Below are 71,164 nucleotides of genomic sequence, written 5' to 3'. Positions count from 1 at the left end.
CAATATGACATGAGTGCTAAATTTTCCACAACTTCAACATTTGGCTATGTGACCCCTTGAGATGTCATGAGTCACACGTCAAGAAGCTCTGTTCTGTAGTACAGATGCATGACTATTTTACAGTGGTGTATTACATATTTTATGAGGAACTAGATGGACTGTTTGAAGGTTTCTGACACAAAGATGACGTGAGCATAGGAAGCAGTACCCAATGTATACAAATAGTGAAATCCCACGCAGAACACAGTACGCACAGTGTAGATAATTATGGCATCAATTAAAATATGTTTTGTATCAGACATCTAAATATATAGGATTTGGCTCTGTTGTAGAACATCTGACTAGTGTATTCAAGGACTTAGGATCTATGTTTAGTACCAGAAAGTAATAATGAATTAAGTCAGATTTGTTTCAATAGAAGGGAATAGTAGAAAGACTTACAGCCTCTTCACTCACATTCTCTGCCTGTTTCTCAAACCCTGCAAGTACTTCTATAGACATGACAAAGTTCCATGAATGGAACACACAGGCTCCATGAAGAAGTAGAAGGATTGAAAGAGCAGAGGCAATGGTGCCCATGATAAAACATGACATTGGAACATATATATTACACATAAAACATATACATTGGTATAAAGGTTTTAAATGTAACATTTATGTTATAAGGTATGTGAATGCAGGAGGGCAGACCCTTTCAATCCTGGTTCTTGGTCTTGTTGATGAAGGAATTTGTAGAGAGATAGTGAGTCAGCAAGCAGAAGGTCTGTGTAAGGAAGAAAGAGCATTTATGTACAAAGGAATATGAGTAGCCTAGGCAATGAGAACCAGAATGGGGAAGACAGAGCTGTTTCTTTTATTTATTACTTATATGCTTATGGATGGGTTAGACACACTAAAATTGTTGGTGTATGTGCAGCAAATTACTAGTTAAACAATTGTATTGCCAGTAGTGAGATAGCCATATACACATAGAAAAGGTATTTGAGGTCTTAAGCACTCTCATTTTAATGCAATTGGCCATACGATAGCTAATCTTGGTTGCCAGCTTGATGGGCCTTGGAAGAGAGAACTTCCATTGAGGAGTCGACTCCATCAGATTGACCTTCACACATATCTAGGAGACATTCTTTCAATCTCCAACTGAGAGCCCAGACCATTGTGAGCAGAACCAAGCCTAGGTAGGCTTGCCTGGGCTCTCTGAATATTTGTCTTGGCATCTCTCAATGATGGACTGTAAATTGAAATCTGAAAAAAACACATTTCTCCCCAAGTTGCTTTGGTCACGGTGTTTATCACTGCCCTGACAGTGATTTTTAAAGAGACAGACAAGAATCCCGAGGGCAGGATCCTCCTTTTTGATTAATAAGAACGGGGCAGTTGATCTTTACTAAGAGAAAATCAAGGAGGGGAGAGTTTAAAGAGACCATTGTTCCTGACCCATGACTCCTCTGCCTAGTGACACTTTCCTCTGTGTTGTGGGTAGGGTATGTCTATGAATGAATGGTGATTATCTCAGCTTGCCTGGGTTAATTTCAGATGTCTAAATTCCTTCTTTACATTTTTTTTCTTGGTTCACTTTTACTTTGATGCTGAGGTTCAACCCCAGGGCCACTCATGCTTGAGCTGGAAAAGCAGTCTACTAGTGAGCTGTGCCTGTGCCCTTGCTTTAAGGTATTATGTTGCAGACGTTATTGGGCAACTCCTGTTTTGTTTTGCTGTTGTTGTTTGAGACTGAGTCTTACTATGACCCTTACATGACTAGAATTTGGTATATAGACAAGGCTGCATTGAAATCATAGAGATTATGGGTGGGGATATATATGTATATATAATATATAATATATATATGTAATAGAGGGAGATATAGAGAGATTTGAGACCTGTGTGTGTGTGTGTATGTGATGTGTGTGGTGTAAGTGTGGTGTGTGGTGTGTGTGTGTGGTGTGTAGTATGTGTGGTGTATGGTGTGTGTGTGTGTGGTGTGGTGTGTGTTGTGTGTTGTGTGTGAGTGGTGTGTATGGTGTGTGTGGTGTGTGTGTGGTGTGTGTGTGAGGTGTGTGTAGTGTGTAGTATGTGTGTGTGTTGTGTGGGGTGTGTGTGTGGTGTGGGGTGTGTGGTCTGTATGTGTGTGTTGTGTGTTGTGTGTGTGGTGTGTGTGTGTGGTGTATGGTGTGTATGTGTGGTATGTAGTGTGTGTGTAGTGTGTGTGTGGTTTGTGTGTGTGGTGTGTAGTGTGTGTGGTGTATGGTGTGTGTGTGTGGTGTGGTGTGTGTTGTGTGGTGTGTGTGTGTGGTGTACGGTGTGTGAGTGGTGTGTGTGTGGTGTGTGAGTGGTGTGTGTGTGGTGTGTGGTGTGTGGTGTGGTGTGTGTGGTATGTGTATATGGTGTGTTTGTGGTGTATGGTGTATGTGTGTGTGGTGTGGTGTGTGTGTGTGGTGTATGGTGTGTCTGTGGTGTGTTGTGTGTGTGTTGTGTTGTGTGTGTGTTGTGTGTGTTGTGTGTGTGTTGTGTGGTGTGTGTGGTGTACGGTGTGTGTGTGTGTGGTGTGGTGTGTGTGTGGTGTGTGGTGTGTGTGTGGTGTGGTGAGTGTGGTATGTGTGGTGTGTAGTGTGTGTGTGCTGTGTGTGGTGTGTGGTGTGTGTGTGGGGTGTGTGGGGGGTGTGTGTGTGGTGTGTGTGTGTGGTGTGGTGTGTGTGGTATGTGTGGTATGTAGTGTGTGTGTAGTGTGTGTAGTGTGTGTGTGGTGTGTGTGGTGTGTGTAGTGTGTGTGTGTGGTATGTGTGTGAGGTGTGTGGTATGTGTGTGTGTGTGGTGTGGTGTGAGCTGTGTACTGTGTCTGTGTGGTGTGTGTGGTGTGTGTGGGTGGGGTGTGTGTGTGGGTGGTGTGTTGTGTGTGTTATGTGGTGTGTAGTCTGTGTGTGTAGTGTGTGTGGTGTGTGTGGTGTGTGTGTGGTGTGTGTGTGTGGTGTGCGTGGTGTGTGGTGTGTGTGTGGTATGTGGTATGAGTGTGGTGTGTGTGTGGTGTGTGTGTGGTGTGTGTGGTGTGTGTGTGGTGTATGGTGTGTGTGTGGTGTGGTGTGTGTGTGGTGTGGTGTGTGTGGTGTGTGTGGTGTGTGTGGTGTGTAGTGTGTGTGTATTGGGTGCATGTGGTGTGTGTATGTAGTGTGTGTTTGTGGTGTGTGTTGTGTGTGTGTTGTGTGTGTGTAGTTGTGTGTGTGGTATTTGTGTGTAGTGTGTGTGTGTGTGATGTGTGTGGTGTGTGTGGTGTGTGTGGTATATGTGTGGTGTGTGAGTGGTGTGTGGTGTGTGGTGTGTGTGGCGTGTGTGTGGGGTGTATAGTATGGTGTGTGGTATATAGTGTGTGTTGTGTATGGTGTGTGTGTGTTGTGTGTGTTGTGTGGGTGTTTGGTGGGGTGTGTTTGTGATGTGTGGTATGTGTGTGTGGTGTGTGTGGTGTGTGTGTGGTGTGTGTTGTGTGTGTTGTGTGTGTGTGTGGTGTGTGGGTGGTGTGTGGTGTATGTGTGTAGTATATGGTGTGTGTGGTGTGTGGTGTGTGTGGTGTGTGTGTGTGTGGTATGTGTGTGTGGTGTGTGTGTGGTGTGTGGGTTTTGTATGGTGTGTATGTGGTGTATGGTGTGTAAGTGGTGTATGTGTGTTTTGTGGTGTGTGTGTGTGGTGTGTGGTGTGTGTATAGTGTGTGGTATGTGTGTAGTGTATGTGTGTTGTGTGTGGTGTGTTTTGTGTGTGTGTGTTGTGTGTGTGTTGTGTGGTGTGTTTGTTTGGTGTATGTGTGGTATGTGTGTTTGGTGGATGGTGTGTGTGGTGTGTGTGTGGTGTGTTTGTGTATGTGGTGGATGGTGTCTGTGTGTTTTGGTGTGTGTGGTGTGTGTGATGTGTAGTGTGTGGTGTGTACTGTGTGTGTGGTATGTAGTGTGTGTGGGTTGTGTATGGTGTGTTTGTGGTGTGGTGTGTGTGTGTTGTTTCTGTGGTGTGGTATGTATGTGGTGTGTGGTATGTGTGTTTGTATTGTGTTTGTGTTGTGTGTGTGTTGTGTGGTGTGTTTGTGTGTTGTATGTGTGGTGTGTGTGTGGTGTATGGTGTGTGTGTGGTGTGGTGTGTGTGGTGTGTGTGGTGTGTAGTGTGTGTGTGTAGTGTGTGTGGTGTGCGTGTGGTGTATGTGTGTGGTGTAGTGTGTGTGATGTGTGTAGTGTGTATTGTGTGTGTGTAGTGTTTGTGTGTGTGTGGTGTGTGGTGTGTTTGTACTGTGTGTGTTTTTTGTGTGTGTTTGTGTGGGGTGGTGTGTGTGTTAGGTGGGTTAGGTGTGTGGTGTGTGTGGTGTGTGTGTGTGGTGTATGGTGTGTGTATGGTGTGTGTGGTGTGTTTGTGTATGTGGTGTATGGTGTGTGTGTGTTTTGGTGTGTGTGGTGTGTGTGGTGTGTAGTGTGTGTGTGGTATGTATGTGTGTGTGTTGTGTATGGTGTGTGTGTGTTGTGGTGTGTGTGTGTTGTGTCTGTGGTGTGGTATGTATGTGGTGTGTGGTATGTGTGTGTGTTGTGTGTGTTGTGTGTGTTTTGTGTGTGTGTGGTGTGTGGTGTGTTTGTATGTTGTATGTGTGGTGTATGGTGTGTGTGTGGTGTGTGTGGTGTATAGTGTGTGTGTAGTGTGTGTGTGGTGTGTGTGTGGTGTGTGTGTGTAGTGTGTATTGTGTGTGTAGTGTTTGTGTGTGTGTGGTGTGTGGTGTGTTTGTGTTGTGTGTGTTTTTGGTGTGTGTTTGTGTGGTGTGGTGTGTGTGTGGTGTGTGTGGTGTGTGTGGTGTGTGTGTGGTGTGTGGTGTGTGTGGTTTGGTGTGTGTGGTGTGTAGTGTGTATGTGTGTGGTGTGTGTGGTGTGTTTGTGTATGTGGTATATGGTGTGTGTGGTGTGTTTGTGGTGGTCTGTGTGGTGTGTGTGTGTGGTGTGGTGTGGGTTTGTGGTGTATGGTGTGATTGTGGTTTGTTGTGTGTGTGTGTGGTGTGTGTGTGGTGTGGTGTGTGCAGTGTGTGGTGCTTAGTGTGTGTGTAGTGTGTGTGGTTTGTGTGTGGTGTGTAGTGTGTGTGTTGTGTGTGTGTGGTGTTGTGTGTGTGGTGTGTGTGTGGTGTGTGTGTGGTTTGTTTATGGTGTATGGTGTGTGTGTGTGGTGTGTGTGTGATTTGTGCTGTGTGAGTGGTATGTGTGTATGTTGTGTGTGTGGTTTGTGGTGTGTGTGTGGTATGTGTGTATGGTGTGTGTGTGTGGTTTGTGGTGTGTGTGTGGTATGTGTGTGTGGTGTGGTGTGTGTGTTGTGTGTGGTGTGTTTGTGGTGTGTGTGTTGTGTGTGTATGTGTGGCATGTATTGTGTGTGTGGTGTATGTTATGTGTGTTGTGTGTGTGTTGAGTGTGTGTTGTGGTGTGTGTGTGTTGTGTGTGTGTTGTGTGCTGTGTGTGTGCTATGTGTGTGCTGTGTGTGTGGTGTCTTTGTGGTGTATGGTGTGTGTGTATGGTGTGTGTGTAGAGTTTATTGTGTGCGTGTGGTGTGTGTGTGGTATGTGTGTGGTTTGTGGTGTGTGTATGGTATGTGTGTGTGGTGTGGTATGTTTGTGTGTGGTGTGTGTGTTGTGTGTGGTGTGTTTGTGGTGTGTGTGTTGTGTGTGTATGTGTGGTGTGTAGTGTATGTGGTGTATGGTGTGCGTGTGTGTTGTGTGTGTTGTGTGTGTGTGGTGTGTGGTGTGTTTGTGTGGTGTAAGTGTGGTATGTGTGTGTGGTGGATGGTGTGTGTGTGGTGTGTGTGTGGTATATGGTGTGTGTGTTGTGTGTGGTGTGTTTGTGTATGTGGTGTATGGTGTGTGTGTGTTTTGGTGTGTGTGGTGTGTGTGGTGTGTAGTGTGTGTGTAGTGTGTGTGTTGTCTGTGTGTGTAGTGCGTGTGTGGTGTGTGTGGTGTGTGTGTGTTTGTGGTGTGTGTGGTGTGTGTGTTTGTGGTGTGTGTGGTGTGTGTGTGGTGTGGTGTATGCTTGTGGTGTATGGTGTGTTTGTGGTCTGTTGTTTGTGTGTGTGGTGTGTGGTGTGTGTGTGTTTGTGGTGTATGGTGTGTTTGTGGTCTGTTGTGTGTGTGTGGTGTGTAGTGTGTGTGTGGTGTGTGTTGTGTGTGTTGTGTTTGTGTTGTGTGTGTTGTGTGTGTATGAGTGTGTGTAGTGTATGTGGTATATGGTGTGCGTTTGTGTTGTGTGTGTTGTGTGTTTGTGGTGTGTGGTGTGTTTGTGTGGTGTAAGTGTGGTATGTGTGTCTGGTGTATGGTGTGTGTGTGGTGTGTGTGTGGTGTGTGTGTGTGGTGTATGGTGTGTGTGTGTGGTGTATGGTGTGTGTGTGTGGTGTATGGTATGTGTGTGTTGTGTGTTTGCCTGTCGTGTGTGGTGTGTGTGTGGTGTGAGGTGTATGTGTGATGTATGTGTGTGTGGTGTGTGTGTGGTATATGGTATGTGTGGTGTGGTGTGTGTGGTGTGTGTGGTGTGTAGTGTGTGTGTGTGTAGTGTGTGTGTTGTCTGTGTGTGTAGTGCATGTGTGGTGTGTGGTGTGTGTGTGTGTAGTGCGAGTGTGGTGTGTGTGGTGTGTGTGTTTGTGGTGTGTGTGGTGTGTGTGGTGTGTTTGTGTATGTGGTGTATGGTGTGTGTGTGTTTTGGTGTGTGTGGTGTGTAGTGTGTGTGTAGTGTGTGTGTTGTCTGTGTGTGTAGTGCGTGTGTGGTGTGTGTGGTGTGTGTGTTTGTGGTGTGTGTGGTGTATGTGTGTTTGTAGTGTGTGTGGTGTGTGCTTGTGGTGTATGGTGTGTTTGTGGTCTGTTGTTTGTGTGTGTGGTGTGTGTGGTGTGTGTGTGTTTGTGGTGTATGGTGTGTTTGTGGTCTGTTGTGTGTGTGGTGTGTAGTGTGTGTGTGGTGTGTTTGGTGTGTGTGGTGTGTGGTATGTAGTGTGTGTGTAGTGTGTGTTGTGTGTGCGTGTTGTGCCTGTGTGGTGTGTGTGTAGTGTGTGTGTATTGTGTGTGGGGTGTGTGTGTAGTGTGGTGTGTGTTTGTGGTGTATGGTGTGTTTGTGGTCTTTTGTGTGTGTGCGGTGTGTGTGTGGTGTGTAGTGTGTGTGTTGTGTGTTGTGTGTGTTGTGTTTGTGTGTGTGTTGTGTGTGTATGAGTGTGTGTAGTGTATGTGGTGTATGGTGTGCGTTTGTGTTGTGTGTGTTGTGTTTTTGTGTTGTGTGGTGTGTTTGTGTGGTGTAAGTGTGGTATGTGTGTGTGGTGGATGGTGTGTATGTGGTGTGTGTGTGGTGTGTGTGTGGTGTATGGTGTGTGTGTGTGGTGTATGGGATGTGTGTGTTGTGTGTTTGCCTGTCGTGTGTGGTGTGTGTGTGGTGTGTGGTGTATGTGTGGTGTATGTGTGTGTGGTGTGTGTGTGTGGTATATGGTATGTGTGGTGTGGTGTGTGTGGTGTGTAGTGTGTGTGTGTATTGTGTGTGTTGTCTGTGTGTGTAGTGCATGTGTGGTGTGTGTGGTGTGTGTGTGTGTAGTGCAAGTGTGGTGTGTGTGGTATGTGTGTTTGTGGTGTGTGTGGTGTGTGTGTGGTGTGGTTTGTGTTTGTGGTGTACGGTGTGTTTGTGGTCTGTTGTTTGTGTGTGCGGTGTGTGTGGTGTATGTATGTTTGTGGTGTATGGTGTGTTTGTGGTCTGTTGTGTGTGTGGTGTGTAGTGTGTGTGTGTGGTGTGTGTGGTGTATGGTGTGTGTTTTGTGGTGTGTGTTGCGTGTGTTGTGTAGTGTGTGTGTTGTGTGTGCGTGTAGTGCCTGTGTGGTGTGTGTGTAGTGTGTGTGTGTATTGAGTGTGGTGTGTGTGTGTGGTGTATGGTGTGTGTGTGGTGTGTGTGGTGTGTGTGTGGTGTGTGTTGTGTGTGTGTGGTGTGTGTGTGTGTTGTGTTTGTGTGGTGTGTGGTGTGTGTGTGGTGTATGGTGTGTTTGGTGTGTTTGTGTGTGGTGTGTGGTGTGTGTGGTGCGTGTGTGTGGTATGTGTGTGATGTATGGTGTGTTTGTGTGTGGTGTGTGTGTGGTGTGTGTGTGGTGTGTGTGGTGTGTTTGTTGTGTGTGTCTTTTGTGTGTATGTGTGGTGTGTAGTGTGTGTGGTGTATGGTGTGTTTGGTGTGTTTGTGTGTGTTGTGTGTTGTGTGTGTGGTGCGTGTGTGTGGTATGTGTGTGATGTATGGTGTGTGTGTGTGTTGTGTGTTGTGTGTGCAGTGTGTGTGTGTTGTGTGTGGTGTGTTTGTGGTGTGTGTCTTTTGTGTGTATGTGTGGTGTGTAGTGTGTGTGGTGTATGGTGTGCGTGTGTGGTGTGTGTGTTGTGTGTGTGTGGTGTGTGGTGTGTGGTGTGTGTGTGGTGTATGTGTGGTATGTGTGTGTGTTGTGTGTTGTGTGATGTGTGTGTGTGTGGTGTGTAGTGTGTATGTGTGGTGTGTGTGTGGTGTGTTTGTGTATGTGGTGTATGGTGTGTGTTGTGTGGTGTGTGTGGTGTGTAGTGTGTTTGTGTAGTGTGAGTGTGTTGTGTGTGGTGTATGGTGTGTGTGTGTGGTGTGTGTGTGTGGTGTGTGGTGTGTGTGTGTGTGTGGTGTGGTATGTGTGGTGTGTGTGGTGCTTAGTGTGTGTGTAGTGTGTGTGTGGTGTGTAGTGTGTGTGTGGTGTGTGTGTGGTGTGGTGTGTGTGTGCTGTGTGTGTGGTGTGTGTGTGTGGTTTGTTTATGGTGTATGGTGTGTGTGTGTGGTGTGTGTGTGTGTGGTTTGTGGTGTGTGAGTGGTATGTGTGTGTGGTGTGTGTGTGTGTGGTTTGTGGGGTGTGAGTAGTATGTGTGTGTGGTGTGGTGTGTGTGGTGTGTGTGGTGTGTTTGTGGTGTGTGTTGTGTGTGTATGTTTGGTGTGTATTGTGTGTGTGTCTGGTGTATGGTATGTGTGTGTTGTGTGTGTGTTGTGGTGTGTGTGTTGTGTGTGTGTTGTGTGCTGTGAGTGTGCTGTGTGTGTGCTTTGTGTGAGGTGTGTTTGTGGTGTATGGTGTGTGTGTATGGTGTGTGTGTAGAGTGTATTGTGTGCGTGTGTTGTGTGTGTGGTATGTGTGTGGTTTGTGGTGTGTGTATGGTATGTGTGTGTGGTGTGTGTGTGTGGTGTGTGTGGTGTGTGTGGTGTGTGTGGTGTGTGTGGTGTGTGTGTGGTGTATGGTGTGTATGTGTGGTGTATGGTAGGTGTGTGTTGTGTGTTTGCCTGTCGTGTGTGGTGTGTATGTGGTGTGTGGTGTATGTGTGGTGTGTGTGTGTGTGGTATATGGTGTGCGTGGTGTGGTGTGTGTGGTGTGTGTGGTGTGTAGTGTGTGTGTAGTGTGTGTGTGGTATGTAGTAGGTTTGTGTGGTGTGTGTGTAGTGTGTATTGTGTGGGTGTAGTGTGTGGTGTGTAGTGTGTGTGTGGTGTGTGTGAGGTGTTTGTGGTGTGTAGTGTGTGTGTGGTGTATGTGTGTTGTGTGTTTGTGTTGGGTGTGTTATGTGTGTGGTGTGTGTATTTGTGGTGTGTAGTGTGTGTAGTGTGTGTTTGAGGTGTGTGTGTTGTGTGTGTGTGGTGTGTAGTGAGTGTGTGTGTTGTGTGTGGTTTGTGTGGTGTGTGTTTGTGTGGTGTATGGTGTGTGTGTGGTGTATAGTATGTGTGTGTTGTGTGTTTGCGTGTGGTGTGTGTTGTGTGTGTGTTGTGTGTGTGGTTTGTGTGTGCGTGGTAAATGGTGTGTGTGTGGTGTGTATGTTTTGTGTGGTGTGTGTAGTGTGTGTGTGTGGTGTGTTTGTGTGGTGTGGTGTGTGTGAGATGTGTGTTGTGTGTAGTGTGTGTGTAGTGGGTGTGCAGTGTGTGTGGTGTGTGTGTGTGGTGTGTAGTGTGTGTGTGTGGTATATGGTGTGAGTGTGTGGTGCATGGTGTGTGTGTGGTGTGGTGTGTGTGTGTGGTGTGTGGTGCATTTGTGGTGTGTGTGTGTTGTCTGGATGTTGTGTGTGTGTAGTGTGTGTGTGGTGTGTTGTGCGGTTTGGGGTGTGTGTGTTTTGGTGTGTGTCTGTGTGGTGTGTGTGTGTGGTGTGTGTGTGGTGTGTGTAGTGTGTGTGTATTGTGTGCGGTGTGTAGTGTGGTGTGTGTTTGTGGTGTATGGTGTGTTTGTGGTCTGTTGTGTGTGTGCTGTGTGTGTTGGGTGGTGTGTGTGTGTGGTGTGTGTGTGGTGTATGGTGTGTGTGGTGTGTTTGTGTGTGGTGTGTGGTGTGTGTGTGGTGTGTGTGTGATGTATGTTGTGTGTGTGGTGTGTGTGTGTGTGTGGTGTGTGTGTTTTGTGCTGTGTGTGTGTGGTGTGTGGTGTGTGTATAGTGTGTGGTGTTTGTGTGTAGTGTGTGTATGTGGTGTGTGTGGTGTGTTTGGTGTGTGTGTGTGGTGTGTGTGTGTGGTGTGTAGTGTGTGTGTGGTATGTAGTGTGTGTTTTGTGTATGGTGTGTGTGTGGTGTGGTGTGTGTTTTGTGTGTGGTGTGGTATGTATGTGGTGTGTGGTATGTGTGTGTGTGTTGTGTGTGTGTGGTGTGTGGTGAGTTTGTGTGTTGTATGTGTGGTGTGTGTGTGGTGTATGGTGTGTGTGTGTGGTGTGTGTGGTGTGTGTGGTGTGTGTGTGTGGTGTATGGTGTCTGTGTGTGGTGTATGGTATGTGTGTGTTGTGTTTTTGTGTGTGGTGTGTGGTGTGTGTGTGGTGTGTGTGTGCGTGGTGAATGGTGTGTGTGTGTGTGGTGTGGTGTGTGTGGTTTGTATGGTGTGTGGTGTGTGTGTAGTGTGTGTGTGGTGTGTGTGTGGTGTGTAGTGTGTGTGTAGTGTGTGTGTAGTGTGTGTTGTGTTTTTGTGTGTGGTGTGTGGTGTGTGTGTGGTGTGTGTGTGCGTGGTGTATGGTGTGTTTGTGGTCTGTTGTGTGTGTGTGTGGTGTGAATGTGTGGTGTGTGGTGTCTGTGTGTGGTGTATGTGGGTGGTATGTGTGTGTTTGGTGTGTGTGTGGTGTGTGGAGTTTGTGCATTGTGTGTGTATGTGTGGTGTGTGGTGTGTGTGTGTGTGGTGTATGGTGTGTGTGTGGTGTATCTGTGTGTGTTTTTTATAGTGTGTGTGTGGTGTGTGGTGTGTGGTGTGTGTGTTGTGTGTGTGGTGTTTGTGTGTGGTGTATGGTGTGTTTGGTGTGGTGTGTGTGGTGTGGTGTGTGTGGTGTGTAGTGTGTGTGTATTGTGTGCGTGTGGTGTGTGTGTAGTGTGTGTTTGTGGTGTGTGTTGTGTGTGTGTTTTGTGTGTGGTGTGTGTGTGTAGTGTGTGTGTGTGGTGTTTGTGTGTGTGGTGTGTGGTATGTGTGTGGTGTGTGTGTGTGGTGTATAGTATGGTGTGTGGTGTATAGTGTGTGTGTTGTGTATGGTGTGTGTGTGTTGTGTGTGTGTGGTGTGTGTGTGGTGTGGGGTGTGTGTGATGTGTGGTATGTGTGTGTGGTGTGTGTATGGTGTGCTTGTGTGTGTGGTGTGTGGTGTGTTTGTGTGGTGTATGTGTGGTATGTGTGTGCGGTGTATGGTGTGTGTGGTGTGTGTGTGGTGTGTGTGGTTTGTGTGTAGTGTGTGTGTGGTGTTGTGGTGTGTTAGGTGTGTGTGTTAGATCTGCAGTGTCTGTGTGGTATGTAGTGCGTGTGTGGTGTGTGTGGTATGTGTGGTGTGTGGTGTGTGTGGTGTGTTGGGGTGTGTGGTGTGTATGTGGTGTATGGTGAGTGTGTGGTGTGTCTGTGTGTGTTTTTTGTGGTGTGTGTGGTGTGTGTTGTGTGTGTTGTGTGTGTGTGGTGTTTGTGTTTGGTGTATGGTGTGTGTGGTGTGGTGTGTGTGGTGTTTGTGTGTGGTGTGTAGTGTGTGTGTATTGTGTGCTTGTGGTGTATGTGTAGTGTGTGTTTGTGGTGTGTGTTGTGTGTGTGTGTTTTGTGTGTGGTGTGTGTGTAGTGTGTGTGTGGTGTTTGTGTGTGTGTGTGGTGTGTGTGTGTGGTGTGTGTGTGTGTAGTGTGTGTGTGTTGTGTGTGGGTGTAGTGCCTATGTGGTGTGTGTGTAGTGTGTGTGTATTGTGTGCGGTGTGTGTGGTGTGTGGTGTGTGTGGTGTGTGGTGTGTTTGTGGTATGTTGTGTGTGTGTGGTGTGTGTGGTGTGTGGTGTGTGTGTGGTGTGTGTGTGGTGTGTGTGGTGTGTGTGGTGTGCGTGGTGTGTGTGTGTGTGGTGAATGGTGAGTGTGTGTGGTGTGTCTGTGTGTGTTTTTTGTGGTGTGTGTATGGTGTGTGGTGTGTGTGGTGTGTGGTGTGTGTGTTGTGTGTGTGTGTGGTGTTTGTGTGTGGTGTATGGTGTGTTTGGTGTGGTGTGTGAGGTGTGGTGTGTGTGGTGTGTAGTGTGTGTGTATTGTGTGCTTGTGGTGTGTGTGTGTAGTGTGTGTTTGTGGTGTGTGTTTTGTGTGTGTGTTTTGTGTGTGGTGTGTGTGTGTAGTGTGTGTGTGGTGTTTGTGTGTGTGGTGTGTGTGTGGTGTGTGTGTGGTTTGTTTTTGGTGTATGGTGTGTGTGTGTTGTGTGTGGTGTGTTTCTGGTGTGTGTGTTGTGTGCGTATGTGTGGTGTGTAGTGCATGTGTTGTATGGTGTGCGTGTGTGGTGTGTGTTGTGTGTGTTGTGTGTGTGTGGTGTGTCGTGTGTTTGTGTTGTGTATGTGTGGTATGTATGTGTGGTGGATAGTGTGTGTGTGGTGTGTGTGTGGTGTGTGTGTGGTGAATGGTGTGTGTGTGGTGTGTGTGGTGTGTTTGAGTATGTGGTGTATGGTGTGTGTGTGTGTTTTGGTGTGTGTGGTGTGTAGTGTGTGTGTAGTATGTGTGTTGTCTGTGTGTGTAGTGCGTGTGTGGTGTGTGTTTTTGTGTGTGTGTTTGTGGTGTGTGTGGTGTGTGTGTGGTGTGGTGTGTGTTTGTGGTGTATGTTGTGTTTGTGGTCTGTTGTGTGTGTGTGGTGTGTGTGGTGTGTGTGTGTGTTTGTGGTGTATGGTGTGTTTGTGGTCTGTTGCGTGTGTGTGTGGTGTGGTGTGTGCGGTGTGTGTGGTGCGTAGTGTGTGTAGTGTGTGTAGTGTGTGTGTGGTGTGTGTGTGTGGTATGTGTGTGTGGTGTGGTGTGTCTGTGGTGTGTGTGTATTTTGTGTTGTGAGTGTGCTGTGTGTGTGGTGTGTTTGTGGTGTATGGTGTGTGTGTATGTGTGGTGTGTGGTTTGTGGTGTGTGTGATGTGGTGTGTGTGTGGTGTGTGTGTGGTTTGTTGTGTGTGTGTGGTATGTGTGTGTGGTGTGGTATGTGTGTGTGTGGTTTGTGTGTGTTGTGTGTGTTGTGTTTGTGGTGTGTGTGTTTTGTGTGTATGTGTGGTGTGTAGTGTGTGTGGTGTATGGTGTGCGTGTGTGTTGTGTGTTGTGTGTGTGTTGTGTGGTGTGTTTGTGTGGTGTGTGTGTGGTATGTGTGTGTGGTGTATGGCGTGTGTGTGGTGTGTGTGTGGTGGGTGTGTGGTTTGTGTGTAGTGAGTGGTGTTGTGGTGTGTTAGGTGTGTGTGTTAGGTCTGTAGTATGTGTGTGGTATGTAGTGCATGTGTGGTTGTGGTGTGTGTGGTTTGGTGTGTGTTGTGTGAAGTGTGTGTGTGTGGTGTGTGTGGTGTGTGATTGTATGTGTGTTTGTGGTGTATGGTGTGTGTTGTGTGTGGTGTGTATGGTGTGTAGTGTGTGTGTAGTGTGTGGTGTTGTGTGTTGTGTGTGTGTGTGGTGTGTAGTGTGTATGTGTGGTGTGTGTGTGGTGTGTTTGTGTATGTGGTTTATGGTGTGTGTGTGGTGTGGTGTGTGTGGTGTGTGTGGTGTGTAGTGTGTTTGTGTAGTGTGAGTGTGTTGTGTGTGGTGTATGGTGTGTGTGTGTGGTGTGTGTGGGGTATGTGGTGTGTATGTGTGGTGTGTGTGGGGTGTGTGGTGTGTATGTGTGGTGTGTGTGTGTGTAGTGTGTGTGTGGTGTGTTGTGTCGTGTGTGTGTATGGTATGTGTGGTGTGTGTGTGTGTGGTGTGTGGTGTGTGTGTGGTGTGTGTGGTGTGTGCTGTATTGTGTGTGTGTATGGTGTGTGTGTGGTGTGGTGTGTGTGGTTTGGTGTGTGTGGTGTGTAGTGTGTGTGTAGTGTGTGTGTGTGTGGTGTGTGGTGTGTGTGGTGTGTTGTGTGTGTGTGGTGTGTGGTGTGTGTGGTGTGTTATGTGTGTGTGGTGTATGGTGTGTGTGTGTGGTGTGTGTGGTGTGTGTGGTGTGTGTGTGGTGTATGGTGTGTGTGTTTGTGGTGTATGTGTGGTGTGTGGTGTGTATGTGTGGTGTGTGGTTTGTGGTGTGTGTGTGTGTGGTGTGTTGTGTGGTGTGTATGTATGGTGTGTGTGGTTTGGTGTGTGTTGTGTGTGTGGTGTGTGCTGTGTCCTGTGTGTGTGTGGTGTGTGTGTGGTGTGGTGTGTGTGGTTTGGTGTGTGTGGTGTGTAGTGTGTGTGTGGAGTGTGTGTGTGTGTGTGGTGTGTGTGTAGTGTGTGTGGTGTGTGTGGTGTCTGTGTGTGTTATGCGGTGTGTGTGGGTGTTGTGTGGTGTGTGTGTGGTATATGGTGTGTGTGTGGTGTGGGTGTGTAGAGTGTATTGTGTGTGTGGTGTGGTGTGTGTGGTGTGTAGTGTGTGTGTGGTGTGTGTGTGGTGTGGTGTGTGTGTGGTTTGGTGTGTTGTGTGTGTTGTGTGTGGTGTATAGTGTGTGTGTAGTGTGTGTGTGGTGTGTGTGTGGTGTATGGTGTGTGTGTGGTGTGTGGTGTGTGTGGTGTGTGTGTGGTGTATGGTGTGTGTGTGGTGTGTGTGTGTGTGTGTGGTGTATGGTGTGTGTGTGGTGTGTGTGTGTGTGTGGTTTGTGGTGTGTTTGTGCGTGGTGTGTGGTGTGTGTGTGGTGTGTGTGTGGTGTGTGTGTGTGTGGTGTGTTTGTGTGTGGTATATGGTGTGTGTGTAGTGTTCTGTGTGTGGTGTGTGTGGTGTGTAGTGTGTGTGTAGTGTGTGTGTGTGGTGTGTGTGTGTGATGTGCAGTGTGTGTGGTTTGTGTGTGGTGTGTCGTGTATGTGGTGTATGTGTGGTGTGTGTGTTTGTGTTGTATGTGTGTTTGGTGTGTAGGTGTGTGTGTGTGGTGTGGTGTGTGGTATGTGTGTGTGGTGTGTGGTGTGTGTGTGGTGTGTGGTGTGTGTGGTGTGTGGTGTGTGTGGTGTGTGTGGTGTGTGTTGTGTGTGTGTGGTGTGTGTTGTGTGTGTGATGTGTGGTGTGTGTGTGATGTGTGGTGTGTGTGTGTGGTGTATGGTGTGTGTGTGGTGTGTGTGGTGTGTGTGTGGTGTGTGTTGTGTGTGTGTGGTGTGTGGTGTGTGTGTGGTGTGTGGTGTGTGTGGTGTGTGTGTTGTGTGTGTGTGTGGTGTATGGTGTGTGTGTGGTGTGTGTGTGGTTTGTGGTGTGTGTTGTGTGGTGTGTGTGTGTGGTGTATGGTGTGTGTGTGGTGTGTGTGGTGTGTGTGTGGTGTGTGTTGTGTGTGTGTGGTGTGTGGTGTGTGTGGTGTGTGTTGTGTGTGTGTGGTGTATGGTTTGTGTGGTGTGTGTGTGGTTTGTGGTGTGTTTGTGCGTGGTGTGTAGTGTGTTTGTGGTGTGTGGTGTGTGGTGTGTGTGTGTAGTGTGTTTGTGTGTGGTATATGGTATGTGTGTAGTGTGGTGTGTGTGGTGTATGTGGTGTGTAGTGAGTGTGTGTAGTGTGTGTGTGGTGTGTGTGTGGTGTGTAGTGTGTGTGTGGTTCGTGTCTAGTTTTTGTGTGGTGTGTGTGTGTTTGTGTGTGGTGTGTAGTGTCTGTGGTGTGTTTGTGTGTGTGTGTGGTGTGTAGTATGTGTGTGAGGTGTATGTGTGGTGTGGGGCGAGGGGTGTGTGTGGTGTGTGGTGTGTGGTGTGTGTGTCTCAAACAAGAGTTTTGGACATATATATTTCCCAGGCTTGAATAGATGATGCCATGTAAGCTAGTCTGGCTTCGAATTGGTGATTTGCCTCTGTTTCCCATATTCTGGCATTATTGTCCTATACCACTGTGGTGGTTTGAATGAGAATGCCCCCATGGGTTCAGATTATTTGAGCATTTGGTCTCCAGTTGATGACCCTACTTGGGGGAGGTTATGGAACTTTGGGGATGTGGAACCCTCTCAGAGGAAGTACGTCAGCAACTTCACAATTTGAAAGTTTATAATCACTCTCCACTTTTCATTTGCTCACTCTGTTTTGTGATTTTGACCAGAATTTGAGCCACTATGTCTGCCACTTCTGCTATACTTCTCCACCATGACAGAGTCTCTTCCCTCTGGTAACAAAAGATCAAATAAGCCTTTCCTTCTATAAGTTGCCTTGACAGAAAAGTAACAAATACAACCATCATGCCCAATCCAAAACAAGTGTGTTTTATGTAACCTGGAAAAAAAGCTATTGGGGTGTGGTGCAGGAAATGAACAACAAGATATACACTAAAACCACCTTTAAAGTCTTGATATTCTGTTAAATGCATAAATAGGAAGGCTAAATGCCTTCAGGAACATTAGCACTTAAATATGAAATCCTAAAATTAACAAACCTTAATCCCACAGGAATAAGGCCGTAATGATGAGATGCCAAGAAGTGTTCTAACTCTGGCAGCAGCCCTTAACTTCAGTTGTTCAAATAGCAGGGCAGATCAGTCTTGGGATGTTAGGTTTTTGAAAAAGCAGTTGTGTTTTGCTTTGTTGTTGAAGTTCTTGTTTATTTTCACATAATAACAGTAAGTTGTGTGTTGACAGACTGATTCTATCCGGTCTGCTAAGGCAGGAATCCACAACCGCTCTCTCCTCTGCTCCTCTTCTGGCTGCCTGCCTAGCTCTCCCTCTCAACCTCCCTGCATGTGGAGAGACTAAGTAAGGACAGACTGGCCAGGCTCCTGTTTCCAAGGGTGAACTCAACTTTGGATTTTCACTCTACAGGAAAAGAAATAAGCTTCCTTGAGAATGCTTTCCTGTTTTGGATCATAGTTTATTGCCCAAAATTTTCCAGTAAAATCTAAAGTGATCAAGTCCAGGAAGAGAAAGAGGGGAAGAAGTAATGTACTCTTTACTGATCATCTCAACTTCAGCCTCAAAAGATCATGTATCATATTTATTCTCTAGGCACTCACCTATTCAGCAAAAGTGTCTTGAGTTGTCTTCTGTATGCAGTCACTGCAACATCCATCTCCATGAGTCCTCTTAACAAACCTATGAATGTGAATCGCATCCTTACTTTATCAGTTAGGAACCTCCAAGGCTCAGAACTAACGTGACCAGGTCATGTTGCTGGCTAAGATTCATAATGGACTTTTCAGTCAGCAGAACTACTACTCTTGCTACCATCCTTGCAGCTGCCTTTCCAGCGGCAGTTGTTGTGCTGAGAGCTGGCAAAATGTTAACAGAGGTATGCACTCTTGTCCATCAGAGGACAACATTGCATTGGTCTAATTTTACCGGCCTGTGTATTTAGTGACATAGAATACTTCAGTTCACTGTAGACAAAGGGTGGTGCCCTTGGCTTCTTGCCTAATCTGGCTAAATGTACTTTTGAAGATGTCTCTTTCCAAAGCCACTGTTTTACTTACTGAGGAGGCACTGAAAGATTTCCCACACTAGTTAGGAGAAGGAAACAAGAGACTTGCTATTGACATTGTTGTTAAAATCTCATTGGAACATTGGCCAGACCAATTAGACAAAAGAAAAAAAGAACGAGGGTTACATGAGAAAGGAAGAGATAAAACGTTTCTACTTAAAATAATAGAATTGAAAAAAAATAGAATTGTATTTGACCTGAAAATACATGGGTCAAATAAAGAACTACTATAAACTCAAACATGAACAGGCAAATTAAATTCCTCTCACATATACAAACAACTAGTAATCAGAAGATATAATGACGAAGAATACTGTCAAGTCACAACCAAGAGATGGCATACCTATGTGTGATGAATAATAATGATTTTATTTTTAATTAATATACCATCCCCATCCTATGTAACTTCCTAAGTCATGCCTTCTTTTTCTTAAAAAAAAAAAAAAGTCAAGACATACAAATAAATGCACAAAGAGAATCTGCTGAGTGCGTTTACTTGTATTTTTTTAGAGTAGACCAATTGGTATCGAACCCTAAGGGTGTCATCCTCAGAGAAGACTAATTCCTTTCTCTTCTTTATTTATGTAAATATGCATCAGATACAACAACATTCTAGGGAAGAAGGGACTAAACCAGGACCTGAACAAGAGGCTGGAAGTTTGGCTCAGTAGATAAAAACCTGGTGATCTGAGTTTAACTCTCTGAACCTACAATGGGAGGAGATCGCTGCCTGCTGGAATTTGTCCTGTGAGTTCAACCTGTGTGCTCATATAACACAACGATCAACACATAATGATTTAACCAGTAGCCGAAAAGCAGAGCCAGTCACCAGGAACAAGATATCAATCACCCTTAAGCAGAATTATAATTCTAACATGACATACAATGTTTGTGGCCTGAAGCTGGACAAGGTTATAGTGTAAGCAAAGAAGAAAATGGAGGAATTGTGGGAAAGAAAGTAATGGAGTATGCCATTACCGCACTAGATATTAAAACATACCCATAGCCTCAAAGGCTAAACTGTGCTATTTGTGCACAGATAGAAGAGAATAAACTTCTTCAAATAGGCCAAAGGGCATATTGTTGTATTTTATAAGTGTGACTTCCCAAATGAATGGAAGTAGAAATGCACATTCTTATTAATAATGCCTAAAAACCTGGGTAGTCGATTGGAAAAAGATTGAGTTGAATTTATACCTAATACCATACATCAGGACCAAACCCAAATATTAAGCTAAAAGGAAACCACGTAAGTAGCAAGACCAAACTTGGAGGTGAAGAAAGCCACTTACTCTGTTACTCGTGATCCAGAGGCTGGGGCCAGAAAAAGGCTCAGCGCATAAAATATCATCCTGAGTGAGCTAACCCAATCACAGAAAGACATACATGGTATGCACTCACTGATAAGTGGCTATTAGCCCAAATGCTTGAATTACCCTAGATCCCTAGAACAAACGAAACTCAAGACGGATGATCAAAATGTGAATGCTTCACTCCTTCTTTAAATGAGGAAAAAGAATACCCTTGGCAGGGAAGGGAGAGGCAAAGATTAAAACAGAGACTGAAGGAACACCCATTCAGAGCCTGCCCCACATGTGGCCCATACATATACAGCCACCCAATTAGACAAGATGGATGAAGCAAAGAAGTGCAGACCGACAGGAGCCGGATGTAGATCGCTCCTGAGAGACACAGCCAGAATACAGCAAATACAGAGGCGAATGCCAGCAGCAAACCACTGAACTGAGAATAGGTCCCCCGTTGAAGGAATCAGAGAAAGAACTGGAAGAGCTTGAAGGGGCTCGAGACCCCATATGAACAACAGTGCCAAGCAACCAGAGCTTCCAGGGACTAAGCCACTACCTAAAGACTATACATGGACTGACCCTGGACTCTGACCCCATAGGTAGCAATGAATATCCTAGTAAGAGCACCAGTGGAAGGGGAAGCCCTGGGTCCTGCTAAGACTGAACCCCCAGTGAACTAGACTATGGGGGGAGGGCGGCAATGGGGGGAGGGTTGGGAGGGGAACACCCATAAGGAAGGGGAGGGGGGAGGGGGATGTTTGCCCGGAAACCGGGAAAGGGAATAACACTTGAAATGTATATAAGAAATACTCAAGTTAATAAAAAAAAAAAAAAAGAAAGCAAAAAAAAAAGTGATTATTACCACACACAGTGACCCAGGTTTGAGCTTCACACTGCTGGTCCTCTGACCTTCACACACTCACTATAGTTCTCTTGCTATACACACACACACACACACACACACACACACACACACACACACACACACACACAAATATGCAGGCATAAAACCCAGAGACTAATTTTAAGAAATTGATAATGTTTTTACATTGCTAATTCTTAAAATGTTTTATTAATTAATTTATTTAAATCCCCCAACACTGTCCTCCCTCATAGAAACACTCCTCTCTCCCCTTCTCCTCTGAGAAAGTCGGGACCTCCTGGGTATCCCCCCACCCTGGTGCATCAACTTTGTGCCAGAGGAGGAACATCCTTTCCCACTGAGGCCAGATAAGGCAGCCCTGTTGGGGAATGGATACCACAGTCACCTTGAGGAGAATCTCCACTCAAGTCACTGGGAGGCTCACGCGGAGACCAAGCTGCACATCAGCTACATATGTGTCAAGGGCCTAGGTCCAGCCTGTGTGTGTTCTTTGGTTGGTTGCTCAGTCTCTGAGAGCTCCCAGACGTCCAGGTTAGTTGACTCTGTTGAGTTCCTGTGGAGTTCCCATCTCCTTCAGCACCTTCAGTCCTTCCCCCTACTCTTCCATAAGAGTCCCTGACCTCCATCCAGTGTTGGACTGACGGTGTCTGTTTCAGTCAGCTGCTGGGTGGAGTCCTCAGAGAGGCATAACATAATAACATAATATGTCCTCCAACATAACAGAGTATTATTAACAATGTCAGGGATTGGTGCTTGCCCATGGGATGGGTCTCAAGTTGGGCGGGTTATTAGTTGGCCTTTCCTTCTGTTTCTGCTCCATCTTTGTCCCTCCATTTTTTTAGACAGAACAAATTCAGCATCAAAAGTTTTGAGGGTTGCTTGGTGTCCTTATACTTCCACTGGGGGTTCTGCTGGCTATAGGAGGTGGCCTGTTCAGGTTTCATGTCCCCAGTGTTACATATTTCAGCCAAGGTCACCTACATTGACTCCTGAGAGCAACCCCCATCTCAGGTCTCTGGAATTTCCAAAAGATTCTCCCTGCCCCACCCCACCCCGGAGAGATGAAAATGTCCATTTATTCTTCTGGCTTTCTGGGTCTCTCTCCAGTCTCTCCTCATATTATTACATCCTGCCAACCCCCATTTCCTCACCTTCCCCTCTAAAACCATTCCCTCCCTTTCTCTGTCTCCTATGATAATTTTGTTCCCCCTTCTAAGTGAGATCCAAGCATTGATTGAGTCTTTCTTCATGTTTATCTTCTTTGGGTCTATGCGATGTATCCTGGATATTCTGTGCTTTCTGGCTAATATCCACTTATCAGTGAGTGCATATCAATCATGTCCTTTTGGGACTGGGTTACCTCACTCAGGATGATATTTTCTAGTTCCATTGATTTGCCCACAAAATTCACAATGTCCTTGTGTTCAATAGGTGAATAGTATTCCATTGTGTAGATGTGCCACATTTTCTGTATCCATTCCTCTGTTGAAGAACCTCTGGGTTCTTTCCAGCTTCTGGTGATTATAAATTACAAATAAAACTGCGATGAACATAGTGGAGCATGTGTCCTTGTTATATGTTGGAGCATCTTTTGGGTATATGCCCAGGAGTGGTATAGCTGGGTCCTCAGGTAAAACTACTTCCAATTTTTTGAGAAAATGGCAAATTGTTTCTAGAGTGGTTGCAGCAGCTTGTAATCCCACCAGCAATGGAGGAGTGTTCCCCTTTCTCCACATTCTCACAGCTTGTGCTATCATTTGAGTTTTTGATCTTAGCCATTCTGATGGGTGTGAGGTGGAATCTCAGGGTTGTTTTGATTTGCATTTTTCTGATGACTAAGGATGTTGAACATTTCTTTAAGTGCTTCTCTGCCATTTGAGATTCCTCTGTTGAGAATTTTCTGTTTAACTTTGTACCCCATTTTTAATTGGATTATCTGGTTTATGGGAGTCTGAATTCTTGAGTTCTTTATATATTTTGGATAAGTTTAATTACACAAAAATATAAATTTCCCATGAGACATGCAACATAAGTAAATTTACCAGCTAGAGGACAAATGCATGAAAATGTATCTGACGCCAAGCCATATGCCAAATGATTGTGATTTTATTTATTTATGTATTTATTGGTCCATTTGTTTATTTTCTCATTTATTTATTTTGCTGTGCGAGAGATCAAACCCAGAAGTTCACATATGTTAGACAGGCGTTCTATAACCAGGCCACACTCTTCTTAACTTTAAAAAGTGTTCCCAGAAGTAGAGGAGAAAAGATAATAGAAGATATTTTAAAGGGCAGATGGATTGTTTACACCCCTAAGAGGAATTGACATGCTCTTTAAACATTACAATGTAAACCAATTGAAGTTTAGGGCTACACTGACATTTCTTTTCTTGTCACTTTCCAGTTTGAACACCACACATTTTTGAGAAAAAACTGTGGCATTCTCTGCCACTGCTCTTACGAGTGCTGCCTTGTTTGCTGTGTTCCCAGAACAAAGCCCTATAAACTGGCTGACATAAACAACAGATTCCTTTTCTCGTAATACCAGATGTAGAAGTCTGGGCTCAGTGTGTTTACATGACTTATGAGGCCACTTCCCAAGGTGTCCATCTTCTCCTCCCCCTTATCTTTACATTCTTGGTGTATGGTCTATTCTGTCTGTGTTTCTGTCTGAATTTGCTTTTCCTCTGTAGACACCAGTGAGATTGGGTGAAATCTCACCTCAGTAACCTTGTTTGAATTTAATGACCTCTTTCAGACCAATACCACCCCCAGATTTCCGTAATTATTCGTGTTTTTACTTCCACATGTTGAATTTTGGGTGACAATTCAACAATAACGCCCTTATGAAGGGAAACTTAGAAATGATGAACAAGATTAACATGGTGTTACTTTTAACCAGCAACTCCACTTCTGGAGATCTGGTGGAAAGTCGGACCTACCATCACAAATGGAGAAAATTATTTCATCCTTGTTGAGGCAGAAAGAATGATTTCAGAGCAACTGAGTATACTGTGGTTTTTCTACACACTACAAAACAACGCCTCTGTGTGAAGAAAGGAGGAAGCTCTCTGCACTGCTGTCAGAGATCTACTTGCAGTAAGAGGGTAAGAAAGGCAAGGAACGAACAGCATAATAACAGCCTGTTGTCTACATAGGGAAAATATATTTGGATTGGCTTGCACGTATTTGTATAAGCACTGGATGGAAAACAAGTAGAAGAAAAAGAAACGGATCGATTTCGATTATTGATAAGGGTATGTGGCATAGAACAAAGCAGGCAGGGGTGGAAATGAAGCTGTCTGTATTTTTTCTTGGCTATGTTATTTTTCTTTTCTAAGGTATGGATAGTTTAAACAATTGAAAGCATATATTTGATATATACAGATAAAGGATATATAAGAACCAAGGATATATCAATTTTCATTTGTAAATTAGGTGAATTTAAAATAATTAGATATATTTTAAAGTGTAAAGCATGGATCCTGTGGCTTCTTGCTGAGCCCTGGGATCTCTAGTATAAAACGAGGTTAACTCTCATCTTTTGGCTTCTGAGAATGGCTATTCTCAGCTTCTCGAAGTTTAACCAACTGTTTCCAAATTGCTCTCTTTTAAAGAAAGAGAGCTGTGACTGTTTCCTTCCTGTTTTCTTTTTCTTTGCAGAAAGGCGGCCGTTTGAAGTCCAGTTGGATTTCTCGTGGACCAAAGAGGAGGCTGCCTGGATGCTATTGATCCCCAGCACTCAGCAGTGCAAACGCCCTGGGGTGTGCTTTACTTCAAGCAAATAGAAGTGGGCCCCTCAGAAAGTAGGGATGCCGGGCTGGGGGTGGGGGGACACTAGTGTGCTCAGCATCCAGACGAGAGGGAGACTCCTGGAGAAAACCCCCTTCCTGTCACAGCACCCACAGCATTCTGAATCTGCTCACAGCCCAACGGCCTCGCTGAGGATGCTCCATTTAAAAGTGCAGTTTTTGGATGATTCCCAGAAGATTTTTGTGGTTGATGTAAGTGGAAATCACGTCGCTATTATTCCTTTATTATTCATTCAATAATGGTCATTTGTGGACAGCCCATTAGCCAGCACTGTTATATCTTCTTTAGAACCGAATGAAAGAGGACTGTGGTTTTTAGATTTGGAAAAGGAGTCTGTATTTAATGTCACGATGTGGCTCATGTTTTCCCATTAACCTTTCTTCTAGAACATGCTCTTTTTTCTCCAGGGACATTGAAAACAGATTTAAAAACTACGCTAAATATTTGTGAAAAGGCAACAACAACTTAATTCTACTACCCAATAAGGCATTATTGTTCAGTGAAATTATTTATCTGGGAGTCTCACTCCCTGAGGTTCTGAGGGAAACGAGGGGAAAGCTGTCTCCCTTTCCTCAGAAAAATCTACGGGTTATGTGGAGCAGACTTACAGCTCTAATGAGAACTTCAGGAAGCAGTGCCACGAAGAGAGGAGAAAGGATAAGAGATGATTTAGTTTCATTTAGCACTTATACTCCAGAGTTCTTAATATAATTCCTAGCTACAGTAGGATGATGGCATACAATTATACCTCATCTCTTCAAGAAAGAACAAATGTATTAAGCACATCACCTAGTGCTCCAAGCTGCAACATCTTAAGATGTGTGCAATTTGATGTCAGAATTTATGCGTGAGCATTTTGAAATGTTCTGCTTTTCGTTTTATTGGAAGCCAAACCGCTCTTTCCTGCGACATTTACATTCACTTCTAACAAGGAACAAACAGTTCATTTTCCATGAAATTTGTACAAAAATGTTGTGGGTTGGTTCTTTATTTTCCTTTACACGTAAACTGAAAACTACTCTAAGCTCAGCCGTGATGTTGGGTGTGAGCGCAGCCCATTTTTCCAATGAGCATTTAATGTTGATTTGAATCCTGTTTCGTTGGTGATGACTTTCTGGTTTCAGCTCCTATTTTGCTGTCTCTTCCATTCAGTTTTATGTGCAAAAGGCATTTCTAGTTCCACGGGCCTGAATGATTTGGTTTTTGGAGCAAATGGATTCCATTAGAGTTATGGGGCATTTCCTATTCTTTCTTGGAAGTGTATTTGAGGGGTGGAAAATGTCTTTTGAGTAATTTGTCCATTTGCAAGCTGGTGGTGGACTGGTCCAGTGCTCCAGAACCCAAATTACTGAACTGGGTATTCAAAAGATACTGCTTTAGGCTAAGTTTTTAATAGATACTTCAGGCAACTCAAAAAGAAAATCTTTGACCAAAAGTGACAGAGGAGTTTTATGAATGTGCAGTTCTAATTCAGATCCAATTATAGGGGGAGTAGGGAGCGCGGTACTATAACGCCACAGAATTCACCTCCCCAGGAGCCAATTCCAGCAGCTTGAAGCCATCCTGACTTGGCTTCAAGTCAGATTGAATCTTTCCAGCTGCAACACATTGTACTCCTTGGGAATATAACGAGAGAGATTTGATACCCAGCAATTCGTGTGTCAAAGCATCTGATACCCTTTCCTTGGAGGAATGTTGCACCATGAGTAGCAATCATAGTGCCTTTCTGAGTGGGAATAGCATGGGCTGCAGTGCTAGAAGCATCTTTGTTGTGAGGGCACAAAAGTTGACTTAGAATGTAGCCATTTAACATGATAGTGTCTCCTTACCAATGGTAGGCATAGAAATGATGATGATGGTGGTAGTGGTGGTGGTGGTGGTGATGATGATGAGAGTATGGTGGGGAGTGCAGGACCACAGGATAGCTTGTACACTCTCATTGTATAGTGCGTAAGTACAGAATGAGGGTTTTGAATCCAGAATTCTCCCCCACACTCTTCCTTCCTCAACTGGATCCAGAAAACTCATTAGACAGTAGTTGCCAAAGCCTGAAACATTGCTTACAAATATTGTTTTGTATTTCCCCAAAGAATATAAAATTTAGTATACAGTGAACATTTCTGACTTTTGTAAATCATTAGCAGGTCCTATTTTTCCTTACTCATGGAAGAAGTATTGAACAAGGTAGTCAGGGTCACCATGCTGGAACTTTGTTTGCTCATTTTAATGTAGATACATAAGAGCAACTGAATGGTGCAATCCTATGACCCCTCCATCTCCAAAGTGCTGGGATTACAGGTCAGCACCAGCTACGTAGTCAGTTTGAGATCAGCCTCAGCTACATAAGACTCTGGCTCAAAACAAACAAAAGAATAAGTCGACAAAAGTCCTCTTATATTAGCCCTAATATTTTGAACGGGTTGGAGTAATGCATGGGCTTATAATGAAGAGCCCATTTAGTAGCTCAGGGAAGCCATGTGATAGGGATTCTGGTAGTGAACTGAAGTCCGAAGAGGTAAGGGAGATTGTCTAAAGATAAGGTTCAAGAAAGTAATTTATTACACAAGCTAAAATCTCATCTGTGTTGATTTTTAGCAAGTATAGCAGGAGAAATGTAAAAAAGGATATATTATCAGATAGAATAATGTCATCCAAGAAATATTATTCAACATTCAGAACCCTTTATCCAAATTCCAGTGACATTATCTTTATGGTATTCTCAATATTCAAGATCGGGCTCAGACCAATAGATTGAGACATCTGATTTGTCAAAACTCCACAAGGAATTTAAGTCAAAGACTTATTATAAATTCATATGCCAAGGTCACCATTTACAATAAGATTAGGTACACTGGGGTCTCCTCATTAATCACGAGAAGGCCAAATGATGTCAGAAAATCAGATCTTAAGAACAGATGTGTAGTACTAATACTTAACAGGCTGGTGATGCATCTATAACCACCAAAGCCCCATCGTTGACATTTATTAATTCATTAATAGAGCTATTTACTTAAAAATTATTTAGGATCTCTTAAGTCCAGGCCTTGTTTTGTATGCAACCAATGCTAGCACAGGGTTACATAAAGCTCTTTTCAGCAAGGAACATTCTAGTCTAAGCAGTGTTAGCTGGACATTTACTTGGCTTGGGTGACTCTTTTTCCCCTTGTTAAATTGTTCATGTGATTAGTGTGCACCTGCCCTATTCTGTCCTTAACGTGTTAATCCCTTTAGCTAGATTATTAGGAAGAACATCTGGCTCCAGAGACATCCTGTTTGTTTGAAGTTTCTTTGCTCTAAGGCAATGTGTGTTGATTTTATAGATGAAGCATCTGAAAATGTTAGTCACCCTTTTCCACTGTGAATTTTTAAAAGAGAATTAAGGAAGTATGGGCAAGGCAGGGAACTTTAGTGCTGTCAGAACGTGCCTACTAAAGTATGATCCTCGGAAGAACACAGAGTAAAAACCTCATCTTGCTTTTCAAGATGCCATACATATTTCATAAAACTGATCATTGTTATACTCTGGCACCATCCTTAGGGCTACTATTAATATCCTTAGAAGATAAGGGTGGCCTTTTGGATAACGGTGAGAGTGAGTGGACAGGGGAGATATAGAGTAATATCATATGGCTCAAAAAGTGATTACAAGTTTTAGTGGAAATTCAATTTTGCTTCCTCGAGGAAAGCACCAGAAAACGAAGAAAGCATATGACCAAAGCTAAACTTTCCTGAACTGTTAAAGGTTTTTATATTGACTACAAATTCCCAATACACTTCCCATATATACACCAGTAGGAGTGAAAGAGTGTCTCTGTGCCTCAACTTCCTTGTAACTAGTGCTGTTTGCTCCCTTACGCTTAAATGGAGAGCTTTAGAAAACAGTTATTCCAAGACCACAGTCGATGCAATTTGGTCTGACATCTATACACTCAATCCCTCTACTGCTTTCTTGTCTTCATAGAAGCTACTGTTTCTGGATTTTCAAAACTCACTTCACTTGATAGTTTCTAGACACTAAAGTCAAAAAAGGAGGAGTGAAAAATGTCTGCACTTACTTACCGTTTATCTGATTGCTAGGTGATCTTACTGGCCATCCAGTGATTACCCAGAAATGCACACAATGAATCAGCTGATACCCTCAGGAGCCCACAATAAAGGTCTCATTTGCTAACAAAGACAAAGGGTAGGCAGTGTCAAGACTAAGCATTGTCTAAGCCAAATGGAAAAGCAAAGAACTGCCCAATGACTTCTTTCTTTTTTCTTTTTTGAATCAGCAGCGGGATTTAGTTTATAGATGCTTGTCTGGGAATTTCTTTTTCAGTTTGTAGTGATGAGAGAACTTTCGTAATTCGGTCAATAGAGAATTGGATAACCTCTTGTCCCACATTACAGGGCTATGTCTTCCCAACTGCAGTGACAGGGACTGCTCTGCTATAATAAAAATGCACCTGGATTTCAGGCTACAAACCCTGTAATATTAGGCCAGTCACAGCTCTTTGTTCCTCTAGCTGTTGTGATGGGGGAGCAATGGAAAAGCGATAATGTTTATCTGAAGCTGATAAACCAGGATAAATTAGAATCTGCACTTACGAGCTGTGGGGCCTTGAGGAGCTTATCTGGGTCTCAACTGAATCACAACTGTCAAAACCCAGACTTAACAGAAAAAGAAAAAAAAAAGATCAGGAAATTTCCCCAAAGAGTAAGATATTTAGGTTGTTGAGTAGAATGAGATGATATCTGCAAAAGAAAAAACACAAAGATCAATATGTCAAAAAGAACAAAACATGGTCCTTTCACAGAAGGAAAAGGTCAGCTTGGTAGGTGGAGTTAGAAAGAAGATAGGGCTGTCTAAAAGAACTGCAGGGACAAAAATGGAGAAGAGACTGAAGGGAAGGTGTTCCAATGACCAGCCCAACTTGGGGTCCATCTCATAGTAGGGCACCAAGGCCTGACACTATTACTGATGCTATGTCTTGCTTAGACTCAGGAACCTAGCATTGCTGCCCTGTGAGAAGCTCTACCGTCAACTGACTGAGACAGAGGCAGATACCATTGGACTGAAGTCAGGATCCCTATGATTGAATTAGGAGAAGGATTGAAGAGCTGAAAGGGAGGGAGACCCCATAGGAAGACCAGCAGTCTCGACTAACCTGGTCGCCTAGGAGCTCTCAGAGACTGAGCCACCAACCAGGCAGCATCCATATCCAATTTCAAAATAAGCCAGGCTGGATTATTGATTATTTCAAACTAAAATCATTTGAGGACATGTAACTTTGAGAAGGGCCATATGGCCTGTGTTTTCAACATGGAGTAAGTCATAATGGTTCTTTCAGGAGAGATGGCCCTCACATACCAAACCTGGGAAAGGGCCATGGTCACAAGAGACTGGTCATTAAGGCTGCAGTGACCTTGAATAAACAAACTCTTTGAAGTAACCCTAATCTTCTAATGGTATCTACATCCATCCGCCAGGTATCTCTGTATTGATAGCCCAAGAATTTACCACCCTAGTGCAGATACCAAACTGTCACATCATTACTTCCCAGATTCTTTGTTCTTTGTGTAAATAGTAAGGCTATTCTGTGCTTTGATCATCTCTTCAGAATTCACTGTTGTGAAGATCACCGTGTACATGTAAGAATTGCAAAACTACTATGTATTATGTAGTTAATCAGCTAGTGTATAAGTTAGGTTTCTGGATTCATCGAAAGAACTCATACAAGAACTGAGAGAGGAAGAGGGTTCCTGACACCCATTTCCCTCTCTCCTATAAAGTATGAATTTAGATAGTAGTGAATACAGAGAAGACACATTGTGGGTACAGTAGAGGCTACAGAGGCAGAATATATCTGCGACTATTTTATGACTCCTGTTTAGATTTGGAAGGAAGGAGATAAGGGATCAAGTAAGAAGGAATGCAGACAACCTTCCTGTTTCTGCCTGAGTTGATTGAGCACTGAGATTGAGAACAGAGCAACCAGAGTACACTGTGGAGGGACGAAGATCAATTTTACTTTTGGATTTTCGATGGAATTATGGAACAAAACGTATCTGGAGATGCTTCAACCTTCACTCTAATCTCAGTGCTTACAGCTTAGAGTGGGCCTTCAGGAAGGGCAAGTGTCCTATTGGAGTCTGAGCTTGTATCAGTCAGACGGTAATAATAGTCATATCGCCTAGCTTGGGACATCATTGGGACGATAGAAGGGATAGCAGATGTGGGGCTCCTGGCACTGGGTAGAAACTCAGAGCTTTCTTTACCACCCACTCCTTGCTCATAAAACCATCATTTCTTGGCTTTACAAAGCAGCAGAGAATAACAGGCTTCGGCCTACAAATGGGAATTTCTTTTCAGAATCCTCGAGCTTGCCAATCACCTTCATTGAGCAAAGCTGTGTTCCCCTAGCTTTTCACTTTCTCTGGAGCTTTGGGGGGTGGTTAATTCATCCTGCCATTCCAGTGGAGGTTATGGCTGGTGCGTAGTGAGCAGCCCCAGGGGATATGCTCCCCTCCTAGAGTTATCCATCCTGCCAGGGTCAATACTAACTGTCTAATGTCTAGATGATAATGGGTAGGGGGGTGGGAGGCAGGGACAGTTCTCTCTTTACACCAGATAAGTCTTGGAGATTGGACTCAGGTCCTCAGGCTGGGTGGCAAGTGCCTTTACCCACTGAACCATTTCACTGGCTCACCCATGTTTAAATGTTGAGCAAACATCATGAGACTTATGTTTAAGGGACAGTAACCCAAGCTGTTGAGATCAGAAATATCAGGTTCCTGTCCATTTGTACAGGCATGGACATGGATGCAGAGCAGGAGACTGGGTTTCCCAAGAGCCCACTCCTGCGTAATAGATGAACTGAGATTCAAGTCATAGACTCTCTAGCTTCAGATTCTTGGGCGATCTGTGCATTTGGGCAGGAGGTCTTTTCTGCAATCGCATTGTGTTTAGTGAAGTTTCCTGAGTTTTCAGGAGTTTGTGATCTGCCCGGTAGATCCATGCATATATCCGCATATTGGGTCCTCAAAACGAAGGTTTTGCTGACAGAAAAAACAGGGATCAGCTCACTACCTCCCCCAGCTGTGCGAAGAAGGCCAAAGGAAGGACCTTGGAAGTCAGGTCACAACAAAAAGTCAGCTGGGAATCATAAAGTCCCAGCCTAGCCAATGTTAGCAGGGTCTTTGCCAGGGATTGATTTGTCGTTACGGGGGCGGGGGGGGGCAATGCTGCCCGGTGAATGCTTTTGTTTGAACTGAGTTTTCACTGTCCCTCACAGCCTAAGGTTTGTTGATTCGGAAAATAAATTGAACTGAAAAAGAAAGAAATTGCTTGTATTCTGTCTGTCAAGCAGCCAACAGACCAATGCGGTTAGGGTGTTGCTCATCCCCCCCATGCCCCCCACCTGGAGGCTCCTCATCGCTGTCACCTGGCTGCCAGGCTGCTTTCTTGGCAGCTTTCAGAGGAGAGGCCTGGCCTGCAACTGGCCCCTCCCCAGCCTCTCACTCTCCACATCTGAAAGGAGGAGGGAGCAGTCCTGAGAAGATCTGAAGGGAGCTTTGTGGGGAGAAGACTGGGGAACTGGCTTTGGAGTCAGGTGTGTGATGGCTAGGTGTTTATTCAAGTCTGCACTTGTGGGAAGCTCAGGAAAGAGTTTTTAGTTGGTTGAGGCCTTGCCACTTTCACCACAGCTCAGGGCCTCTGCCTGTGGCTCCCGTGCCATTTCCCAACCGTCACTGGGCACTCCACTGAATTCTATACTCATTTTTCTCTTCTCCAGGAACAGAGCCATTGTCTGACCTGTCAGGAACACAAATAGTCGCAAGAATTTAGTTTTAACTTGTGCTTTAAGACAATGAAGTTGACAACTGCAATAAATAGGTTTTCAAAGTGATTGTGGGGAGTCTAATGTCTTGGGGTCAAAGGGGCATAACCCTGGGGGCAGAACCAACTTGGGGGTGGTGACAGGCATGGCCTAGCTATTTCCTATAAGGGCCTGAGGCCTGCCAGCCAAGTGTCAGTGAGCGGTGCCAGCCTTCGTGATCCTTGGTGCCACTCAGCAGCTTTGTGCTGATGACAGAGTTGGAAAACACTTGGTTAGAGTATGTAACCAATGAGAGACCCAGCCTTTAGAGTGCATCTGTATAGGAGGTAGGTAGTACAGGATTGGTCCTCGGGGCACCAGGGGAAAGCACTCCTCATAAGATCTGCTGCACTAAGAATGATGGGGAAGGGATAGGCATTAGGGAAGCACTTATACAGACTGAGAAACTGGCTGGGGCATAGCTTGTTTGGTTCTTAATAGATAAGCTATGCAAAGCTCCCTCCTTTGCTCCACAGGCTACCAGCATCTTTATTCCCTCTTTTCCTCTGTCCCCAGTCTCCTCCCCCACTTCTAGGTCCAAGATGTGGGGCCAGAAGACTGAGGTCTGTCTAGAGTGAACTGACCCCAGGCCCTGGAAGCATTTAAGCTTGGCGCCTCACTGCTAATCTTGGGGCTTAGCTGTCTTAAACAAGCAGTCCTTTGTCCTCGGAGATTCCTTTCATGATGATGAAATTCACCTTTCAGCAGACCTAGAGAAAGACAAAGGTTCCCCAGAACTTCACACTCAGGGATGTTTGAAGTGATTGAGAAGTCTCTGTCACAAGGGTACTGTCAACTGCTTTTGAAGCTATGAGATATCACTTCCTGACCTAGCTCTGTTCCAGGAGGTCCCGCTTGTTTCACACAATCAGTACGTAGGAAATTTGGGAGATAGGTATGATTGTGCGTTTTCATTCATTTAACTAGAACTCTGGAGTCCTTACTACTTCCAGGCACACACTGGCCTGGAAGGAGTCCATAGCCTGGTGGGAGAATTAACAATGTACGAAGTGTGGAATCTGCACAAAACATCTACTTCTATACATCCACCTCTATAATAGGCTTTTCCCCCTGGCACCATGGAGATGGCCACATGGAGTTCTCTAAAGGAAGCTCTGTCTGACTTGAGCCTTAAGTGACCAGTTCTAATTATTTAGGAATGTGCCAGGGAGTTGGGGACAGAGGGGTGGGAGTTGAAGTTGGTCTAGGAACAATGGAGGAAGCTGGGGAGGCCTGTGTAGTGTACATCAGACAGATTCACTGATTGGATGTCAGTGGTGAGGGAATAGAATGCTGGGAAGTAGAGACAGAAAGGAGAAGCAAGAGATGGGGTGGGGGTGGAGGGTTCATAGGCAGAAATTAGCATAGGTTACATGTGAGCCAAAGTCATACAGTTACAAGTAAAACAAGTCAGGAATTACAGGTAATGTGCTGGCTGCCCAGAGCCCCAGCTTGGGGTCAGAAAATCTTGGCCTTGCTTCACAAAGAGCAAAGCTATTGACTATTATGACTCCTCTTTACAATTTGAATTTGGAGTTCAGCAGTTAAAAAGATAAATTTAAAATGGGCCAATTTTATTTAGGTGTATGTGTCAAGCAATTCTAAAACACCCAGCATCAACAATGGCCCTACATTCATGCTGGGGGAATTACATTTCTAGAAAAGAAATGTGTCCTATGGAAATGGGTAAGGTTGTGTTGTATACTGTCGATGTGTGTGCTTCTTTCTATACAAAGATATTTCTCTTAATTTTGTTTGCAATTGCTAAGAGGAGAAGACAGCTTACATGGTCAACAGGGTGGTTTCCAATGGCCTTCATGGTACAATACCGAGCTTTGAAAAAGTTTGACACTGAATATTTACATGCACGATCATTGAGAATTATTTTAAAAGCTTTACTATAAGGTCCATAGATTGGCTGAGCCCAATGCGATTAAGAGCACATAGTTTCTTCCTCTTTTCCTCACTTCCTTTTGAGACAGAATCACATCTAGCCCAGTTCATCATTAGGCTCAACAAACTTGCTATCTAGTGGAGGCTGGTCTTAAATTCTGGATGCTCCTTCCTCCGCATCCCAAGTGCTGGGTCTCTAGAGGTGCTTTAGCGTATCTAGCTCATACCAGACCTCTTTGTTTATCCATTTGTTATTGATATAATATCTTACTGATGATCTGGAACCCTCAGACTCAGGTGGGTCTCCCAAGTAGTTGGGATTTCCTAAGTAGTTGAGACTGAAAGTATGTACGGCCATGCACCATCATGCCTCATACCCTGTTTCTTTTTAATAAAAGCATATTGTTTTGGGATAAAGCCAAAAACCAGAACCAAAACAAGGGAAACTTCATTTAAAAAAGCTGTCCCAATGATAAATATGTGAGGTAATGCATGTGTTAATTAGCTCAAATTAATCATTCCACTGTATATACATATTCTTAAATGTCGTGCTTGCATGATAAATATGTATAATGTTTTTACCTGTTCATTTACAAATAATAAATTTAAAACAGTTGCAGTTTACGTTCTGTTTCTGCATAAGTCTCAGAATCACAGTTCCTCCTACATTGGTAAAGCTGCTATGTGAGTTATGTGCCCTGCAGACACCCTAGGTACCTACCCCTAAATAGAAAGCCATTGCCCACAAGCTATCCATGACACCCAACCCCTTTCCCAACCTACCTTGTAGTGATAATAGCTGGTATATATTGAAAGAATGTGCATTCCAAGTGGTAGGCTAGGAATTCTGCACACATTCCCTCATTGAAATTCCCAATAAAGTAGGCGATAGGAACACTTCTACTTAACAGATGAGCGATGGGGAGAAGAGCAACATGTTCAAGGTTGCCGATTAGTCATGCCTCTCATTCCAGCTGCTTGGGGGGCTAAGGAAGAAATGGACAAGTTCAAGGCATGCCTGGGAACACAGAGCCAGTTCAAGGGCAACCTAGGCAAATTAGCAAGATCTTTTTGCCTAACACTCAAATTTAAAAGTATTGGGAACATAGCTCAGTGATAGCGTACTTGCCAGACTTGTGTAAGGCCCTGTGTTCAGTCCTTAGTATTAAAAATGTCTCTAACTAGGTAAACAGTAGAAAGAAGCTTTGGATGGGGTGGTATATAAGTGGAGAGCCTATAGATACGGCCACTTTACCAATTTTGTTTGTTTGTTTGTTCGTTTGTTTTTGGAGACAGGGCCTCTTTGTGTAGCCCTAGCTGTACCATACTGAAACTCACTCTGTACACCACGCTGAGCTCACACTCAGAGATCCACCTGCCTCTGCCTCCTGAATGCTGGGACTAAAAGTGTGCACCACAATGCCCAACTACACTTTACCAATTCTTTAAGGCTTGTCCTTTCAGAGTCACTGTGTTGGAGTTAGCTGTCATGGGCACAGAGAATGGTGGTAGGGGAAGTGAGTTTAAGGAAGCAGGCTCTTGGATCTCTTAGGGAGCTGTCATAGGATGGATGAACAATAAAAACAATTCAGAGAGAGATCAGAAAGATATGTCCTCTAAGCATTACATGAAGACACAAAAAGGTTGTCTTTTGTGTGTGTGTGGGGGGGAGGTCTTTGTGTGTAGGATTAATACATACACCGTGATGTCTGCTAATCATTCTGTGAAGGCAAAAGTATGTCTGTTTAATTATTATTGCTTAATCTGGGACATAGTAGATGTTCAGTAAATAGAAATCTATGAGACAATTCATGCTCTCAGCTGCTAGGCATCTTGAGTCTCTGGTAAAATGGGTTAGCTGATCAAATGCCAGCTTGTTGATTTTAGAGGCAAAATCTTCGGGCAGGAAGGATGAGGCATGCATAGTTCGAAAACTCGAGTTACATTTTTTTTCTATGCAGATACGCTATTGTGTGGTTTCAGTAAATCTTCAGTGACTCTTTGAAATGGAGATACCAGAAATGATAAGGAGAGAGGCCATCTCACTCTGACAAAACACAATGGCCCCTGAAGTCTTTGTGTGGATAATACCCAGAACACATTCCTGCTTCAGAAACAATGCAGAGGGGCGAAAGTCAAATTTAACATTCAGGAAAAAGGAGTATCTTTGGCTTTGATTTATAAATAGCAATGAGTCAGCTTCACCAGATTCTTCTACACATAATTCCACCTAAACAATCAGGATAGGTATCAGAAAGTATGCATTGGGAATGGCTGACTGATTAAGACCCAAAGGTTAGCATCTATTGGAATCATTGTTCACGACTTACAAATTCTTCTCAGCTTCCCCACAATTTCACATTTTGCAAGTTAAATCCTGCCTTCTCTTTCTTGTGCCTTAGAGTTTTGGTATGGGTAGGATTTAAAGGAAATATAGGAATTAAAAATGATGTGGACATGACAAAGCAGCTTTGAGTTATGATACCCACCCTCACAGGAGAGCTGCCGTATCTAAATATTCTTGAGGTGGGAAGTGGCACAGGTCAACTGTATTGGGACCAAACCCAGACTAAGAAGAATGCGTAAGCCCTAGGATTTGGTTGTAGAGTCTGGATGACTTCAAGACTCCCAAAGATTTAAGTCATGACTTGGGTGGTTACGTGTCAGTATAGGCTACAAGGAAAGGTCCAGGCAGTTGAAGACAGGGCCTCAAGTGAAATCATACTGCCCTGCCTCAAGTTTATCTCATCTTTATAAAAAATAATAAAAGCACCTACAGTGTGCACAACATGTCCAGCACCCAGTCAAGAGGCAAGTAGAGCTAACTGGATTCTAAGTAGCTGCTATATTAGGTCCAAATGAGTGCCAAGCAGCCAAATACATAGGGAGACACTACATGTGCTGGGGTCAAGAATTCAGACACATATATCATAGGGCAAAAGAAGGGAACTGACAGGCCTTAAAGGAGTTTTGTGGGTGTGGCTTGGAAAGAGTCCAAGTGAGGCAGAGGCAGGGGCTCCCAGCTCCAGGATAGAGCTGGTCCCCTTAGTGTGGTCTCCAGTTGTCAATAAGCAAACACACCTGGCTAATGAGAGGGTGTGGAAAGAATGAAGGAATGAGACACACTGTCACAGGAAGAGAGTAATCGTTCATCTGATCTGTCGCTGCATCACTCAGAATCCCCCGGAGGGGATTTTCTTATTGAAAAGAATTTCATATCCACTTTCCAGAAAATGATAGAACCCAAGCTAAGTACAAAAAAATTCAATCTTTGAGTAAGTGCAAAATTAAAAAAAAATTCAACCATGACCCCTTCATCCATATTCTGCTTTTGCTGAGAAGGTAGAAGGAGAGTTCTGTGTTCAAGGCCAGCCTGGAGTCTGCAAAGTCTACAAATTAATTAATGAATGAATGAATTAATTAATTTATGGAGGGGAAGAGGGGGAAGGGAGAGGGAGAGGGAATGGGAGAGGGAGAAAGAAAGGAGATGAGATGAGATGAGATGAGATGAGATTTTCCTCAGTATCCATAGTATGTTAGGTATAGGGCTCTAGTGGAGTTCAGAGTCTGGCCCAACAGAGTGGCTTTCCAACCCAGCTCCCAGCTGGGCCATTGAGCCAAACAAAGCAAAAGCTGATTCCAGGATGGAAGAGGTCTGAACCACAGGAAATTGAAAAGGAGTGTCAAGGAAGACAAGAGGCATCCGAGATCTAAGCAGGAGAAAAGAAAGGAGAATCAGTAATACAGTCCACTGAGGAGAAAGAATGAGTGTGTCAGAGAGCCAGATGGAATATAAAAGAGTGACTTAGAAGATGTCAGTCAGGTGTTGGGATGTCTGGCGTGCTCAGTAGCAAAGCACATCCAGAAGACCCTGGTTCCCATCTCTAGCATCACATACAAAAGGAGCTATTCATTCATGTCTTTCATATCTTTCATGTGCTCAGCTGTTAGTGTTCCCTTTACATTTAAGGAACAGTTTGGTGACCTGAACGTGAGCACATTACCGGAGGTCAGAAGTGCTAGGTCACGCTCCTAGGTGGGCTACTCACTTGACAGCCCGAAGGCAAGTCTCTTACTTTGGGTGGGATCTCAGCATCCACCTTTGTAGAGTGAGGGTTTGGAGTATGGGGTTCAAGGGTTGGGGATTTAGCTCAGTGGTAGAGCGCTTGCCTAGGAAGCGCAAGGCCCTGGGTTCGGTCCCCAGCCCCGGGGGAAAAAAAAAGCTGGAGTATGGGGTTCAAATGGCTTCTGTTGTGCCCTGTTGTATCATAGTTCTTGACAAAGAATTGATTTCAAGTTTAGAAGAAAACTCCCAACAGCCATTTGGAATCTGGTTGTGCCTCATGCACAGTGCATGGATTTAGTGCTAAGCACTTCATGGAAACAAACAATTATAATTGTTTTAATTACCCAGAGTAGCTAGTAATTTCGAGAAGACTGGGAGCTCTGTCTTGAGAATGGTGTTATTACCCTGTCACTTTGCAACAGACTTTCTAGTACAAGCATGATAATTTCAATGTCCCAGGAAGGGGGGAGCATGGATGCTATTAGGGTGGTAATCTTGTGGGTTATTTTTTCCCCTTTTTTCTCCTCTTAGTATAAAGGGGTGACTGAGAGGTGAGAGCCAGCTTGACTCTTTGCAACTAATCTAGCAACTTGACTCAGATGCAACCTGTCCAGGTCACGGGCAGGCCTTGGTTAAGCCCCAGGCAAGAATGCATTCTCATTCCCTTGTAGTTTTCAAAAGATGTCTGCCAGAAAGTATCACCTATCAGATACTACACTACATAATTCCAGAGTCCTTTTTGCAATTTGCTTTCCCTCAGCATCAATGTGGCCAAGGGCAAAAGGGGTGATAGGCAGCTACTCAAATGAGTCTCCAGGACGGCCCCAGGACAGTGAAAGTCACATGGCCGGAACTCTCTCTGAGCAGTTAATCCCTAGGCATTTGAAGGCCCCATCTTTCACACATGCAGCACTTTGAACAGCTTTGAGTTTTTCCGAAGCCAAATGAAAAGCAGTTGTAATTTGGTGTGAATTTCACACATGCACAAGCAACTCTAAGAGGGGTCTTTCCCTCTGTTTCCTCCCATGAGGACACCTTAAGTATCCAGTTAAACTGCTTCCCTCCCCGGGGTTTAGAGTCTAGTGGGTTCTAGGCAAAGGCCCCTGTTCACTTCCTACTTTTGTCTTTGTTGTTTTATGTGCAACTGCACCTTGCTCTCCACCAAATGCGAAAAGACAAGATTGCCTGCTAAGGAGAGTTCCATTTTAGAATGAGTTGCTGATGCCTGCTAATTAGCTCCTCTGGGCTCTGACAGTTTCCTTCTTACCAGGAGTTAACCCCCAGAAGGGTGAAGCTTTCCTGTCCTCCCCTAAAGGCTTTGTGCCTACATCTCTAGGCAGTGTCCCCAGTGTGACGACTTCCTTTTTCCAGTTACTTCTTAGAAAACAGGTTGCCTTTTATGAAGGTTATAAGGAAGATGCATGCAACTTTGGGCAGTTTTTAGAAATTTTTTTCCTCCTCTTCAGAAAATTTTTTAAATTTATGTATTTATTTATTTATTAACTAATTCATTTATTTAGTGTGTGTGAGAGAGAGAGAGGAAAGGTGGGAGGGAGCATGCATGTGGTGCACAATTCAAGGAAGTCTGTTTCTTATTTCCCCCTGTTGGTCCCAGAGATGAGCCCAGGTCACCAGGGTTTGGTAGCAAGTGCCTTTACCAGCTCGGCCATCTCGTTGGGCCTGGAGTATCTGTATTTTTGATGAAATGCAAAAGTAAATAGTGTCGGAGTTTAATCTTCAAGGAGCCCTTGGATTTTGGGGTCAGTAGAGGCTAAGAAATGAGAAAGGTTTCTTGTTGGAAGGTCCCTGGGGGGAAGCTCCGTGAGGATGAAGGGTCTGCTTCTGCTGCTGCTGTTTCTCAACACAGGCATGGGTGGATGGAAAGGTCCAGGACAATACTGAATGAAATCTGCACCGTCGACAGCCCTGCTTTACCCAGAAGCTCACCAAACAGGACCAAATACAGAAATATTCGCAAGTCTCCTCTTCTCCCTAGAGCATATCCCATCCTCTACCTGGAGCTCTCTGGCTCTTGGTTCCAAAGATACTATATGGCATCATTTCTCAACCTGTGGGTCACGACCCATTCGGGGTTTGCATATCAGATATTTTCATTACGATTCATAACCGCAGCAAAATGACAGCTATGAAGGAGCAATGAAATAACTTTACAGTTGAGGGTCACCATATCATGAGAAACTATAAAAGGGTCACAGCATTAGGAAGGTTGAGAACCACTGCTATATGGATCTCAGGCCTGAAGGGGTTTGAGAAACCCAGAAGGAGTAAGCAGAGTATCCAGAAAGAAGGCCATCACAACAGTCTCCATAAGGATCCAAGACGATTGTACTGCTTTGGAGTTCTGTAGCAACTGGTTTGGAGCAGTTCCGGAGAGGTGGATGGGGGTGATCTGAAAAAGGGGTAGGGAATAAATCTCTGAAGTTCACCCCAGAAGCAGGAAACACCAGGTGGGGTTAGTTGCAGAGCAGAGGGGAGAAGTGAGAGCTTTGACTGTTCTGTCACTGTGCCAGCAGAGGTGGCTTCTCTTTCTGGGCTTGTGAATACAGGAAGGACATAGATACAAGCATTTGTGCATCACATACAAACCCCCCACACACACACACACCACAAATAATTTTTACAAACCAGTTTAGAAAACGAAAAGAAAACCTCAGCTGACTTCTAAATGTGACCGGAGTTTAGTGGTGGTGTCAGCACAGCCTTTCCAGGTAGGAGGTGGCAGCAGTAATGGACTCTGCTCCTTCCCTGCTTCTGCTCTTTTGTGGCCATTGTGGTGCTATCCCTCAACTGGCTTTTCTCTATTGTTATGCCTATCTGCTTACTTCACACCCATTGTCTCCACTTATCACAAGCAACAGTACCCTAAAGGTTGCCTTCCACCTTTGCTTCTCCAAGTAGGCTGAGGCAGCAGCACTTCTTCTCAGCAATGCACTGTGGGAAATGCCGGATGGTCAGGCTCTGGCAGACCCGATGGAATCAAGGTGTGTTTCTGAATGAGACACAACGGGCGTCCCATGGAATCCATAGTTTGAGGCACTGTGCTCTACTCTCTGCCTTGCATTTCTCAAACAAAAGACTTTATGTCAATAATGTTGTTTAAAGTCCATGTCTTCCCCTTCTTCCCCGGACCCACATTTGGGAGTTTGGCTTCATATGCTAGTAAACACACTCTCTGAAGTGTTTGGTTTCTGCTTGCCTGTTACCTACCGAATCTTACTTGGTTTCCTAATAACAGCAAATGTCTAGATAAGAATTTCTAGTATTTTCTGCTTCTGAGAGATTTTTTGCTTGTTTGTTTGGTGGGTTTTTTTGTTTGTTTGTTTGTTTTTTTGCCAGATCTTGCTCTGTACCCGATTGGTTATCCCCTCTGCCAGGAGTCCTTTGTGCTACCTATTCTCCCATTTTTGTGCAGGTAGGGTAGGTGCTTTAGATGAGATCTTGTATTGACCTAGCTTTCATTCAGATCCCAAGTCACTTGGCTTTTCACACTGCTGTGATTAAGTCTCAGTGTGCCATATTGCCTGCGAGTCTATGTTTCCTTCATGGCGATACCTATATGCTGCTCCCATCAGTCTGACGGGAGAGGAGGAAGGCACCTTGCACAGAGCAGGGTCTCAACACTGTGGACGGAACTGAAAGGAAGATGGACAGGGTCAAAGTGGGTAACATTATATACAAAATGACAAAGGCAATGGGTCAAGCATAAACTTCTAGAGTATGGACAGGGTGAAGACAAAGGAAACCAAAAGAGCCCAGAGAAGAGAGTAAGTAACAGAGGAGTACGCCAAAGGAGGAGTGAGGTGGGTGTTTGGGATGTAAAGTTAAGTGTTAAGGACAGCCGTAAAACTGGTGAAATATTTCTCTGTTCTCACTATCATAGGCTTTATGGATAGAAATGAAATCACAGGGATGAAATGACCACAAAGATCATTCATTCAATTGCCAGTGTGGGAATGAGCAACAGGCATTCATTACCATTAGGGGAAACCTAATGACCGTGCATGTGGGCTCTAACGATGCAGATTTTGATAACAAGAAGAAATACCACCTCTGCGGAAAGAACAGACCTTGTAAGGGATCCAGATGTTAAGTGCTATCCAACCACACACCGGTTTGCCCAGGACAGTGTGGATCATGCCTATTGTGAAACTGTAGTTATTATTAGTGACCCCTGTCAACCTTAAAAGTACCCAAGCATGGTTGATAAATTATGTGGCCACTGAACAATAGTCAGCACTTACTGCAGATACTGTGAAGTACTTGTTTCAGGGACCATATAAAGTACTTCAGGGCTCGTGAGCTCCTCGTGCTTCTTGAAGTTGGGATATAATTCAAATACTATAAAATTCCTAATTTTAAAGTGTACAAATAAATGGTGTATAACAGTTCTCTATGTTGCACATCACTGAATCCTATGTAATCCTAGGACATTTTTCTTTTAATCACTCCGAAAAGAAATTTTATACAAACTTTTAGTATTTTGTCTAAGCTCCGCCCCACAGTTACCTGGCAACAGCCAGCTGTGCCTGACTCACTATAAAAGGGGCTGCTTGCCCCTCCTCTCTCTCTTGCTCTTGCCTTCCTGCTCGCCCTCTCTCACCATTCTCCTCCCCGCACTCTCTCTCCAAGTGCTCATGGCCAGTCTTTACTTCTCTCTCTCTCTCTCTCTCTCTCTCTCTCTCTCTCTCTCTCTCTCTCCCTCCCTCCCTCCCTCCCTCCCTCCCTCCCTCCCCCTCTCTCTCTTGCTCTCACTCTCTGTGCCTTTCTCCACCTCTACTACCTTTTGAACTCCCCTCCCCATGCCCTGAATAAACTCTCTTCTATACTATACCATCATATGGCTGGTCCCTCAGGGGGAAGGGACGCAATAGCATGGGCCTGCAGAGGCGCCCCTTTCCCCCACACCTTACCACACATCCATAGACCATATTCTTTATCTTTTGATAAACACATCACAAACTAAGAGTCACTGTCAACTCAACCCTCCTGGACCCCAGGCCCTGAAAATATTGAATTTGTTTTCTGTCTTTTTAGATTTGCTGATTCAAGATATTTCAAATTAATGGACTTATTTATAATAACTGGTCATTTGTGTGTGACATTTGATTGTATTGCTTTCCAATGAAGGAAATTGAAGCTCAGGAGAGACGAAGTAGCTTAAGATCAGCCCTCTCCCAGGAGGAGAGTCAAAACTAGGCTCAGGTGTGTCTGGGCTGCAAACCCTGCATCCTTACCATGACACACTGCCTGCCCTCGTGCCCGTGAGCACTCATCGCATGCTTAGAAATCCTCTGGGTCGCTCTGCACATGCATTAGTTTCAAAATGCTTACAAATTCTCGTTGTCTGAGAGTTCATTTAACCTTTAGAAAAAGAGTCTGAAGCTTGGTGCAGTGGCACACATCTGTAATTCTAGCCAGCCTCTCTGGAGACCCAGTCAGAAGATTGTGAGTTGAAGCCGTGCCTGGGCTACATGGGTAGACAATTTCCGCCCCCCCCCCCCCCAAACAGGCAAATACAAAGCTAAAATGATAAAGAACAAATATGGTAACTTGGTGGGACAGTGAGATGGCTCAGCGGGTAAAAGTGCTTGCTATGCTAGCCTGACAATCTGTTCTCCATCCCCAGAACCAATTCCGCAATCATCGTTGTTTCATCTCCATACCCACCACACATATCTGTGTATGCATACACTGAGGTACACACACACACGCAAACACACACACACACACACACACACACACTAATTAAAGTGGATTATCAAGATGCATGGTAGCTTTTGATTGACTTATATCCTTGCAAAATTCATATGTTGAAACTCTCATCTGTGCTGTGACTATGTTAGAAGACAGAACTTTTAGAAGATACAGTTGAGACCATAAGGGTGGGGCTCTTCTCCAATACGGTTAGTGGCCTTTATGAGCAAGAGAAAACTCCACCCGTCCTCTCTTCTTATTCCCTGTTCCTCTACATGTGAAGACGTGGTGAAAAGATTGTGCCAGCAGCCTCAGGTTACAGTGTCAGCTTCTAGAACTGTGAGAACATTCATTTCTCTAGCTTAAGTTTCCCAGTCATGATATTTTTATCATCTACAACACACAAAAGACCGTCATATTTTGAGATAAAATGTGGGTGTGAACATGAAGTAGGATGATGTCAAGAACACTTTCCTAAGGAGAGTATAAGAAATATTTTTGTGTGTTTATTATTGTTTAATTTTAATTTTATTTAATTTTTTTACATTCTATATTTTATCACCTTCCCAGTCCACCCTCTGACTGTTCCACATCCCATATCTCCTCCCCATGTCTCCATGAGGATGTCCCATTCACTCCCCACCAGACCTTTCCACTTCCTGGGGCCTCCAGTCTCTTGAGGGTTAGGTGCATCTTCTCTGACTGAATCCAGACCCCGGAGTCCTCTGCTGTATATGTGTTGGGGGCCTCATCTCAGCTGGTATATGCTGCCTGGTTGGTGGCCCAGTGTCTGAGAGATCTCAGGGGTCCAGGTTAATTGAGACTGCTGATCTTCCTACAGGGTCACCCTCCTCCTTAGCTTCCTCCAGCTTTTCCCTGATTCAACCACAGGGGTCAGCAGCTTCTGTCCATTGGTTGGATGCACATATCTGCATCTGACTCTTTCCGCTGGTTGTTGGGTCTTTTGGAGGGCAGTCATGATAGCTCACTTTTTGTGAGTGCTCCATAGCCTCAGTAATGGTGTCAGGTCTTGGTGCCTCCCCTTGAACTGGATCCCATTTTGGGCCAGTCACTGGACCTCCATTTTCTCAGTGTCTTCTCCATTTTTGTCCCTGCAGTTCTTTCAGACAGGAACAATTATGAGTCAGAGTTTTTGACTGTGGGATGGCAGCCCCATCCCTCACTTTCTTCTGGAGGTGGGCTCTGCAAGTTCCCTCTCTCCACTGTAGGGCATTTTATCTAAGGTCCCCCCCTTTGAGTCCAGTGGAGTCTCCCACCTCCCAGGTCTCTGGTACATTCTGAAGGGTTCCCCCACCTCCTACCTCCCGAGGTTGCCTGTTTTCATTGTTTCTGCAGGCTCTCAAGGCTTCAGTCCTTTCCCCCGACCAAATACCAGATCACATTCCCCTCTTCACCTCCGTGTCCCCTTTCCCATCCAGGACCCTCCCCAAATATTTTGAATGCTAGAGCCAACAGTAGAAATGGAAAATATCTATAAAATACTTCATGTAATATTATGTGTTTTGATTTTTATTACATCTATTGAAATCTCTAGAAAAATATAACAAAAGACAAAAGTGAAAATAACCTATTATACTTTGTTAATGTTATATTTTATTCCAATGTATCCTTTTTTGGAAGCCTAATTAAATAGTCTATATGTAATTACATTATTAAAGTATGCACTCCGTGGGGATATGTGAGAATCCCTTTCTTAATCTTTTCTAAAGTACTTGTTAGTCTTTTAACTGACAAAATTTGTTAAAACAAAGATCAGTTATTACATATTTGCACCAATAACTTAAATGTATTTTAACAAAATTATACATTTATATATTAATCTTATATATTATATTATTTGTTTATAGACATATAACATTGTTATATGTTTTTAAAGAATTATTTATTTTCTGTATGAGTATATGTGAGTACATTGTCGACGTCTTCAGACACATCAGAAGAAGGCATCAGATCCCATTACAGATGGTTGTGAGCCACCATGTGGTTGCTGGAAATTGAACTCAGGACCTCTGAAAAAGCAGACAGTGCTCTTGATCCCTGAGGCATCTCTCCAGCCCTACAATTTATATATATTCATATATATATAGTCTATGCATATATTTATTACAATAATTTCCCATTGGGTCAAAGCCTTTCTGGTAGGTATGGACTTCAGATTATGTTCTTCTTTGTCTTTTCCCTTCCAAGCCCATAAATCTACCATTTCCAATATTGCTTTATTTAATATGGCAATAGAACATAGATGTTTGGGAAACAACATTGAGGACAGAATTCTTTCAGCTTTTGACGTATTTTCTTCTCCCATAGGCCACTGTTTTCATATTTAAAACAGGTTATACAGCACATGGGGATGCTCCTTATGTAATTTTGTTAAGGATTGCTTTAACTTTCATGGAAATGTGTCCTTACTGTTCATAATTACTATATGCATATAGTTTAGTTAAGTTATTTAAATATAATAACCAGTCAAACTACCCAAATGATGGTAAAGAAAATACTTACTGATCAGCATGGAACTTGACTGCTGTATGGTAACATACACACGCATGTATTAGCGTGTCCTACTAGCTGTCAGCTTTTCTCATAGTGTGACATGTAAGCATTGCTTTAAGGAGGGGAAGGAAAACACGGTCTGAATTGTGGAATTAGGTCAAGAGAAATTGTACTGGCCTTGCTTATTTGAAAATATTCAGCCATCTACAGAGCAAACATTGAAGGAATTGTCCCCCAGCCCCAATCCCACTCTGTCTGCAGGTATAATAATTCTGTTACGGTTTGGTTTGTAGCTTCCAGACATGTTTGACTATATTTTTCCATAGGATATCCACACCTTCTTTACATACTTACATGCTTGTATGTTTTACTGTGCCAGGCACTAGACTAAGGTCTAATTGTGAGTTATCTTGCTTCGTCCTCATAATAATCCTCTGAGATAATTTCATTGTTAACATCTCCATTTCATAGGCTAGTAAATCGAAGCTCGAAATGGTTTCCTCATTTCCTATAGCTCACACAATGTTTGCTTTCCTTGTGAGAGGGTCATCTTACTAAGGTGCGCCAATCCAGTTAAATGTTTGGGTCAAGCAATCTATGTACTCAGTAAACACTGAATGTCCATCTTTCCAGACACAGTGCTTAAAGCAAGATATTCAATCCGTGGACGTTGACTTCAGGTACCTGGAATGCGTAGATATATCTCTGGGCCACATGACACGCCCCAACTCATCTAGTCAGAAAGCAAGAAGAGAATTACTGCATTTCAGATGCTTTTTAAGAAACTGGTTATGACAGCTCTAGGCACACAGGATACTGAGTAACTTGGATTTTCGAATTAAATGTTAAAAATATTGTTGCCTCCATGAGTTTGAAGCCCCCAGAAATTAGTGCCAGTGGTCATGACCCAGTAATTTGGACATTATATAACTATGTCCTGAGACATTTGCTTAAAATAATACCAGGACTAGGGATGGAGACCATTGGTAGAACACTTACACAATACTTGTAACACCTAGATTTGGCCTCTGGTATATCAAAATTAAAAGCTCTGTTTAGAAGGCAGGCAGTGCTATACTGTTACCCAAGAAAGATGAGGAATCAGGACTGAAGCATCAATTTCTTGGGTAAGGGGACTGAGTAGCAGCAGAGACTTTAGCTCTAAAAAGGAGCTTGATTAGAATGCTATAATGTGCCAAGAGCAGGCAGTCCCTTGGAAGTCCTAAAGAAGAAAACAGGAAAGTCATATATGGGCAGATATTGTGAGAAAGAACTCAGAATGCAAAATTTGAAGAATTGGATCTTAATGGTAAAAAAAATTCTTAAAGCTGCATGTCGAGACAGAAGCAAAATCCTACCTAGTATGTAACACATTCCACGGGCTGGCCAATTTCAGCGGACACTAGGAAGGGAAATGCCTGGCCTGAGATGGGGTGGAGTGTTTGAGCCACAGGAGTGCCCAGACTCCAACTGTAAAAATGTCAAAGGCTTCAAAACCATTTGGCAACATTTTCAGGGATGGAAGCATCAGTGGATTATAGTAATAAACATGGTAGGGGATCTTAAGGAAGGGAACGAAAAGAAAGCCTTATTTGAAAACCTTCCATGAATGGACATAAATACATATTTACAGAAGCATTTAAGTATGTGAACACATGTAACAAAAATGTGTTACAGAGTGTGGCAGTGTTGGTAGTTGATTGGGAGTAAGTACCTTAAAGGAAAATCAGAATAAACAGAGAGGGGGGGGGAAATGGAGGAAGGAAGAGAGAGAAGAAGGAAGTAGGGAAAGAGAGAGGGAGGGAGGAAAGTGGGACGGAGATAGAAGCAAAGGGGGAGAAAGAGAGAAACTTTCTCAAGCTTTAAAAATTGTTTGCAAAGAAACTGGAGTCTATGACAGAATTTAGTCCCCATGACAGAAATGTTTCATTAGTGTTGGAAAAAATACTACACACTCTCTCTCTCTCTCTCTCTCTCTCTCCCTCTCCCTCTCCCTCTCCCTCTCCCTCTCCCTCTCCCTCTCCCTCTCTCTCTCTCTCTCTCTCTCTCTCTCTCTCTCTCTCTCTCTAATAAAATCCCGTGGCAGCTCCTTGTCTGGACGACTTTAAAAATAGGAGCGATTTCATCTGTCTGGAATGGTCTGTGTCAGCACTTGCCCTAGGCAAGGTTGCCACATAGGCACAAAACACCCCCACTCCCATCTCCCTTAGCCAACACTCCCCTCCCATCAGACCCCCCCATGCCCTTTGCACCCCCACATCCAGCTCCAGCCTGCCTCCCTTTTCTTGGACCATAGTTTTAACACAATCTCCCACATCAAATCAAACTCAACTTCCCTCAGCCCGCAGACTTTTCTCCAGGTGCGAGGGGGTGCAATCTGTTTTGCCCTTTGTGGCCTATTTGAGTTTAAAAATAGGACCCTGGTTAACCCAAATGAATCTTAAATTGGAGCTCTGTGCAATGTAACCAAGTGGAGGGATGGGCTGGGGGAGAGGGGCATATTTTTGGTCACTGAGGGAAGTGGTGGGGAGGTGGGCTGCCTTCCTGGAAACTATTAAATCGCAGATGTAGGCTCTGCTCAATATGTCACTGCCTCAGGGTGACCTCTGCCCTCTCATGGTTGCTGTTAATTCTATGGCTCAGTGACTTCCAGCTCCACTTCCGTGCACCCACACCTGGCTTCTCTCTCAGCACTCTGGGCACCCTCTGACTTTGCTTTAACTAGAGGTTTTCAGCCGCATGTCTTTGTGCCTATCAGCCAGGGCCCAATTTTCCCATCAGCGTTTTCTCCGCAACAGCGACACTTGGGTTCAGGGATGGTGGCCATTAAAGCCACGCTGAGCTCAAAAGAGATTTGCGCAGAGCCTTCTTCAAAGTGCTTGTTCCCAGGGAAGCCTAAGAAAGGCACCACTTTGTGCTCACAGCGTGTGTGGGCTTTAAGAAGAAAAATATGTGTGGCTTATGTGAACAGAATATGCTGAATGTGGGCAAAGCTACAAAATGAAATTTACTCAAAGAACTCCTATGATGAATTTGGTCAACTTCCTGTTATAACAAGAAACACTCAAGAGCCTCTATTGTACATCAAACTCTGGTTAGACTTGGGGAATAACAAGGAAAAGAGGCTGGTCCTTGCTATGAAAGAATTTTTCATAGGGGGAAAGGTAGACGAGCAGGGTTAGATGTGTCCTCCTGGTTGAGGTAAGCCAGGATGATTGGGAACTTAGGCTCTGCCCTTGGTTTAACCTGCTGCAGATGGATGGCATCAGGAAAGCTTTCCTAGGGCAATGGCATCTGAGCCTGAGTGGGAGTAAGCCAAGCCAAAGAAAGGTGGGAAGGGGACAGGCTATAGAGAAGGAATGCCGGGAGCAGAGGCACAGAGGCATGAAACCACTTGACATATTGGGGGAACTGCAAGCAGGCTGAGATTAGTAGAGGGCAATGTTTCAGGGAGAGGGGTCACGAAATGCAGCTGGAGAGGCAAGCCGGCAGGGTAAAAGGAGAGGGCCATCAGCCTCCCTTGCTAAGCAATGAAGCTCTACCCAAAAGACAGCCCCTGTAGGATTTGAAGCGGGGCTGGGCTAGGGTCAGATTTACGTCTTGATTAAAACATCTTGTCAGTCTGCAAGCTGCCTGGGATAAATGACTTAAGGACTTTCATGAGACAAATAAACGTGCAGATCTAGCCATAATTACATGCAAAGGCTAACCCTTCCAAAAGGGCTTGCCAGTCATCTGAGGCATTTTTAGGGAGGTGGCTAAAACCATCTATAGGTAGATTTGCATCTGTGTCTGTAAAGTCCTCGGCATCTTTAGGGGTATGCAGGTCTTCTAAATGGCAGAGCTTGAAGAAAGGCATTGTTTCTGTGCTTTATCACATAATATGTTTGGAACCCAACTGGGCCACCATCTCTTTGTTTTGTTTAGCAAAAATCATCTGGAAAGGCACTCTTTAACCTGAGCTGCAGCCACCTCAACCTTGCCGAAAAGGAATATTTTGGATTAGAATTCTGCAGCCATTCTGGACATAATGTAAGTGGGTTTCACTACAGGGTTCTGTGTGTCTGGAAATGCTTCCAAATGCAGTTTGCCCCTAGGTGTGTAGGGCTCAATCCCAGATTCAAAATGCAAAACTTGTTTATACCTTACAAAATTCTTGCATTTAAAACTGCCTTTCCTTTCTCCTGCCTGGGATATTGAGTTAACTTGGTTTGCCAAACAAATTCTTTTGCCACATGATACTTTTCTATTCCTCTTTAATTAACTATCTAAGTTTTATCTACCTCAACTTGTTGGACCTCAGTCCACAGAGTTAAGACTCTTGACCTCAGGGTTGGGGATTTAGCTCAGTGGTAGAGCGCTTGCCTAGCAAGCGCAAGGCCCTGGGTTCAGTCCTCAGCTGTGGAAACAACAAGACTCTTGACCTCATAAGTATTTAGGGAGATTTCTTTCCTTATTTCTTGGGCCCTAACTTTCACAGGGTTCTTCTGCTGCATCCTGCCTTGGCATATCTCTAATCTGGCACATTCATTATTAAGTGGGCATTGGCAGGAGTGGCGAGGTAAGGGTAGTGGGAATGTAGGACGTAAATGTGGAACCAAATGCCTCTAGGAGTCTTTGTAGCTACTCACGAGCCCTGCCTGTACCACCTCTAGCATGCTACCAGGGAGTCAGTGATTGACATATCAACAACCCAGAGTTTATAGATCAACAGCATACACAGTTACTGTATACTATGAGGGGGCTGACTGAGAATGGCGAAGGTACTCTTTGACATGGCTGTTCATTTCCAACTATCTTTAGAAATCTAAATAGTCCTGGTGTTTGTTCACTTGACGTTGACCTTTATCTGGTACCAAAGAGGAAAGAAAAAAGGCTGTGCTCACTGCTGCTGTGTTTCACTGATGCTATTACAGGTTTGGTTGGAACTTCTGAAGCCCATAACGAAGCAAGTAAAAAGTAAGTATGGAAGATCACTCAAGGGATGTGGGCCTCTCTCTTCATGCTTGAGAAACACTCCTATAGCCCCATGAAACTTTCTAAAAGAGGGAAAGGGGTGCTTGGATAGATTTCATCTGTCCAGTAAGTTTAGCAGTAGAGAACGTTGTCTTAATTTTGTCTGAGATGAACAAAGAAGCTCATACTGCTGGATCTGAAGAGTTCTGGTAATTATGCTGCCAGGAGATTGCATGCATCTCACTCTCTGATGCTGCGAATCTTCAAGTATCCTTAATGTCAATCTGCAATAATGTGAGCCTTCTACCTGAAGAGTCTTTCCTTTCAGGCCATCACAAGCTTTGCTGTTTGCTTCAGCTTATGTTCAAGGGACTCCTGTGTCTCATACTCTGGAACACGGCTTCTCACATTTCCATGTGTATTAAGGTTCATCTGGATTTTCTGTTAAAATGTACACGGATCCCTGGACCCCATTCCTGGGGCAAGGGTTCAGGGACATGTGCATTTAACTAATCCTACAGATTTTATTTTGCAAATAGGTCTTAACACGTTGGGAGACCTTGCTGCAGTGTCTCTTCCTAGTTCCTTGCTCTACTCTGCCATTCAAAAGTTGATGTATCTTGTGACTCTGCTTCTCCCAACTCTGTGATTATATCACATAATTCCGTTAGCTTTGGTACTGATTTTCTCCAATTAAGCACCTATATGACTCTCCAAGGGACTGAGTGAAACATACAACCCAGACCACATCTCTCTCCTGCTTAAAATATTTCCCTGGCTCCCTAATTACCTTTAAAGTTCAAGCTTATTAGTATGGTATGCAAAGCTCTGGACTTTATCTTAAATGCTTTGTCCATGACACTAACCATTTCAATTCCTGCCCCTGGTAACCTACTTAGCTGTCAACCAAGGGAGGCTTCCTGAGTCTAGGCTCCATGGTACTCAAATTGCTCTGTTTACTTATTTGTCTCTCCGATGAAATTGGGAACACTTGAGTATCTTTTAGCTTCCAGTATTGGCTTAGAACAACAGCTGGTACATTGACTAAATAACACTATTGCTACTTGTATGTGGTTACTTTTGATCTTACAGACTTTATTCTTTTTTGCTGGTGTTGGGGATGCAACCCAGAACCTTGTGCATGCTAGCAAAATATCCTACCATTGAGTTCCACTCCCAGCCTCAAATTTCTCATTTCCAAATGCAAATAGGTGTGAAAATAGATGTGTTTTTTCAGGGATATATTTTAAGATTGATAGAGACATTGGTCCACATTGTTTCTCATTCCTTTTATTTTAACTTTAATTTTTTAAAAGCCTATTTTTAATATGGTCGTTAAATGCTTTAAGCTCCCTTTTAGTCCACCATGCCACAGAGGTAGTGGAAAAGAAAAGATATGGGGGAGTGGACCTGTTTAGAAATGGTTCTTTGGAGCAAATCCTATCTGTGTTGCCAGGAAATCAGCAGTTCAGTTTATGGATACACCAACAGTCTCATTTGGTAGAGTTGGGATAGCGAACACAAATCAGCAGTGGTGGCACTACCTTGCAGAGACAGGCAGGCCTCTGCCTCAGCAGGAGGGACCCAGAGGGACTCCAGGAGAAGGTCTCAGCTGTGCCTCTCTCAGCGAAGGGAAGATCAGTGAAGATGCAAGACCAACAAGCACTGCACAGCTAGGTCTTTCAGCAAGCCTAGCTCAGCCTCAGCCACTGTCCATCAAGTCCTTTTTAATGCCCTCCAAACATCACTTGTCCTTTATGGGTCTTGCCTCAGCAAGCACGTTTTTCAGCAGACATCACTCTGCCAATCAGCCCAACTTTGAGGAAGCTTCAGCACACCGCCAAAAGTTTTATTTGAGCGTGTTTCACTCTCTGGAGTCCTGACAAATGGAGCTCAACTACACAATGTAAGGTGGACCAATACATGGGTGTTGTTAGCAAAGAATCCTTCGTCATGTATCCTTTCACGTGCTTGCTTTAGCAGAGCATCCTTTCACCTGTGTCTGCTTCAGTGAAATGTTCTTCACCAGTCTGCCTTAGTCTTTCACCTCTGTCCACTTCAGGAAAACATTCCTTCACGCATTTGGCCTGGCAAAACACCATCCAACACAACTGACTCTCCAAAGAACCCTTAAGTTTCCACATTATTTTATGAAAATTTTAAAACATCCATTCATGTGCTTGCACCGAAGCTGGGCCCTTTTCTCAGGCATAATTGAACAGTCACAAACAGCAAGTTGTAAATAATCTTTCTGGACGTCTCACTTCTCCTCACTTCTTAAAGGACAGAATGGGCCTCACATGGACACATCTTTACAAAAGAAACTCAATGGGAGAAAGGATGTGAAAGAGAGATGAGTTGGAAGACTTTCTGAATTTATCTACACAAAGCATCACAATCCCAAAATAATAACAGTAAATGTGAAAAACTGAAATGTAGAATAAATCTATGGGAAGGAGTAATGGAGATGGGAGGGAAGTAGAACACTGTGTGTGTGTGTGTGTGTGTGTGTGTGTGTGTGTGATGTTTGTGTGCATGCATGTTGTGTTTGTGTGTGCATGAGTGTATGTATATGAGATTATTTTAACTGTTGTAATGATAATTTAAATAAAACTTATGGAAATATTGTGTTTTAAGATCCTAAGGAGGTTGTTTTCAAATTTATCGTGAAATTTTTCCCAGTGGACCCTGGACATCTTCGGGAAGAACTCACAAGGTAACGTGTTTCACTGTGTGCTGAATGATGTTACTAGAGAATCCCCATTCTCCAGCTATTGATGAAAGAAGGGCTCTGATTCTCTCTTGCATGGCTTAGGTTGCAGTTACTCTCTGGTACTAGACAACTGTTCTCAACCTGTGAGTCATGACCCCTTTGAGGGCAAATGACCCTTTCACAGGGGTTACTTAAGACCATTGGAAAACACAGGGATTTATATTGCAATTCATAACAGTAGTAAGATTACAATTATGAAGTAGCCATGGAAATAATTTTGTGGGTGGAGGTCTTCATAACACGAGGAACTATAGTAAAGGGTTACAACATTAGGAAGGTGGAAACCCACTGGGCTAGAAAGAAGAAGCTGGCTACATCCTCCAAATGTTAATCTTTCCAAATTTCAGAACAAAGAAGGGATGATATTCTAGAACTAGTGGCTTAATCCATTAACTATCACAACATCACCCATGTTGTTTCATACCATCTGTGATTCAATCAGCATAAAGTTGAAGACAGCCACTGCTTGTGATCATTGAAAATGAATGTCCGTATGGATATGTCTCATAAGCAGAAAGGGAAACACCTGTAACAGCAATATATACTTATACTACAGAAAAGTGACAATGTCATTGTAACACTCCCCCCAGAAAACTTATTCTGCTTTCTAAGTTGACACTGATACACATAAAATGGGTCTAGGAAATATTTTTTAAAGATTTATTTATTTATGCATATAAGTACACTGTAGCTGTCTTCACACACACCAGAAGGAGACTTGGATTCCATTACGGATGGCTATGAGCCACCATGTGGTTGCTGGGCTTGAACTCTGAAAGAACAGTCAGTGCTCTTAACTGCTGAGCATCTTCTCAGTCCCCTAGGAAATATTCTTATCGAGCTCTTTTAGATTACACATAAGGAATGCATCCTGCAAGCTAAAGTTGACTGAGTGGTTGAGAGTTAATCTCCCTGGCATCTGGCCCTTCTTCATGGAGCACATTGACTTACTCCTGTAGTGTGGGGTCTTTGCACAAGATGCCTTCCTCCCCTCCCTCCCCTGATTCTCTCAAAATCTGTTTGTTGTCATCCACTTGCTGAGGCAGCTTGCTATGTAGATCACTTTGCATTCAGTGACCTTGCGACAATAACTAAAAGGAATAATACCTGTTGTAGAAATTACAGTTATGCCTTGTTTGGGGCCAATGCAATGAATTCTGAGAATATTATATAAAAATAATCATTTTAACTGAATTATTTCTAGTGTACTAGAGATACACATGATTTAAAAGGACATAATACTTAAAGCTTTCATGAACTGAATAATTGCTTGACAAGTTTCTTCAGACCAAATTTTCATTTATCACTTGCAACTAGCTATCTTTTACTACATTTGAACAATCCACCTAGAACTTAGTCTAGAAAATTCTATTTTATACAGTGAAACACTCACAGTAGATAATGCATGTTTTTGCACATATAAAAGAAAACACTAGCGCTAGTTTTTGCTCTGGACAGGAAAGCATATAGTATGAAGTCTTTCTTACATACTTATACACAACAAAGTGGACTCTGGGACCAAAGAGGTGTTTTGGTGGAAAAGCACTTGCCACACAAGTGTGAAGCCCTGAGTTCAAATCTCTGCAGCCCACATTAATCAGGGACTGGGACACATCTGTAATCTCAGTGCTACTACAGTGAGCTGAAAGGCACCGTTAGAAGCTTGCAAGCCAGCTAAATTGATGTACATAGTGACACATGACAAAGAAATCCTATGTCACATAAGACAGAAGGCAAGAACTGATACCCAAGGTTGTCCTCTGACCTTTGTACACACACATATGAATGTGCACATGCCTATGCCCACGCGCGCACGTGTGCACAAACACACACACACACTCACACACATGAATTCTTCCTTACTAAGGCCTTAAGTGTGGCAAATGTTCAATTTGTCAGAGCCCTAGACACAAGCCTGCAGTTTTTTGTTCCTTGATGAAGGTTCCGCAGCGCTGAGTGCATCGCCCGTTAGCGTCATAGCTATTGTTTGTAAACATTGGGCACTGGCTGTTAGTAACATGGAGATGCAGGCAAGGGAGTAAGATGGGCACAACCATGGCTTGATAGCCTTAATTCCTGAAATATGCTCTTTGGGTTCACACATTAGGGGCTAGCCATCTCTTCAGGGTCTTCGAGTGATACCTCCTGGTCAGAATGGCTTGGCCCCGTCTGTGTATCCTTATACAATAGGTGATTCCTCTTGCTCCACTGGCTGACCTTACAGCTCTGCCTACGTGACAGTTCTTTGTGTCCCCCGGAATCTGCTCATGCTTGCTGAGGTTCCCATTTCTCTAGCTCAGGATGTGGTTGTCTCCATGGCAGAAACCACCAGAAGACGATTGGCCAGGTCTCTAGAGCTGGCGGCAGACTACAGCCAGGGCAATTTCTAGCAGCTGCAGAACCTGCCAATGTGCTGGGTCAGCCGGGTTGTGGGCTGGGGTTAGATTGCGTCTGAAGGAAAACTTATGCATGATTTGCCACCCTTGAAAAGGCCTCTGACTGACTGGAAGCTCTTCCTTCCTTGAATTATCTTGGGTCTGGGAGAAAGAAAAGTTTTCTTCTGTGTTCCTGCTTCTTTTTCAAGATCTTTTCATCAAATCCTTGGCAGGTATCTTTTTACTCTTCAAATAAAGAAGGATTTGGCTCTGGGAAGGCTCCCATGCAGTGACAACTGTACAGCTTTAATGGTGTCGCACATTTTACAATGTAAGTACCAAACCTCTACTTCTCAGCCCATTCACCAGGGATGGAGCAGAGTGAAGGGGGCAAGCACCTCCAATTTGCCTTAAGAGGAAAGAGTGTTTACTTCAGATATAGTGAAGTTGTTTTTAATTGCATTCATTGAGAGCCGAATAATTTCTTGTCTTACTACCTCTCCGTTACTGTAAGGCAGACTCCTTTATTTCTCTTCCTCTGAATGTCCTTGTATTTAAAGTAGTGACAAGAATACCTTCTCCTGGAGGTGCTTCTGATTATTTGAAATGTAGAATCTTCTGTTTTTCTCCTACCTCAGTCTATCTACCTTGCAGTCACTGTCCTTTGTCTTGCTGTCCAGGAACTGACTTGAGTAATTATTGCCATGAATTTGACCAAGTAGTCCCCACTCCCTCTGCATGTTCTAGGATATACCTCAGTTCCATATTTCTTGCAGGATGGATCCAGAGGAAAAAAATCATGGGATGGAGAAGGTGGAAAGGGTCTAAAAAGATAAAAGGTACCAGGCATAAATTAGTGTTTCCCAAGGGTTGGCAGCCAAGTGGTTTGACTAGAAGGAACACTGAAGGTAGGCTAGAGGAGGGAACAGTGGGGGCCTGCCTGGAAGGGACTTAAACAGAACAGTCCATGCTGTTCCTACATCCTGGAGAGTAGGGTCTAGACAGCAGGAGATAACATCTCTTCTAAGGCCAGCTGGACGTCCTCATTTTGGAGAGGCCTCCCAAGAATACCCTGTTCCTTGATAATCCTGAAGAATCATAACTTCATTTTTTGTTTATTTCTTAAGTTCATTTTGACCTTTGTTCATTACTTTTCTACCCATCCATAAATGGTAGATTTTAGATTTCACTGAGAACAACACAATGAAGTACTTGGAGAGGGACCACATCCTCGGCAGTGTATCAAGTGACTACCAGCTGGCACAAGAGAGCTCCAGGCTCTCTGAAAGGCAGCAGATGGAAAAAGCTGTAAGAATCAAGGAAAGCTGATGGAGGAGGTGGCTATTTTACTGGAGCTTAAAGGGAATTGGATGTGATGGTAGGAAGAGAATGCAGAAAAATCATGGTACTACAAGAAACTCCATATACAGGGGATGAAGACTGACCACACATAGCTCAAGAATAGTGTCTATCTAGGAGACATGGTGGCAAATGAAGCATCATCTCGAAAGGTCTTGAGTGACCATGGCCATGTGCCCAATGTCATACTTGGCACTGAGACGTGGGACATGGAGTAGGGCAGGTAAGAGGAACATCCTTCTTCATTGGTTACCTCTTCAGACAGCAGTAGAGAGGGTGGGACTCCAGGCGACCTCTTTGAATCAATTTTATTCTTAACAGATCTGCCTTATGGAGTTGGGCATGGCCTAGTGGCCATTTCAAGTATAGCATAAAATACTTCTGCTTTTCCAGAGGATATATGGTCAACAGAAGCTTATTTTATGGAGAAAAAGCTGCAGTTCTAGTGAGTTAGCATTTCATAATCGATTCCAGTCAAGACTCAAAGTCATGTGAAGAATCACAGTGCTCGCTTACCTATCCATTCATTCACCTGTTCATTCGTTGCCGAGTGCCTGCTAGAGGCTAGACATTCAGAAACCTGAGCATTCTGGCCCTGCCATTTAATTACATACACCTCTTTTAAGGACCTCTAGCTAGATACTACCTACCAAATGCGATTTTCTTCTTAGAAACTCAGAGTATTATCTTTCTTTGTCATTCATTAAACAACAAAAAATACCAACTAAGCACCACCGCGTTAAAGTCTGTTGTAAGCAGTGAGAGCCTACCAATGAGCCATAACTCTTGTCTTCACAGAGCTAGCATTTTGACAGTGTAAGAGAGTCAGAGAATGAACAAAATAATGATGATGTTAGGAGGTAATAAGAGCAGGAGAGAAGAATAGCGCATAGAAGGGAGATGGAGGGTTCTAGGTGTGGGTACTGAGTATTTCAATAATATAAGGATAGCAAGCAAGCTGGAAAGGTGACGGTTGATGGAAGGTTTGAAGGAGGCAGGAAAGTAAAGCAAGGAGCAAGGAGAGGTCCACACACCTGGAATAGTCAGTAAAAAATGTCAGAGGGGAGAAAGAATATGCCTGAAGCATTTGAGAAACATCAGGAAGCCTTGTGGCTGGCCCGAGCCTTCGTGAGAAAGGTAAGAGGAGTTAAAAGCACATTCAAGACTAGAACATGTTGTAAAATTTAACTATTTAAATGCATAAACCAGTAATATTTTAGTTAATTAATGTCCATCCAACTATGACTTCAGTCCAGTTTTAGATCATTTCTATAATGTCAATAGAAACTTCTCAGGGCTGGGGGTGTAGCTTGGCTGGTAGCTTGCTGGTCTACTTGCCAGAAGCCCTGGGTGTGATCCTTAGCACTGCATAAAATTGAGCATGATGGTGTATTCCTGTGGTCCTAGCACAGGGCAGGCAGAGGCAAGGGGATCAGCAATTAAACCTATCTTCAGCCAGATAATGACTTCTAGGCTGTCTTGGGCCATATAAGATCCTGTCTCAAAAACAAAGCTGAGGGTGGTGGGCATTTCCCCCAAGTCCCATCTTGGAGGTAAAGATAGGCAGATCTCTGTGAGTTCAATTTTCTTTTTTTTAATTTTATTTTTTGGATATTTTACATATTTACATTTTATATGTTATCCCCTTCCCCCTCCCATATCCCCTCCCCCTGCTTCTATGACTTCATGCCAGCCTTCTCTATACAGCAAGTTTTAGGCCTGCATCAAAAGAGAAATTGCTGTAAAAATTTACCTATTTAAAAATGCATAAAGGGGGGCTGGGGATTTAGCTCAGTGGTAGAGCGCTTACCTAGGAAGCGCAAGGCCCTGGGTTCGGTCCCCAGCTCCGAAAAAAAAAAAAAACAAAACAAAAAAAAAACAAAAAAAAAAACAAAAAAATGCATAAAGGGAGAGGGAAGGAGAGGGATGGAGGGAAGAAAGGAGGGAAAGAGGGAGAGAAGGAGAGAGAGAGAGAGAGAGAGAGAGAGAGAGAGAGAGAGAGAGACGATAGACAGAAAGATGCTTTGCTATGTTCTGTTCTTCTCAAGTTCAGAAAATTACTGATTAAATTTTTGTTCTATAGTTTCGTTTGGTTGTTTTGACATTTCATAGAAGTGGAATGATTATCAGTGTGATCTTTTGCATCTAGCTTTTCCATTTAATACAGTGTTTTTTTTTTAAATCTATACAGATCTCAGTTTATTCATTTCTATCAGTGAATAACATTCCATTTATTATACTTTTCATCTAGTCACTTTTTCATGGCTAGTTAGTCAAGTTTCTAGTTTAGATATTAAGAATAATAATGTACATGTTAGCATACATGTTTTGTTTTTGTGTGGATATATGCTTTTTTACTCTTGTGTAGGTTCTTAGAAAGGTGTTGCCCAGTTGTGTGATACAGCTTTATAATTATAATTATCAATGATAATTAACTTAACAAATTAATTTATTTCACTGTGTTATTTCCAAGAATGCATATATCATCCTTTGACCAAAAATATATGAAACTTCTAGCTTTCCCCACCTTCCCTAACAGTTGGTATTATCTTATGGCTACCCTAGTAAGTATAAAGAGATATCTCATTACTTATATAACTATCATTTTTCATTATTATTATCATCATTATTATTAATTTTATACATGTATTCAATGAAATACAGTATACCCTATTGATTTCCAACTCCAATTTCTTCTGTATCTTCCAAAATATCCCCCTCCCAACTTTATGTCTTCTCTTCTTGTTTTAATTTGTTTTTTGTAACCCAGTTTTTGATAAATCCAGCTAGTACTGCCCCCATGCACATGAATATGGGGCCACTCACTGGAACATGGGAAACCAGTGGCCACACCCCAAAGAAGAATGAGTCTCACTTCTCCAGAAGCTCCTCTCATAAAGCCTGAGGCCCAGAGACCACCTACCCTGGCTTGTTTGACCTTTTGCAGGCAATCATAGGTGCTGTGAGTTCATTGTGTGCTAGCTTTGTTGTGTCCGAAAGATAGCATCCCATCCTCCAGCTTTTATTCTCTCTGCCTCCTCGCTTCCTATTCTTCTATGTTCCATGAACTGTGGTGGTGGTGGTGGTGGTGGTGGTGGTGGTGGTGGTGGTGGTGGTTAGAATATTCCACTTCAGGCTGAGAGCACCCAATCTCCTATTTACACAGTGCTTTGACAAATTGCTAATCACTTCATTAGCAGCTGCCCAATGCAAAAGGAGGTTTCTCTGACCAAAGCTGAGGTCAGGTGGTTGGGTATAAATATTCCTTTTTAAAGATTTATTTATTTTACATATGTAAGTACACTGTCACTCTCTTCAGACACACCAGAAGATGGCATTGGATCCCATTATAGATGGTTGTGAGCCACCATATAGATGGTGAGAATTGAACTCAGAACCCCTGGAAGAGCAGACAGTGTTCTTAACCGCTGAGATCTTCCAATCTCTAAATAAAAATTTAAACTAGCATTGTTCTCACAACCAAGCGATGATTTTTTTTTTTTGGTCAACGCCCTTAAATTCAATCCTACCATTGGATTTTAAAATAGTTTTTCTAAAAAAAAAAAAAACACAACAAAAAAAACAAAACAAAATGAAACAAATTCTGATAGCCACAAAACAGTCTTCTCTATTTTTTCTAGATCTTTTTGATGTTTATCTTTTAGCTTTAGGTCTCTGATCCATTTTGAGCTCATTTTTCATATGCTTGTATGGTGTGCAGCGTGATGTCATAGGTAAACTGCCAGCTTTTTGTAAAAGACAGAAAGATTTGTCTGTTAGGGATTCTGGTAGAATTGCTGCCTATTTCCTATGTACAGAATCCCAGTGTACAGACTGATACCTTGACTATAACTGGCTTACAACGTAGTATTTTTTTTCTCCTTGATTTCCATTTGTCCTAGAACACTTCATTGAAAAGATTTTTAGTTTTCCACTGCACTATCTTGGCACCTCTGTTAAAAGACAGTTCTGAGAGTTGGTTCTTGACCCTTCATACCACACTATTCTCTATGGATTTCTTGAAATGTTGTAAATATCAGATCTTTGTGTCTCCAAGGAAACAGTTTTATCTTTTACTGTACACTACAAAACTTTTACCTATCTTTTTCTTGTCTGATTGAGGTTATCACACCCTCAAGTAAAATGCTGAGCAGTGTGGAAAAGCCGACATCTTTATCTTATTCCCGAGTTTCAGGAAAAGTCTTGATTCTCTCACCATGTGATATAATTCCATGTCAGTCACAGGCTTCTCGTAGATAATGTATATCAGGGTGAATATGGTTCCTTCAATTCCTTATTTATACAGTGTTTTAGCACTGTACATATATTTTTCCTAATATGAGAGCACCCCAGGATTCCACAGAGTGTGTTACTCTTAAAGACTATATATATATATATATATATATATATATATATGTATATTCATATATATGCATATATGAATATATATGCATGAAATAACAACTGATGAAAAAGGAGTCCATGAATTTGGAGAAAAGTGGGAAATGTATTTGAGAGATGAAGTAGAAGGGAAAATGTTCTAATTATGTTATGATCTAAAACAAAAGAATGTATATGGGTAACAAGTATGGCTATACCTCTTCCTACCCACTTCGCCCTAGATTAAACATCACAAGGCAGAACGAAGTTCTAAACTTTGACTTTAAGAGAAATAATCAGAAGGAAATGCGTGTGAAGTTTAGACAGACAGAAGAACAATTAATTATGAAGAAAACAAAAGTCAAAGAAGTCTAGGGCCATTTACAGAAGTGGGAGACAGGTCTAAGTACGCAGCAGCTGCATGGGTTTATCCTTCAATGGTTGTCTCCACCAATAAATTGGAGACATCTAAAACAAGTAAGTCACGTTCATAGATAAACTGCCAGCTATTTGCAAAGGATTATTTGTCTATTGTGGATTCAAACTCTTGGGGATTTACAAAATTCCCAGACTACGGAGTGGTGACTTGGCTGTAGCTGGCTTGAACCATCGTTGAGGTTTTATGCTCGGCTTCTGATAATGGACCATCACAGTAGAAATAGCTTTGGGGCTATAATGGTTTTTACTAGGTTTCTCATAGGAAAATGCCAGAAACCGGGTGGTTTAAATGAGAAAAACAAAACAACAATAAAAAACAAATTTTCACCATTTTGAAATCTCAGATGAAGGAGTTGGCAGGTTTGCTTAATTCCAAAGTTTCCTTCTTCAGTTTGATAGAGGCAGTCTTCTTACTGTATCTGCACATCACCATGTCTACTCATACCTAGAGTTCCAAGATGCCTGGGTATCCCGTTTTTAACAAATACCAGTTAGACTGAGCTATAGCCCCCTGCTTATGTTCTCAGTATCAACATAAGTCCTCAATAAAGTTACATAGGTGGCACCAGGGGATAGAATTTCAACTTACAAATTTGGGAAAGACAAAATCCAGTCTGTAATAGGGGCTAACTGGAAGTAGGCAAAAGTACAAACAGAGTTTAGAAGATGGCAAACCTAACAAAATATTCAAGTGTGATTTGGGGGCTTTTAAGGTCTATTCTGCGTGTGTAATCCACGATACAGGCTGAGACTTCCCAGAAACTCACGGCTATGGTTTGAGGACACGTCTGTTAGCATTGCAGTAGGCAAACACAAGTGGACACACAGCACGAGGTGGGGATTGGGACATAGGGATACACCAGATGTGGAGAAATGGCTGTTTGAGGGAAGTTTCTTGAATTGTACCTTGTTTAATTCTTCAATGGAACTGTGAAAGAACGTCACTTTTCTATTGTACAGCAGAATTAGGAGACTTCCATGAAGAAATGGTTAGGAAGCATCTGGTGCAAACCCAGTACTTGCCAAGCCAAGCCTGTTTAGAGAGCAAGATCATGCAATTTCACCAGCAGCACATGTAAGTACTATCTCTGGGCCGCCTGCTTCCCAATGGAGGACACTAAAGTTAGGGCCGATGACTTAAAAGCAAGCCTTTAAGTCTCAGAAGCTCCTTGTGGGGCCTCTCATATATTTGGCTCATTAATCCTTTCCCACTGCAGAGGCCGGAGCCCAGCGGAATCAGACATTCTGCTACTGGACATAGCAAGGAAGCTGGATATGTATGGCATCAGACCGCAGCCCGCCAGTGACGGTGAAGGGATGCAGATTCACCTGGCTGTTGCTCACATGGGAGTACTGGTGTTAAGGGTAACAATGCTTTCCTTGCCTGCCCTTCCATGTGCTGGGGGTGGTTAGTGTGACTTCAGCTTGAATACAGGTTCCCCAGATAAGGCGTTGCCTTATCACCAACCAGAAGGGAAGTTAGTGGTAGTTGCAAACTCTGTGCATAAACCCTCTTCCCACAACGTGCTTGCCTCTGTGTGCAGTCAGTAATGTTCTGCCTGGATTTTGAGGCCATGACACTTTGAGTCAGGCCAGCAGGGTGAAGTGATAAAGAAGCTCTTAGAGACTGTAGATTTGGATATCCAAAAACCACAGGTTCTAGTACTTTGCAGATTGCTAAAAGTCACCTACAGTGATGCAAACTATGATCTGCCCTCACTCATTATCTTTACATTAGAAGTGACTAGTGCCAGCTGGTGGGGAATTAATGCTGAATCCTGCCAGCAACCCTGCCAGCAACTGTTGCTGGTTACCAGATCAGTGTTTTCCCGGGAGTTTGTATTTCAAGGTAGAAATCAACTTGAGGTCCCACTGTCTTCTATCACCATTCTTCCCCCAGTTCCTCTAAGCAATTCTGATTTTCCTGGTCTGCTTAAATAAATACCGTTTAGAGGAACTAGAAACTGAGTGGGCTGTCATCAGAATATCATAGGTGTGTGCTATCATCGGTGAAGTTTGGTGATGGAGAAGGCATTTGGAGCACGGGGAGAAGCAACCACAGGAATGAAGGTATAGATTGAGACCAAAGTTTGGACTAATGAGAAGTAGAAGAGATAGCTACATGTTGAACAGCGAAACCCAAGCCAGATTCGATGATATGTCTAGAGGGGAGCTAATAAAGGTGTTTGGGTAAATGAGGCAGCAGAATAAATGGACATTTCCTTTTCAGCACTTACATGTGAAAACAGACAGGGGTGAGATTTGAGAAGTCAATGTAACAATCCATTCTATTACAGTCTCACTAGATTGGCTTAAAAGTCTCCACGAAGCTCCTTCTTGCTTATATTCTGGAGGAACTGCACTGCTTGAGGGCAGCCTCTGCTTACTTTCCTAGGATCTCTCTGGGTAAGGGAGAGCCTTGGATGATCTTTGTGAAGAGTATTTCCCATCATACCTCTACTATGGCACAACCTGCTGACATATTCTGAAACTGACTATGTTCCTTATAGGGAAACACAAAGATTAATACTTTCAACTGGGCTAAGATTCGCAAGCTGAGTTTTAAGAGAAAGCATTTTCTCATCAAACTTCATGCTAATATTTTGGTGAGTACATTTCTAATAAGTGGTATTTCTGTTCAATCAGAATTTTGTAATTGCTCTGGAATTGGTTTGAATACAAGTGTTGAAAGGTGCCTGGCCCCCAGGGTTGATGGGACCCCTCTTTGTCCTCCATATAAACTGAGGAGATGTTAAATGATATTTAACTAAAGGCAAAACACTATGGCATCTGATTTGCACTTCAGAATAAATGATACTATAGGAAAATGAGGTAGCTAGGCTGAAAGGCAAGTCTCAGTGGATATCATTTTGTGAGGAATCTAATGAGTCAAATGGGGTCACCAGATCTAGGATTAGGGAAATGATTATTTGATGGTCTCTTCTTTATTTTAAAAAGTATCGCCACTCACTTCCCTTAAGTGGAAACTACTGGCCATCACCTTGTGTGTAGGCTGAGCAGAATACAATAAGTGAGTGTTCATATAAATAAGATAAGGGATTCTTTGGTGACTTTCCACTGCACATGGTTAGAAAAAATGTGTTAGAAAAGATGTTTTAATGACTAACCATGAAGGGGAAAAATACAGTTGCATTAATAATTGAACGTATAGAAGATCCAATTTGGATTCCATTGCCTGGATCTTAGTAGTATGCAAACATGTTCATTTGAATCATTCATGGGACCAGATCTAGTGTAAGCCTTGTGGAGAGCCTCAGGGGCTATATGTAGGAACCTGGAAATGGGTGAGAGAAGGAGCAGTCAGCTCAGAGTCCTGGTAGGGCTGTTGAAAAGTAGGCTAGGAACATGCCACAGAGCCTTGGGCCAACGAGGGCACGGGGTGACTCAGGGTGGGGAAAGCTTGTACTTTAGAACTGGAAATCCAAATTCCCTTAGGACACATTAAAATGGGGACTATGCCAAGAAGGAAAAACAACGCACTGTAGAATAAGAGCATATAGAGGAGGGTGTTTCTACCTGGGACACTGAAAAGACTTGTGTGCGTGCAATCATCCTTTCAGAGGAAAAAGAAATCTCTCCCTTTCCTTTCCTGTTCATTATTTATAATTTCTTCCCCTGCTGGAAAAAAGCCCTTTGATGGCCATTTTAGCCTAACTTACAACTTCATAAAAAGCTTCTGGAAGCAAAGAGGCAAGGCAGAAAAACATGTAAGATGAAGGGAGGCTTGCATGTGATTGGAGGCTGTGTTGAGCTTCTAAAGGTTGCCGATCATTTAGTTTCAGTGACCGTGGAGCCCATGGGGAGCTAAATGGAAAATCAGGTGCTGCATGGGGTTACTGGACTGACTGTTTAGAAGGCATTGAGATCAGAAGGTCTTTGGTATTCTTGCAGGATGTTATGCTTGATAGAAAATCATTTTTACAGGTGCTGTGCAAAGACACTTTGGAGTTCACCATGGCCAGCCGAGATGCATGCAAGGCTTTCTGGAAGACTTGTGTGGAGTACCATGCTTTCTTCAGGCTTTCTGAAGAGCCCAAATCAAAGCCCAAAACACTACTCTGCAGTAAGGGTTCCAGTTTCCGATACAGGTAATTATACATCACATGTAGGAAGACCATGCACACTGCTTCTTGTCAATAACATGGGAATCAGTGGGAGGAGTCTGAATTCTAGGAGCAATAAAGAATCCATTTAATTCAGTTGAAAGATTATAAATATTCCTTCTTGTTCACTTTTGGTATATTGCATTAAGTTGGTATTTACTAACCGAAGGGGTTGTTGGATCAGAATCACAGCGAGAATATAGGGTAGCAAAGAGAGTTTGAAAAAAAAATGTATTCGAGAAATTTCCTGGCTTCCTTAAAGGCAGTTCATATGCAGGTGATGGAAGGAAAGCTCAAGAGCCCAAATTAATGACATTTAGGGAAAAGATAGAGTGATAAAACACTGGAGGGGAAGGAGGGATTAAAAAGATGGAGCAATCCTGCTCTAGACGCTTCTCAATAGTGCTCACATGGTAGAGGAATTGAAGTGAGGTAGAATTTAAATCTTGTTCCTATTTGAACTAACCTCAAAATCCATGAAAGAAGCTTACAAAACTCTAGTGAATACAAAAATAATTCTAATCAAATGGTTCCACTTAAGGGACTTTTCAGACTGTGGAAACTTGCCCAAGCAAGAATAGATATTTGAAAAAAAAATCACACACACGTATTTTTGGTGGAATGTTTCCAACATGTACTCTACAAATCCCTATCTTCTCTAATAGATGATACTGAGCATACTTTGCTCTTTCCTACTGACCTGAATTCTTGTAAACACCCCCATTATCCTTTGCAGGCAGCTGCAGTGAAGCAATGGACTGAGAGTACAGGAGGCATGTCAGCCCTTGAACTTTTTAAGTGGCCCAGACTTTGGGAATTTTATTATTATTGCAATTTCTTTTCTGCCTTTTGTGTTTCTCCCAATGGTGAGCTCAATTCCTTTACAGGTATAAACCTCACTGCAGCCATCTTTCCCTACTGTTTAGTTAGCTGCTTTGCATCTACCTTGGGTTGGGAATCCAAATAAGCAGCCTCATTAGAATGAGCATATAAATAAGAGTCTGTGGTGTTTTAGGTTTTTTTTTTAAGCCTAGGATTTGAATAGTGGAAGTTTTCTACTCTTGGTGTCCACATAAGTAGGTTTAGATAGCATCAATATGATAGGGTGCCACAATGAATGACACTCATCCAGAAACTTGAGGCTTTCAACCAAGGTGAGGCTTTGAGGTCTTAGGAGCATATAGGCCTATGATGGAATTAATGATTTTTGTCTCTTCTTTATGATAGTGGAAGAACTCAAAGACAACTTTTGGAATATGGGAAAAAGGGGAGATTAAAGAGCCTGCCATTTGAAAGGTGAATACTTTTCCTCCTTCCTTCTCATGCCGATTGGAAGTTGAATTTAGAGATTTCTATGAATTCTCTAATTTGCATAATGAGCATTTCAACCACTTCTCTGTTCTGGGGATTACAGGAAACAATACCCATCTCAATATCATGAACGGCAGTGCAGATCATCACCAGACATTCTCTCTGATGTGTCAAAACAAGTAAGGTTTCTGAAAAGCCCTACTTCTTTAGATAAGTATAAGTCTTCTAGTCTTCAAATGCTTCCAAATCTTTATTTTGCCAGAACCTTCCAGTGTGTCTCAAGGTCACTCCATGTGAGGTTAGCCTCTTGGAGAGGGCTTTTGGCACAGTCATTCCCGTTAATGGACTATTTAGTAAACTGCAACTAATGTGTACTATGTACCATGGAAACCCCTGGTGTACCTCCAAATTGCAATCTGTACTGGTAACACTGCGAAAGAAAATCAGATACCAATACATCTCTTTGGCTTCTTTAGTAGAGGCTTAAAAACGGCTGTGTGGCGTAGTTGCTTAGCTGTGTAGCGTGATGTCAGGATACTCTATTGTGCCCAGCACTGTAAGATATGGATACATTTGAGACTTTGATCAGAAAACTTGTTGATCACTTTTCTTTGGCACTCTCTACAAAAGTGTAGGTGTAGGTGTCATAAATTCTTATGCCTTCACTCAAATCAGATGATTTTTATCCAAAAGGTATCAGAGATAAAACAGCAAAAGGGACCATCTAGATTATGAACCTCTGGGGCCATTAACAGCTTTCCTTTCTACCTTTTTAATGGGGAATATGGAGGAATCAGAGTAGGAATCTTAGACTGTGGTGCTCAAGGTCCATACAGGCAGTCTGAGGAAGACAGGGGCAGGGTTACTACTTCATTGATAGAGCTACCGAACTGAACTGCCTGAAATACAATGGTACATGAAGGACACATAAAATATGGAGTGTAGAAATGGGATGTCATTGAGAATGACGAATGCTGCAAGTACTTTCTAACATACGGTTTGGGATAGGGTATAAGTCACATTACCCTTTCAATACACCTATTTCTCAGCTGTGGAATAGATCTAAATCACTTTCTGGAATCAGCCTTTCATCATAGGAGATTAACTTTCAGACCCTCCCCAAGTCCAGCTAAATAGCATTTTTTCATCTGACATCAATGTGTCTTCTTTTTCAAGGTGGAAGATCTGAGACTTACGTATGGCAGCAGTTACTACCGAAATGTGAATGGGGTGCACGCATCTGAGCCTATGCTAGACGGTAGGAGGAGGAACTCTGCAGTTGAAGTGACATTTGCAGCTGAGCTGGAGCATTCCAAACCAGAGGCAGAGGCCGCATCGCTCCATCCGTCCCAAAGCAGTTCCTCTTTCACCTTTATTTATGCAGATCCTGTCTTTAATACTGACCCTGAGCCCATAGATTTCTTTGAGGAGCGGAGTCCTCTTAGCTCCTTCCAAACAAACTCCAAGTTTGTGGATGGTCACACAAGCAAAGTGAGCCCAGCGAGGCAGCTAACATACACTGATGTGCCCTATATTCCTTGTACTAGTCAGAAGGTTGATATCATGCCTCCCCAAGTCTTTTTTTATGTGGATAAGCCACCCCAGGTACCCAGGCGGTCTCTGATGATGGCAGAGGAAAGTATGAGACCAGACAGCTATGTAGATCCCAGTGCAATAAAGCCAGCCAAAAGGAGCCCAAGGAATATGAGGATAAAAAGCTTACAGCAAGACCTTCAAGAACTCCAAGAAGCTATGGCTAGAACTAGTGGTAGAAGCAATATCAATGTAGAGCCAGAGGAGGAAGATCCACATTTAGATGATGCATTTGCATATAACCTTCAAGAGCAAACTCCTAAACGATCTCAAAGCCAATCAGACATGAAAACTATCCGTTTTCCTTTTGGATCAGAATTTAGACCTTTAGGGCCATGTCCTGCTCTGACTCGTAAAACCGATCTGTTTACATGTACGTTTGCAGAGCAGGAGTTCCCAACAGTTCTAATGGATCAGAGCTCAGCTGAAAGGTATGTAGCTAGTGAGTCCAGTGATTCAGAATCAGAAATTCTTAAAACAGACTACTATTCTTTGTATGGCAAAGGAACAAAGTCACCCAGGGCCCGCATCCGCTTGTCTTCTGGTAGTCTACAGCTAGAGGAAGAGGATGAAGCTATTTCTTTTGGCACACCAGGTGCTGAAGATAGGACTTTGCTAAAGCCATGCAATTATTTCTTAGCTTAAAAGAGTGACTCTGAGTGGTCCTGGTCCAGTTCTATGTTACCACCTTAGCTAAGACATAAGAAGTCATTTTGATTCGTCTTCTCCTTAGTCATCTTAATTGATGGAAAGATGGTGTGGAAGATTGTGGTAAGATGCTGTCTCTTTCCAGGAGCTTCTTTCTTTCATTTCCTCCAAAAAGACACTGGAACATGCCTTCTTCTCCCCAGCACTATGGTAGTGCAAGGGCAGTATATGTCATACCATTATACATTTTCTTGAGCACACATTATCCATGAAGATCCATTCTTCAATGGTGAAGAATGATGGTGGGGATTGCAGCATGGAACTGGCTTCTAAAACCACCTTGTGATTTAGTATGGTGACTATGTTGGTTATTTTTGTGATTAGGTAACATTAAACAATGGTTTCTCTCTCCATGACTTGTTTGGGACCCAGTGAACATTCTTGTTATATACTAAGATTGTCAATTTTTTTTAAACATATGCATAGGTGAGTGACATAGATCCTCTCAGCAAATTCATGGATTAGGCCCGTTTTTCAAGCGAAATGTGTGCCTGATGAGGATATTACGGTGTTTGATGTCTAATTTCTCTTAATTACTTATTATATAAGGTATGATCAATGTTAACAGGCAAGCTTGTTTATTAATTTCTCCTACCAGAATTTATTTTTGCCATAACTTTGTTGCATGCATGCAGTAAGGATATAAGGTGTAATTTTAATAAAGAGTAGTGGAAAATCCACTGAAACAGAAGTAATAAGTATGGCCTTGTTTTTACTTTAACAAAATTCAGAGGTAGTTGGTCCTGGCCTATATCTAACAAGACAGAACATGGAAAAAGGACAGAGTCAAGGGGAAAAGAAGGTGTGGCCAGGGATGAAGAAGTAGAAATAGGCATGGTATGAAATGGTATGAAAATCAGCAGCATGGACATCAGGCTCAGACAGAGAACCAAAATTCTGTTGTGTAGGGTTATTGTTTTCGATTTTTACAAGGAGCTAAGGCTGGGCTCCAACTCGTGATCCTCTTGCCTTAGCCTTCTATGTGCTGGGGATCCTGGTGATGAACCACAGTGTTAAACTCAATTTGAGTCCTTTAAGAAATGTTATGTCCATGAATATTTAACTGAATGCACATACAGACACCATGTGCATGCCTGCTGCCCGTAGAAGCCAGAAGATGGGGTGGGATCCCCTGGAATGGGAGATAACAGAAAGTTGTGGACTGCCATGTTGACATTGGGAACCCAACCTACGTCTTCGGCTGATAGGGCTAGTGATCTGAAGAACTGAGCAATCTCTTAGCACTCAAAATTCCACTCTTGACCCATGAAATATTTGTCTATCAGTCCTCCTGGAATTGAAGAACCTATTTTCA

The 71,164-nt window shown here is 43.3% G+C and overlaps 1 protein-coding gene across 1 annotated transcript; it reads left to right on the top strand.

Moving 5' to 3' along the window:
• Positions 1 to 23,861: 23,861 nt before the first annotated feature.
• Positions 23,862 to 70,544, top strand: Frmd7 (FERM domain containing 7). The gene is made up of 12 exons (NM_001433350.1): positions 23,862 to 23,973; positions 49,760 to 49,864; positions 50,749 to 50,791; positions 53,426 to 53,504; positions 56,170 to 56,267; positions 63,074 to 63,188; positions 63,331 to 63,478; positions 64,624 to 64,719; positions 66,059 to 66,222; positions 67,465 to 67,533; positions 67,652 to 67,727; positions 68,725 to 70,544. The coding sequence occupies exons 1-12, from the start codon at positions 23,917 to 23,919 to the stop codon at positions 69,784 to 69,786; spliced, it is 2,112 nt and encodes a 703-aa protein (NP_001420279.1). The 5' UTR covers positions 23,862 to 23,916; the 3' UTR covers positions 69,787 to 70,544.
• The last annotated feature ends 620 nt before the right edge of the window (positions 70,545 to 71,164 follow it).

This window comes from Rattus norvegicus, chromosome X, assembly GCF_021556685.1.
Source record: "Rattus norvegicus strain SHRSP/BbbUtx chromosome X, alternate assembly SHRSP_T2T, whole genome shotgun sequence".
In the NCBI taxonomy this organism is placed as follows: domain Eukaryota; kingdom Metazoa; phylum Chordata; class Mammalia; order Rodentia; family Muridae; genus Rattus; species Rattus norvegicus.
This window is presented reverse-complemented; position numbering and strand designations above follow the sequence as displayed.

What these genes read in the sequence shown, in the direction of transcription:
- Frmd7 (NM_001433350.1), top strand. Translation starts at nt 23,917, where the DNA reads ATGCTCCATTTAAAAGTGCAGTTTTTGGATGATTCCCAGAAGATTTTT. An exon ending in AGAAGATTTTTGTGGTTGAT is followed by an intron (nt 23,974 to 49,759) that starts GTAAGTGGAAAT and finishes TGTTTTGTTTAG; the next exon opens with CAAAAATCATCTGGAAAGGC. An exon ending in TCTCTGATGTGTCAAAACAA is followed by an intron (nt 67,728 to 68,724) that starts GTAAGGTTTCTG and finishes TTCTTTTTCAAG; the next exon opens with GTGGAAGATCTGAGACTTAC.